Source organism: Aulonocara stuartgranti (genome assembly GCF_965226115.1).
Source record: "Aulonocara stuartgranti genome assembly, chromosome: 23".
NCBI classification, from domain to species: domain Eukaryota; kingdom Metazoa; phylum Chordata; class Actinopteri; order Cichliformes; family Cichlidae; genus Aulonocara; species Aulonocara stuartgranti.
The window spans coordinates 51693525-51762305 of record NC_138958.1 but is presented as its reverse complement, the minus strand read 5'-3'; the positions used below and the strand labels follow the sequence as shown (position 1 = coordinate 51762305).

The window sequence follows — 68781 nt, the reverse complement described above, 5'->3', positions numbered from 1 at the left end:
CTCTCCATATCTGATCTCAAGCTGGTATCTTTTGATGTCAATTTAATATTATCTAAGTCAAATTATTTTCCCTCTGTTTCATATCACAACATAACTCGGGCGTCAGAGGGAGTGCTCGCCCAGGGCGCCAAACAGGCTAGGACCGCCACTGCTTGGAACACCTTTGCACAAAGACTAGTCTGAGGATGTGTCACTAACAGATGTGACAGTATAAGGATGCTCTCTCTGCAGCCAAATCTGAATATTATGCTGTTCTAATCAGGTCTGGTGAAGGAAAGGGTCAGACCCATCGGTCTACTTTAAACTGCATTCTTCAGTCACTTGACAGTTTTCCACCCCGGCTTCACTGGACTGGGCAGTGTAATATTTGTATGACCTTTTTTAATAGTAAGATCAGTAATATCTACTAACAGCTGGCTCTGGCACCTGCAGCGCTGTGCTCTGAAGCCCATTTCATTTCAGTAGTTGGGACAGTTACAAAGCTTTCTTCTTCATGAATAAGCAATACATGTTTGTTTTAATTTATTAAACATAATACAACACAAACTATTGTAGAGGATACAAAGTCAGAAAGATAGAAGGACCCTGTGTATCTAGTGGACTTAGAGCGAACACACAAATGACGTGTAGGCAGGGTGCAGCCTACAAGTTCCTTTGCTCTGCGGTCAGTGCAGCACATGCACCGTCCTTTGTGAAAAGGCCTTTAGGTCCCCTTCTATTTATTATTTATCTTTTACCCTTTGATGACATATTTAGGAAATTTGGCATATATTATCACTCTTATGCTAGTAATACCCAGCTCTGTCTGTCCACTAAGCCTAATTAGGCTCTCCCACCACCTTCTCTCACTTACTGCCTACGTGAGATTAAATCATGGTTGTCTGCTAAACTTCTTAAATTAATAAACACGGACAAAACAGAGGTTCTTCTGGTAGAAACTAAAATCGTTTTAGACAAAAGTGAAAGATTCTCGCTGTGCACTGACAATTTTCAAACGTCTTCCTTCCAGGTTAATAATTTAGGTGTTGTTTTTTAAGCTCCTTAAATTTTGGAGCACATCAATATTATTACTGTCTGCACATTTCCACTTACGTAATAGTTGGCTGTGCCCGTCCCTTACAGCTAACAGTACTGCTCTTCTTGTACATGCTCTGGTTATAACCCGTGTTTATTACTGTCATTCTATCCCCTCTGTCTTTGTATGCAGATTTCTTCACAGACTTGGTCTAAAATGCAGTCGCTTGTGTCATTAACAGAAACCCTTCTAGTACTCCTGTCCTTCAACAGCCTCACTGGCTTCCTTTAAAACATCGCATTCATTTTAAAATTCTGCTTCTTACTTTCAAGCCTCTTCATAATCTCGCACCTCCATGGCTCTGTTTTTTTGCACAGTGTCACTTCTGCCCATACTTTCCCTATCTTTAAAGCCGTTCTTAAAACACATCTTTCCTGTTTGATTTTAGTTTATGATGTTAATTCTATGGCGTCTTGCCACTGTTATTTTATCTATGCTATGATTTTTGTTTATTTGCTTGTAAGGTGTCCCTGAGTTTCTTGAAAGGTGATTATGAATGAAATGTTGTGTCTACATGGGAAACTCTTCACTATCATTCGCCTGCACTCAAAAACCAAGGTCAGGGCGGTCCTCATCCACGAATTGCTGTTGCAAACTGCACAGCACTGATGTCACACAGAGAAGCTGGTTTCCAGCAGGGACATGCGAATTATACTTCTGCCAGGCACGTTGGAGGCATTAGAGCTCCAAACCCACCCACTTCCTCATGCCAGAGGAGACGAGGCTCCGCGAGTAAAATTAAGACTGTGTTCACTGTTCCTGAGTTGGCTGGTAATAAGACTGTGTTTTCTGTTCCGATGTTAAAGACATGAAGACAGTAGTCTCTGCTTGTAAGCTCTCTGTGAGCTGGCTAAGAGACTTTAAGTGTTTCTGAGACGGCTGATCAGGTTACGTTTTGTGTTGCTGGCCGGTATTATAATAAAGAAATGAACTGTGTGTCTGGTTCGCTGAACTTAAAGACTGTTTTTGAAGGCTTAGACACCTCAGTGTGAGTCTAGTCGACATGCTTGTGAACAATGTATGTTACCAAAATGTTCTTGTGTATGAAAGACTCTTAGGTTTGAGGATAAGCCTTCTTTGTCACCAGTTTGTTACGCTCATTCTCAACCATCTCCTTGTGAGCCATTGCTGACCTGATACCTTTTAACGGACTCAAATTTTGCTCACTGTGAGCCAAAGCCAGCTTATTCAGACATTTCATGCATCCAAACCTGTTGCTCCATGCACTGCTTGTGGTCATTCTCTCTGTGTGCAGGCCTTGGCAATAAGTGTTTGTGTCCCAGCCTGCACCTTAAAAACTGATTATGCTACAGGACCAAAACGTCCCAGCTTACTGTGTCTATATGCCTATAATGGCACTATTTATGCACCACAGCCTGCACTCCCAACAACTATTGCTCTTGAGCCCCTTTTCAGTGATTTGCATCCTGAGGACTGTTTTGCTCCACAGCCTGTGACTTCAAAGACTGTTGCCAGTGTCCACCCCTGAGCCTATTACTCAACCTGTTCCAGTTCCCCAGGACAGACTGGCTAGGGCCCAGCTAGTCCCCTGTCTCTATTCCCAGGGAAGGTTGGGTCCAGCTTTTCCCAGCAACCATTTCAGTTCCTGGAGTAAGGTTGGTTAGGGCCCATCTGGTCCCTGTTCCAGTTCTCAGAGCAGCTAGGTCTCCGCCGCTCAGCTGCACCTGTTCCTATTCCCAGGGAGAGAGTGGCCAGTCTTCCTTATCAGCCTCAGCTATCAGTGGATGCAGCTAAGTGCCCTGCGCATCCCCAGTCGCAGCACCCAAAGCAGATTGAGCACCCTGTGTCTGGTCCTGTTCCATCCCAGCTAGAGGTCTTCATTTAGTTCTAAGAATCCTCCTGGGTCCAGTCCTTCCTTGCTTCACACAGCGTACATGACAGTTTGGCCCAGGATCTCTGCCCTAGACAACGTACCTCACCTACCTAACTCTGGCGATTCTCTGTAACCATCATGCCAAGACTGAACAAACCCGTGTAGAGCAAGAGCTAGCTGACTTAAGACACCAAGCGGGAACAAGGCTATGGCATACATGGACAAGGGAGAGAATAGGGGACTGCTAGAATGCTGCTACACATGTAGCCTCAGTTAAAGGGGTTACATGAAGAGGATGTGGGAACTATGGGTTCTTTGACACCCAACTTCTACAATAACATCAATACAACTAGTAACTCATTGTTAAACATCCAGCACCCTGAGACTGTAGGCTAAGCTGAAGAACGGGGCACATGGACTAGGCCGTGTAAGAACCACTATAAAGGTCGAGACAACAAAGATCCATGAGTTCATCGGAAGATGGCCACAACCACTAATGCGCTTAGTGAATACCTCAGGCGGAAGACACCAGAAAAAAGAATAGGAGCAAAAGGAGGCATTATGGAAGGACAGGCCCCCATATTCAATGTACCACCAGCAGGGAGAAGAAGTGGCTGAATAAAGCTGAACTAAATAACAGCACAGAGGCACTAATCATGGCAGCACAGGAAGAAGCTCTGAGCACAAGATCCATAGAGGCTGGGGTCTATCACACCAGGCAAGACCCCAGGTGCAGTAAAGATGCCCCTGAGACCCTCCGCTATTGATTTGAGACCCCTGGCAGAGTATTTTAAATCTGTTGTTACAAACCTGGGTTTTAAGATGGACAGTGATTTTAAATTAGAAAGTCAAATTAGGGGTACTGTCAAGTCCAGTTTTTATCATCTAAGGCGCTTGGCAAAGATAAGACCTATTTTATCCAGGCCGCATATTGAAACGGTAATCCATGCTTTTATTTCATGTCGTGTAGATTACTGTAATGCACTATATTGTGGAGTTAGTCAGCATCTTCTCTCTCGTCTGCAGCTGGTCCAAAATTCTGCTGCACGACTTTTAACCAGAACTCGTAAAAGAGAGCACATAACTCCCGTCCTGGCTTCACTCCATTGGCTGCCTGTATATCTTAGAGTTCATTTTAAAATTCTCATGTTTGTGTTTAAATGGTCTTGCCCCAACTTACCTCTCTGAGCTTCTGCATCCTTACTCACCCCCCAGGTCTCTCAGGTCAGCTGACAAGCTGCTCCTGGAGGTACCCAGGTCCAAGAGGAAGCTCAGAGGGGACAGGGCCTTCTCTATTGTTGCTCCTAATCTGTGGAACAATCTTTCCCAGCACATTAGAGAGGCCCCTCACTGTCCACTTTTAAAACACGTCTTAAAACCCATTTTTACTCTTTGGCTTATGACACAGTCTGACCCTGATTTTATTGTTTTAAATGTGTTTTTATATATATATATATTTTACCTCTCTTATATTATTATTACTATTTTTCTCATTTTTTTAACATGCTCAATGTATCATGTTTGGCATGTCAAGTGTACAGCACTTTGTGCTCAGCTGGTGGCTGATCTGAAAGCGCTATATAAATAAATTGCTTGCTTGCTGAGACAATCCAGCACATAACAGCAGGGTGCAAGATGCCAGCATAACCAAGTGGCCGGCATAGTGTACAGGAACATCTGTGCTGAGTACAGCCTAAAGGTGCGGAGGTTAAAATGGGATATGCCCCCCATGGTGGTTAAAAAAGACCAAGTTAAGATCTTGTGGGACTTCCAGACAAACTCGCAATGGCTAACAAACCGAACAATGCTTGTTGGTTGGCAAACAGTGGAAGAAGGCCTTAGTGATAGATCTAGCTATACCAAGTTAGAACAACATCAGGAAGAAGAGAAGCTGGAGAAAACAGCCACCACCACTCATTCATGTAAGTATCTAATCAGACAGTCAAATGGTAACAACTTACACATGATAAAGATGACGTGATGAAGCAGTGACTTTGAATGTGACAAGCTGTTGGTGTAAGACAGGCTGGCCTCAGAAAATCTGAAACTGCTGATCTACAGGGACACACAGACATCCTCAGGGTTTACAAAGATGGTAAACAAAAGAGAAAATAGGCCGTGAGCGTCGGTTCTGATGAAAATGCATTCTTGATGCTGGATTTAGAGAAGACTGAGTTTGAGCTGATAGGAAGGCAACAGAATCAACCACTCATTACAACCAAGGCATGCAAAGAGAGTATCTATGGATAAACAACACATTGAACCTTGAGGCAGATACACTGCAGCAGCAGAAGACCAAGCTGGGTGCCACTCCTGAAAATCCCTGGATGGTCTAGTGATGAGTCTGGACTCAAGGGTGATGGTGTAATGCTGTGGGAGGATACTTTCTTTCTTTGAATGCATTAGTCCTAATTAAGCGCCGCTCAAATTACAGTGTCTGTCTCTGCACGTGTACACTGCTCTACAGTTTTTACTGAGGAAATTAGGATTCATATACTTTACAGGTGTTTTTGGATGTAATGCTACAAGAAAAAGTGGAACGAAATGATGCTTCTTGAATTCACTGAATACAGCAGTAAGATGAACTGTGTGCTTGTGTGTGTTTGATACAACAAGCTTACATAAGGAATTCTACTCAACCTCATCTCTGACTTGCACAAAAACACACTGCATGTGTCATTATGAGTTGAAGTGGAGCAATTTTGGCTCAGCCATTATCTGCTTACACAACCCACTACAGTGAGGAGAGTCTTGATGTGTGCTTGTGTGTGCGAGCACTAGCTGGTTTTTGTAGTGTACAAGGACAATGTCCACCACACGTTTTATATTACGAGGACTGGGCCGGTGCCCTCATAACCCACCTCCACGATTTCTCCAGATGTCATCATGGCTCAAAATAACTCAGCTTTTGTTTCAGGAATCTGAAATCTGTGTATTTAAACAGTGCCCCTTTGGTGGGCGTGTATTGGTTTGTAGCTCTTAGTTGGCAGCCTCATCAAGTAACCTCTTCTTTGATCCTCAAGCCCTATGTTGACTGCTTCACTCTAGCCCAGCCAGCTGCTGAGCTATTCAGATGGCATTCATGACTGCTCTTTGTTGTTAAGGTAACATTCTGTGATAGAGCTGAGTAATGAATAGCATCCCTCTCGGGACACAGCCCAGGGTGCAGTTATTAAATATTCTGTGGTTACAGAGAGAAACAGCACAGCCTCTGGCCATTTTCCTGTGTCCATGAAGGCGAAAATAGAAGAGGAACTATGTGCTACATGAAAATAAGGTGTTTCCTGCATGGGAAAAACAGTGTTGAGCATTCGAGAGCTGTGCCACTGCAGATATTACCAGGAAATACAGAAGAAGCCTTACATAAACATGCCTTTGGGACTGTGCAATTAGGGAAGAAGGGAGACCTACCGTGTGCTATTTCAGTAGTACACACAGACTGCATGTTAGTACTTGTGATTTAGTTGTGTGAGAGACGATGTGAAGCACTACTCTCGGTCATATCAAAACCCTGTGACTGCTGGCTTGTTGACTTCTTGTCTGCTAGAGGTCTGTGCTGCCACTGCTGTCCCTGGGATGTGAAATTCTGCCTATTTGTGCATGTTGCCCATTTTCTCACGAGCACATTGTCTAACACAGGCCTATGTCACAAGCACTGACATGCATTATTTCAAACTGGATAAATCTAGCTAGTTACAATGTTACTGTAACCTTTCCTGAGCCTGCTACCCCAGACCTCTGAGGTCATCAAGGGTAACCAGCAAAAATATACATTTCTAATTGGACTGGCATCTAAAATAGCAGTCTCTAAGCAGTTTTATATATAACAGCCCCAACATTAATGCATTGGTTTCACAAGAAATGCTAATATAGATTAACATAGACCTGCATTACAATTCAAAGGTTTGGACACAACTTCTCACTTAAGTTTTACTTTATTTTCATTTTCATTGTAGATTCTCACTGAAGGCATCAAAACTATGAATGAACACATATGGAATTCTGTAGTAAAGAAACATGTGGGGAAAAACTCAAAATATGTTTTATATTTTATATTTAGATCCTTCAAAATAGCCACCCTTTGCTTTGGTTACTGCTTTGCACACTCTTGGCTCCCTCGATGAACTTCATGAGGTTGTCACCTGAAATTATTTTCCAACAGTCGTGAAGGAGTTCCCAGAGATGTTGGCCCTTTGCCCTCACTCTACGGCCACGGCATGCTGTGGCAGGATGCTGTGGTAGCCATGCTGGTTCAGTTTGCCTTCAGTTTTGAATAAATCCCCAACAGTGTCAGCAGCTCCTGCACTGGGGAACACATTGACTGAGAAACTGTCATTTCTCTTTAATTAGCTGATTGGTTCTTGGTATAATATGAATTCAAATAGCTATCAAATAATGCTTTCGGCTGTGCACCAACTTGACTTCTGCACAACACAACTGATGGTCCCAACTCCATGAAGAAGGCAAGAAATTCCACAAATGAACCGTGACAGGCTCACCTGTGAAGTGAAATGTATGGTTTTCGGGGTTTTTAACGTGAACTCTGTCTTTTCCCGTGTTGTAGCTGTGCATCTTATTTTGAAAGAAATATTTACGCGTTACCATAGCGACCAGAGAGCATTATGGGGCAGAGAGGAGGATGTTACTCTCTGTCGTTGGTGCATTTCAGGAGGACGCTGCTAACAACGTTGCACAATTACACAGTGAATTTGTGTTTATTATTATATTTACAAAATACCAGTTTCTGTCTCGGCCGTATGGTTTTATTTTGCTGTATTTATCTGCGACAGCTTAAAGGCCGCTCCGTTAAACTGGTCCGGAGGCTGCGGAGCGCTGCACTAAATGTTACTAAATTATATTATAAAGTCCCACATTTCACCTCAAACTAATTCTTTATACAGAAACAGCATTCATATTTAAAGCTTTAAATCACCATTTATCCTCATGATACTGATTTAATTTGTTCAAATACTGACTTAGTTTGGTGAGCAGTGTGTATTTTACAGTGATGTCCTCAGGCTAAAATATCAGCATAATCTGTCTCCATTTAGGTCTATTTTTAGGAGGTATAATACCATGTTTATGCCTCAGCAATACCATTACACAAAGCTCTGATTAAAAAGTGTGTGGAGCACCAGTTTAGGTCCAGGTGTGACTCTGAGCAGAGGTCTCCCCCTCCCCTTTCTCCCTGCTTTCTTGAGTCACTAAAACTATTTAACAAAGGTGACAAAAATCTCCCCCAAATCAAAGCATCTTCTGCCATTTATAGTCCACAGTTTAATATGAACGATCAAACGGTTCTTTGCCTGACTGCATGTAATGTGTTGACATTTAGACAATATGTTGGTGTTCATGTTCACGGCAATTTAGCAGGATAAGTTACACTAAGCATCAGGTCGAGACTCCAGAACAACGCCACCCTCATTAAAAATGTTGGTCTGAAGTCAAAAGTGCTAAAGAGTGCTGGTATAGGACTCTGAACAAAGAAAGACAATGCAGTCCGTCTACTAAATAACATAAATATAATCTTTATTTCTGTATACATATGTTTAGAAGGCCAGAATAAAAGTTTAACAGCCTTGTATGAGAAACACTTTTGTTTAAATTTAGGTCATCAATGTAACACAAAGACTAACATTAGCTGTCATTCACAGATACAACTTTTCACTAACAGTCCAGTTTGCTTCTGCTTTTGTGTGACTATGAGAAATGTCCTGCAGACTGTCGGCTGTGTGTTAGACGTAAGTGTTGATCAGCTAATAGAATATAGGGCTAAACTGCTACTAAACTATACATTTGTCATACATATGTACACACACGCATGCACACATCGTCCACTTTTACTATGATCACTTTTTACCACTCCTACCCCTACAAAAACAAACAAGGTGATCATTCAAGTACCTTTAGAAAAGGTGTGATGTCTTATAGGCATAACACTGGTCACGATCAGCACTCTGAACCTGCTTTCATTGTTCTCATGTTATGTGCCAAAGGTGGTAGTTCTTGAAATATAAATGAGCCTCCAGAGTGGAAACACTGGTTAATCACTGGGACTGAAACAAACAAAAAAACAACATTGGTGACAAACTAAAACTATCTAAACCACTCATGGAAGACCTCGTAGCAGTGCTGTGGTAGCTGTCGTTACTTCACAACAGTTGGTTCCCCTTTTTGTGTGGCATTTTCTTCAGGTGTTCTCTAACAGTACAAAGACACCTGAGTCTGTTTTCAGGTACCCTGTGTGATTGGTGTACCTGTGCCTGTTACCCAATGGGTGGGAGGACAGGGCCACATGACCCTGGTTGATTAAGCAATTAAGGAGCCAGGTAGACACTGTGACACTGGGAAAGTAGATGGACCATGGCACAAACCACAGGACCAGCTTCAGAGCTCTGGGCTTTCCTACTGTGACAAATCAAAATGTTTGCCTTGAACAGGGTCCATATTACATTTGTAATGTGTGCATGACTATGTAGAGAAAAGCGGGCCTGTAGAAGCAGCAGTGAAGACAGGGCCAGTGTAGAGTCCTGGTCCATCCACAGGAACCTTTGGATAGAAGAAAATAAAAAATTAATGCAACCTTGCATTTTTATTATTGATTATGCCACCAGGATTTAAAAAGCAATAAAAGCTATTTAAATTCTATGTGTAGTACAACTTTCAGAATGCCTTAATTACATTACAAAAACATTTACGTTAGTCTTCAAAATAAAAGGAATTTGATCATTTTAGTCTATTTTCCTACTGTATCCTATAACGTCTTTAGATTGTTGATTCTGTGCCAAAGGTTTTGGCTCCTTTAACCTCTTAAGCCCCGAGCCTGACTGATCTCCTGCCTTTTGCCCCCGTATCAGGGGGCGTTGGGGCTTAAGAGGTTAAGGACGCAAACAGAAGTGATTACGTTCACGGTTCATACTATCCATCTGTATATGTTTAAATAAAATCTTTTTGATGTGTTTTCTTTGTTGATTTAAGCACATAAAGACATTCAGAAGAAGTGCCCTTCAACTGCACACTATCACTGCTCTGTGAGGCTGAACCTGCACGGTGACATAAAGGTTCTCGATCATTTCAGGGTCACAGCACACAGACTTATGACTAACTACATAAATAAATGCTACATTTATTTATGTAGTTAGTCACAACTACATAAGCAATAGATTCTTTGAATTGTGTCAAAACTTGTTGAGTTATTACAGCAGCCAGTGTAGACTGAAGGCTCTCGCTGAGCAATCAGTTACAGCGGATCCACTCTTTTCTTTGTAGTTACACACTTGCAGGGTGACTTATATTAAAAGTGACGTGACTGTCAGAGCTGTGGGTTACCTCTCCCAGAGCTTGCAGGGCAACTGTGGCTGCCATGGCCTTGGCGTGCTTCTTATTGGGACTGGCTGTCTGGGGTTGGTAGTCCACACCATTCACTGTGACCTGGAGATAACACAACACATAACTCTGTTCACTAACAACATCCAACAAACACAGGTCCAGATTAACAAAATCCACTTTCTGGGATCGTAAACAACACGTGAATCTGATGCATTTATTAAAACACATTTTTAGCAGTTTTTTAAAAGGTTTTTAATTACATGCACTCTCAAGGATTTAGCATGAGGGACAATAACACGAGCTAGGAAGTACACCTGTGTGGTGCTCAATCATCTTTGATCAAATAGATTGAAATAAAAAAGTATCACATATACAAAAACATGTGTTTAAGAGTTGGCAATAGGGTCACAAATGAAGTTAAATAAGGCCAAAATGCATACGAGAGGAATAAAGAGCTGGCTGTATATAACAGAATCAGGTGCTTCCCTTTGTGACATACATTTCTTGGTACATCTTTACAGTCACATTGTACCACTACAGTAACATCTTTGAAACTGACACCACACCACAACAACTGGGAAGCAGCAGAGACTCCAAACTCCCCCTGAGATGCTGGATATTACGAACACAGATCACTATTTATAATTTTCATTTTCTCAGATGCACCTGTAAGTTACCCAAAAGTAATGAGATTACTGTTACTTTCCCATAAGCACGCTGCGTTACTGCGTTACTAAACCGTGGTTTGTTTGTGAGAGCGTCTCATGACAACGACGTACGAGCGTGCGACGCCCGTGGCAGCAACAGACGTGTGCAGATCAACAATGGATAAAATAGTGCAGAGAGAGTACATGCAGCGTTCAACGCTTGGAAGTAATCACATTATTTGAGTTTGATTCTGTAAAAATCCACTGTTCACTCTGCGTGGGAAGAAAACTTTCTACAGCGAAAAATGAAACTTCAAATGTGAGCGAGCGGCGAGCGGCGAGCATGCTGCCACGGGAACGCGACGCTCACAGAGAAACCCCTGAATGCGTAAATGAGTAAACAGTAAACTAATGGGATTACTTTCTTGGAGAAGTAATCAGTAATTAGTAAGTAATTACTATTTTCAAGGCCAACACTGTTGGTCATATAAGGTGATTTACCCACCACCAGCAGTAATGTGATTACTATCGTCAGATGATTTTTGTTGCCTCTCGATTATAAAGCCCTGCAGAGCAGGAAGCTCCAGCTGCACAGAGTGACTGTGTGGGGTTTAATGACGTAGTGGAGAAGGTGCAGATTGTCGCCAGCTTCACGCAGAATGAAAATGACCCACCTTGAAAAGAAAATTCTTGCGGTGGTCAGGACCACTGTGATGGACCATAACAAAGTCTGGCTGCATTATCTTTCTCTTGTTACACAACTCAATGAGAGCAGACACCGGGTGCTTCCCTGCACACAGATAAAAGGACATCGTTAGATTTGGACAGCGCTCAGAGGAAGAGATGTTCTACAGAAGCATTGATATTTATGATGAATATTTTTTGTCCTTGTTTATGTTTGACATGCAGCTCAGACCCTTGCAGGAGCTTTTGCGGTTTACTGCAGATTTAGAAGTTACTATTCCTGAAAAAAGATCGACTGCAAAAACAGTTCAGAGAATTCTGTTTATTGTTTATGTGAGATCGCCATCTTGTGGAAAATATCAGTACTGCGGCTTGTTTGTTCTTGTTTTTGCACATTTTATAAGTATGTTGCACATAATCACGTATATCTGCACCTTTGTTCTGATTCACATCACTTTGCTGAGGATAAATTACACACACTGTTCTGATGCTACCGATACTTTGATCCTGTGGATGAAGGCTGAGAGCCAGACTTACAATGCAAACTGCACGTTGGAAATGAAAAGTTACTTCCTGGATTTACCAAAGACGTGCAGCAGCATGTTTGTAATTGACAGGCATGGTTGTTTATTGTTTATGTATTTGTTGGAATTTTCCTTTTAGAGGTGAATGCCTAAACATGTAAGTGCTGCTGCGTTTATGGACTTAACAGTAACTTCTTTAACATGCAAATTGGTTCGTTTCTGGACACAAATACTGTTTTATCTTCTTCTGTCAATCCTAAATGTCAGCTGATACACACGGATTTCAGATTTGGTGGAGTAATATATTCATTCTGTCAGATTTCTCCAGCTATCACCCCCTCACAGATGACACTCACGCAGCAGAAACCTCTAACAGCAGGGTCTGATTCTCTGCCTCTCACTGGTCCTAAGCACCATCGTTATCATAAAGAAATGCATGTAGAACAAGTTTACTCTGTATTTGCTCCTGTGGGTCTGATTGGGTTTTTTTGATGAGCTGCAAGACTACAGGTCAACAGTATCACCATCTTTAAGGAAACAAATTCAGGTGTATTTTACCCATTAGGTCCTTGGTTACTACCAGTCCACCAGTTTGCTTCTGTAGTTTCTCTCCTTCAGCAACTAGACCTAAAACATTAAAGTCAACATCAATAATGTGGTATTATTTATAATATCACCCATACACTTCCCTAAAGAGTGAAATGTGAGAATCGTACTATAAACTAATATTTGTGGCCAAATAACAGTAAATCCATGCAATATGACACCATATAGATCCCACTGCCTTCACTATCACCATCTTGCAAAGCTTGTGTGAGCATCTATTGTCGAGACTCAGCAGCAAAAAGTGCATCACTTGGTTTCTCGTACCTTTGCGGTCAACCTTAAAGTCAATAACGATGGGTTCCACGGTACCCTCGCGGTTCCTTCCGAGCCCTTCGCCTGTCTTCCACCCCATCTTTCTCATCAGGAACTCCCCGACACCCCCTGACACTGGAGCTGCCCTGAGAAACTGGTCCTAGTCAGAACACAAACAACACAGTAAAAAGTCAGAAGGGAGAAAAGAAAGAAAACAACATCTACACGAGCGCAGGGATGGACAGGATGTGTTATCACATTTTCATCGCAAACATTTTCTTCTCATGCTCCTTGTCACAGTCGCAATTGTGTGGTGTCTCTTTAAGACAGCCTAAGGTGATGTTTTGTGATGTCACAAGTATGCGCTGCTGCCCATGCTGCACATGAACGCTGACTGAGATGAACCTCGTATCTTTACCTCCCTAACTCAAAGCAACGTTACGGGTTGTGTGAACACTGCTCGCTTCATATATGATGAGACAGCAGCCGTTCAACCGGGCCGTGTAAGGTTGATGAAGAGTGTGTTTATTAACGGACGAGCACTGTGGAATTCCCAGTGTGGTCGTGAGTTTGTGACCGTCCTGCCGAGTGTTTCTGCCGCCTCCTCTCAACCACTGAATACAACCCACGTTGCAGCATGCAGTGAAGTACACGCAGGTTAAATGTAGGTAACACTTAACTCGAACTGAACGTGAACCAGCGATCGATTAGAGCAGGCAGATACGTCTTCTTCATGTTTATGCTTTGAGAACATGCGATTCGATAAGACTCCAAAGGTTTTGATCACGACAGCAGTGATGAGTGCGGCTGCTGTCTTAAAAACACACTGTTTGTATTCCAGCTGTGTCAGACAGGAAGAAGAGGCTGCACAATAACTTACACACTTCTTTGCTGCTGTTGTTGAGAAAAAAAGGGTTGAATCTTGCATCACTTTCTATTTGCACTCAAGCTTTTGGATGTATATTACAGTACGCATGTGATGACACGGCTGCACTACTGCACGTCTTTTCTTTTATATTCTCTAGAAGAGTTATAACCTGCTTTCTAACAGCCTCAGATGTGAGGCTCAGTGTGAAAATACTGAGTATAGTATACTAGACGTGGTGCAGAGCTTCACTAGGAGATGACTACCAGGGGGTTAAAACTAAATCAAGCTTGATTTTTGCGTTGAATGCTGTGTACATTACCTTCTTCAGCCATGCTTGTGGTCCACTGGTCGAGAGCTCCTCAGAGCTGAGGACCTGGGCTCCAGTTGAACCAGTGAAAAGACCAGGAACCGTGTTGGATTGGGCCCAAGCATCTACCTATTGAAAAAGGACACTTCTATAAAATAAGAGCGTTTAAGCATGTCTGTATTTGTCTGACACAACTGTCAGTATTCCGAGATTAGCTATCCCCATTCTCTGGGCTTCACGTTTGCTACCATGGGTGGGAATGCAGATTTGATTTGGCAGGTTTTCTGACAGATCCACAGGCCTCTGGCTGCTCTTTTTGATTTTATAGAAGAAACACTGTCACATAAATCATTAAGACTAATTTCATTCACGAAGCGTCTGCAAAACATCTGCTTCCAAACAGATCAACTGCAGCTGCTGCAGTCAGTATCAAAGTGGCAGCTCCACCTCACACTCATGACAGCCGCACAGATATTTATGAGGCTCAGTCACCACTTAATCAAAGCCTAATGTTTTCCCAAGTTTACGCTTTTGTGAAATTGTATAATACGCATAAAATACTATAACACTCAGAATTAGCTGTGAACTCACCAGCTACAACATTATACAAGTATTAATATGTGAGTAACGTCTCAGCAGTGGTACACCAGGGACAGATCACCTACTACTAGTGTGTGAATGTGTGTGTGACTGAATGTAGTGTAACGCACTTTGGGGTCCTTATGCACTGAGTAAAGCGCTGTGCAAATACAGGCCATTTACCATTTTTACCATCTACTAATCAGAAGGCTGGTGGTTCGACCCCCATCTGCTCCGGTCTGCATGTCATCCTTGGGCGACATACTGACGCCAAGTTGCTCGAATGTGTGTGACTGTTGGGTAGAAAGCACTTAGAGCGCATGGAACAAAGTGCTTGTGCAAATGTGTTTGAATGGGTGAAGGAGGCAAGTTGTGTAAGCAGCAAAGCACTCTATAAGAACCATTTACACTGAACAGGAAATGCTTTTGTATCTTTTGTCCATTTTCCTGTTTTACAAAATGCTGACCTGACAAAATGAGAAAAGCCATGTTTTGTTTTTATTGAAAAAAGATGATATTAGGAGCTGAAACCCAGAACAACATATACATGCTGCACCTAAAACTGAGGCTGCCAGAGTGGTGATACAGTGTGATTATGCTGCTATTATAGCATCTTGCTAATAATATAAAGTTTTTATGGTGAGCACGTTAGCTGCTTTAAACGTTTATTCTTTTGAGACTTATTACCTGCTCTTGTGCTCGGGTGAGCATGCGGATGGCACTGATGTCATAGGGGTTCTCAGCCAATCGCCTCTGAGCTTTGATTCGTTCAGTTACAGCCTGGGTGATGTCTACTTGCTGGAGAGACAGAAAAACAGAGAGAGTCAGACACAGGTTTGAGGGTTAAGAAGGAGAGAAGACCCAAACTAGAGTTGTTTTAAACTCTTACAGTCTGAATAAGTCCGTGATACAAAAATATCTTAAACCATTCAATTGTTTTGCAGCTAGTTTATCCGTTTACCTGTAATTTGGAGAAAAAAGCAAACTGAACAAAGAAAACGGAGCTTCCTCCAAAACCCTAAATACAAGCATACTGGGTTCATTGGTAACTCTTAACTGGTCAAAGGTTTGGCAGCTGTGTGGCTGAGACTTTGTGTTAGCCCACTGCTGGCTGGTTCACACTCCAGGGCCCCACTTATCTAGAAATCTCTGCTCACCTGTTTGTTCATAAACACTTCACTTTACTGATGATTACCTCGTTAAAGACTAAAGCGTTGGGAAGTGTTTTCAAGAAACTGTTTAAATTCCATTTTCTCATTTTATATGTCAATAACAACATTACAAATTCAGCCACTTTATGTGCAGAATTGTGGTTTCCAAATCAATCCATGCCTGCCACCAAATCTAGTGCTTATAAATCAGAAGGTGTGGAAACACAGCAGTTCAACAATTCAGAGAAGATAAAATCTCGAACCACATAAAAAAATTGCACCCTATGTTTCAATTACATACTTCATTTAACTTTTGTAAAGCATTTAAACAATGTTTCCCACAGACAGGCAGTGTAAAAATAAGAGCTCTCCCACACAGCAAGACAAAATATCCCCAGAGATCCTTCCAGGAAAATTCATGTCAGCTCTGCCTTCACCACACAAAATCTGTTTCAACGCCGATATTGTCAAAGTTGAACATTAATTAGCATCTCATTAAGCCGCATTTTAAAAACAGCGACCTTTCCAGTCCAATAAAAGTAATGTCTCTGTGCCTTCCCTCAGAGCACGTCTTTGGTGGGACGGGAGTAATCTTGTCCCATCACTGTAGACAAACACTGTCAAATCACGGTCCAGGCAAATGGCAACAACATACTGTTTGGATCGTTTTGCATTTTATGTTAAACGAAACCTTCTTTGGGGAAACACATGAGGAAGGACGCATGAAGGAAAATGCAACAAAGAACAGAAGCAAACTGAGGGTTTAAATATGGGAAGAGTGAAGAAAGACAGAAACAAACAGCGAGAAAGACACCAGAAGGCACAGGGAATAAAGGGAAGGCATAGTAGGAACAACAAGAGAATATAAACAAACTAGATAATTCAACTAAGGAGAACTAAGAATACAAACACTCCAAAAAACTCAGCCTAAGAATTTTATCTCCAACTTCCTTTCAGATAAGTGGTAAATCCACCTCTTGGAAGAAGAGACCTGGTTGAGCTTGCTAGCATTAGTACAGGATATCCAGTGGATTTTGTCCAACTAAACACTGTAATGCCTGGCATAGTGGAATCACACAATCACATTTACTCCATGCACTGTTCACCAGCATCGCCCAAATCATCTTTAAAAAGGTGAGAGGTGTTCACTTCTGTTGTATCTCATTTCTCACCTGCAGTTGTGGGTCAGGAAAAACTTTGTCACTGTTTGTCACAAACGCTGGCTGTTCAATAACTTCCTGCAAAACCGCTGCCGTTTCCCCTGATGATGAGGAGGAGGAGGAGGGTGCTGCTGACAGAACATTTGTTTGGGCCTTTGTTGTAACAGCAGCCTTCTCGGTTGTTTTGTCAACTGGCACCCATTCTCCATAAGCACCCAGTCCCTCTCCTTCCTGTAACACATTACATTAGATAAGTAACTATGGGTTTATATTAAAAGACATTTTCTTTGATAATTACCTGCAATTAATCCGTTTAAAGGGAGACATTTATTCTGTGGAATACAAAGTGCAGCTCAAAGAATAAACTGAAGCTAGAATTGTTTCAATGCTTACTGTTCATATAGATCAGATTCAGATCATTTTATTGATTCTGACAATTCATTTGCAGCTTAGCCACAACCTGCTCATGCAATCACAGGCAAAAATGTGTCCACCAACGATCATACAAAGAAGTCAATCTAAGTGTGTCAGAGTTAAGTGATCTAATAGCCAAGGGAATAAAAGATTTGAAGTATCTGTTTGTGTTTCACTGGGAACGAGGTAATGGTGACCTGAGAGGAACTTCCTGAACTCAAATGACGAACATGGTCAGGACAGCTGATTCTTTGGGGGGTATTGAGAGGTGCCCTGCTCCTGTGGATCAATCAGGATGCAAACAGACATATCTAATGCACCACCAGCTACAGGCTGAGACGTCTGCCACCGTGCACCTTTCTTCTCATACAGCATTACCCCATTTTTCTTTTTGTGGTTTTTAAATTTGTAAATGTCTGCATGTGATCGTCCCGAGATGAAGAAACAAACAGAATATTGTTGAGATATTGATGGTGTGAAAAGTGCCTCGACCATGGCCCCAGAAAAAATATTAAATATCCATTAAACTCGAAAGCCCAAAAAGTCTCCTGAGATGGAAACCAATTCCTAATAAGACAAATGGCACAAAAATGTAGGAAATGTAAAAGTTAAATGTTCTCTCGACATCCTGCAAAGTTCCCACCACAACCACAAAGTAAGATCCACAAAGATGTTCATTCATTCAACAACAAAAAGAACAAAATGAAGGAAGAACACCGTCGTAGTCATGGTTACTGCTCCCACAAACTATCCTGCAACACAATTCTTGGGACAGATAAAAATTTGTATTCTTAACTTTTCAACAAAAATGCACAACACATGTTTGGGAGAAAAAAAGATTTTGCACACCAACAACAAAACCTCATATTTACCATAAAGCATGTTGGGGGGGTTCGTGCTTTTATCTCAGCCCCTCAAACCCTTGAAAACTTTGTAAAGAAATCATAAATAAATAAAATTTAAGAAGAAAATTCAAGGCTAGAGTCCGTTACTATGTTGTTTATGCAACAAGACGATGACTTGAAAGCAGCAAAATGGCAGCAAAATCTAAATATTATGGTTTTGAAATGGCCACGCCCCCTGCTGACCTAAAGAAAGGAAGATGCTAACTCAGACATCCCGGTTAAGTGGAACAGAAACGTAGCACTGAGATGCACACTGGAAGTGATTCTATTCAGTCTAATAAAAACGAGTTTCATACCTTCTTACGATGCTGTGTTCCTGAAGACACTGGAAACTCCTTGGCCATGCCTGCATCACTACGGACTGCTGGACGAACTGTTGAGTTCTGATTGGACAAAAATTGGAAATGGTTACTTCTTTTTTCGAAAAAGTTACTTATTACACAACTGCGACTATATCCACCAGAAAAACCCTATGAAGGACCAGGTGACCCCATCATTACATGCCTCTCTGCAGCTTCTCTCCTCCTGTCCCTGCCCACAGAGAATGTGCCAGGCCATCAAAAATAAACCCAAAATGAGCCAAGCAAAAGTCAAACATAAAGACTCACAAAGCTATGACTTTTCAGCTGGTGGAATACATTTGAGGTACTGCTACCTTTTGCAGCAATAGTTTTGCTGCATGTTTTGCAAATTACCGGATGTTTGACATCCTCTTTGTGAAATCCAAACGGCAGCGAGTCTCATTCCCTCGCTCTTCTGAAACTCCCACTTTCACCATATTATTCCCTATCTGGGAATTTGAACTGAGTTATATAATTGACATCAGCTCAAGAACAGAAAAACCACTCAAAACATCTGCCCAGTTTTGGGATAGCATTCTTCAGAAAGTTGAAACTAAGATAATCAGTTCACAGTTCACACCAGAACCACAGGAAGAAAACAGTGTGACAAAGAAACCTGCATGTGATGACAGGGTCATGTGTATAGGGACATACTGTCAGCTCAGATTCAGTTAAATGAATCGTACAGACAGATGATAACCTTCAGCATACTCCGCAATGAGCCAATCATGCGAACTTGGCCTGATGAGAAAATGGATTTTAATGCCTGTAAAGAATTCCTAAAATATCCAAGATAAATAAACCTCTGAAATGAAAGGATTGTGTAACAAAATGATTGTAAATCCTAAAAGTTTCACGTAACATTTCAGCTGTATCACTTATATTTAAGTTAAGTCTGCATCTAATTGGTATTTCAGCTCCTGCATTTCAGATGTGTTGTGTTGTGGGTGTACAAAGACTAAGCTATGAAAACTGCGTCCAAATATTTCTGGGTCTAACTGCATTTAAGACAGACACGATGCAGCGCACGTGTGCATATTACATTAACACTGAAGGTGATTGCTTTTGGTTCTCGTAGAGCTGCTCCTCCAAAAGGTTTCTCATCATCCTCTTCATCTGAAACATGAGGCACTGCCACTGGCAGCTCTTCTGTACTGTCTGCAATCATCTTGCATTTCTGCAAACACACACACACATATAAAGAGTAAGCTATGTAACTACGACGCATCGCTCTTGTTTTTCCACATTGCAGGCTGCAGATCTCCATGGCTGTTACAGAACACTGCAGAACTGTACTTTAGAACTGCTATGATCTGAGTAGGATCCTGTATGTAAGCAGACAGAGACCTTTCCACCTATAAAGGTAGAGCGGCAGAGCTTTAACAAAACGTAATGCACTTGTCCTTTAATGTAAGGCTCACTCTATGACATTAACCAAATCTGGAAAAGAAAATCCCACCTGACCCTCTTTGAATCAGCTCATATTTTATACAACAACTGTTGGATGTATGTAAATCCATGCTCTAAATCCAAAATCATTTTTAAGTATCAGGCTCATCGTTGCTATGTGAGCATGCACAAGGGCCTGGATCACAGAGGATCATGGAGTGCTTCAGTGTTTTAACTCATTGCCTGTTCAGCTTGTGACCGTTTTCTTTTGGCATACGATGGCCTGTCCTTTGCACTAACTTTAGTTGTTTTGATACATAGAAAACATGAAACTTACGTCAGTAAATTCTTTAATGCTAATGCTGTTCGCTTGCTTTGCTACTTTCCTTTTCACCTCCTCCAAATTAGCGATGTTGGGTTGGGCAGGGGCAACGGGTGGCTTCTGCATAATGGAAGGCAGTGGAACCAGTGACGACAAAGTGCCAATGTTAGTCAAGGCTGCTGTCACAGTGGCTACAAGTGAGAGGAGACACGGCAAAACACACAAATCGGTGAATAAGAAGCACAACAGCTGACTCAAATAATATTCGAACATTTCAGCTTCAGTCGTGTAATTCTGCTTATAGTACTTATTTTATTGACTCAACACACTCGACACTTCACTTGACCTTCATGGTTATTTTGCTCCAGAAAACTTACTCATCAGCAGTAGAACTACTCACACACAAGAAAAGACATCAGGGATTAAGGTTAGGTGATATTTGAAAAGTTTCCAACCGACAATCGTCAGTCCAATAAATGACAACAGGTGATATATTCACGCAGGTGACTTTTCGATGGGCGGAGCAACGTAATCATGCACGTTTAGAATTTATAAGATTTGTTTGAATATTTTACCTTCTTTTCTTGTTTCAGTATTAATACTGCTACTTTTTGGATTATTCATTCATTTATTTATTTATCTGAGATGAGCCAAAGCACACAAAAAACTCAACATTATATCAGATTTTTTTTTAATGTTCGCAGGAAGAGACATTTGGATTTTTAACTTACTTATTGTTTAATTTTGTATTTGTTGTTTGGTCGAGTGCGTGATAAGATAAACACAGTTATAGTGCTAAAAACAGCGCTATTATGTTTTCCGTTGACTGCTTCTCTTAGTTTCAACCAACATTATTAGCAAACCAACTCATGGGCAAATAAATAAATAAATCGCTCTTGTAAAAAACGACTGGTGAAAGGCTCAGCCTATAGTCAATATATCCGTCCAATTGCCCAACTTTATTAGAGATGCAGTTTACTGTTGAAGAAAGAAGTCAACTGGATGTCTGTATTTGTACATTTTGATAAATTACAACTTCATTCCAAACAGACAGATTCAAACTAAGTTAAACAGTCCCCTCAAGGAAATGACCAAATCTGTATCGATGGAGCAGCGGTAACTAGGGATGGGTAACGGTATCCAGTGTTCTGACATAAACGGTAGTAACCAGACCGAAAAGCAGCGCACATTTCGGTGCTTTTTTTCTGTGCTTTTTTTTTCTTGACATGTCACACACTTTGGATTTTAGCCAATCATTTTACCTTTCCAAGGATAGTAGGCGGGCCCAGGTACGTACGTTCTTTTAGAGCAGATGGATGATGATGCAGCAGCAGCCGTTCTTCTCTGCGTGAGTAGCTTCATGTTGTTCGTGTGTAATTTACGCTGAGTAGGCTAACCACGTTATTACATTAATGCATGTAAGGTGAACTAGCAAACACCGTCGTAGTTACATGTCTACCTGTCTTCTTGTTTGATAGAGAGATAGCATATATGTCCTATAGCTGCAGAAAAGGCTAACATTGTTATCTTTTTACAAAAAAACAGCTAAACATGAGAGGTTTTAGGACAAAGTTTGTGTTCTCCATTCTCTAAGCACCGGTTCGAGCACCGTTTAAGCACCGGCACCGTTTCAAAAGTACCGGTTTGGCACCGGTATAGGATAAAACCTAAACGATACCCATCCCTAGTGATAACAGGAGGAAAAAATCATGCAGGAAAGAGGAAAGTCAAATTCCTACCAGCAGTCATACTGGCCATTGCAGCATTCATAGCCATTGTTGGCAGAGCCAGGGGAAGCACTGAGGATCTCAGGCTAGCAGGGATAGGCATACCAGCTTTGGCACACATGGCAGCAGCATTGGCCTTAGCAATTTCCAACAACTGCTCCTTATCTGAGAAACAAAAAAATAAATCTTACATTTTTTAGACATAATACATAATATGAAGTTTCTAACAGCTATATACAGTTTTATTTTCCTTTTTTTAAAATAGAAATCTGAGCATATGATTTTAGCGGTAAAGAAGATAAGAAAATTGTAATCTCAAGTAAATCATCACAACAAAATGAATTAATGGGAATTAGTGTGATGATCACATAGTCAGAAGCAACATATAACCATCATCTTTCAGAGGTAATGGACTCAGACTCAAAGTGCTTTATACTACTTGCCTAATTCATCATTCAGACAAGCACTTTTTCTATTCACACTAACTTGGAGTTCACAGCCACCCCATAACATACAGGATCCCACATATATTTACTGGTACTGACTCATGATAGAGTACAACATTGAATCCCCTGTTGTTCTCACAGTATTTAAACTTGAGCTTTATCATGGGGGGGGGAAGCATCAAGTTGACAAGGAAAGGTGAGCAACTAAAAAATGAAGTAAACAAGAGGTTTACTTCATTTTTTAGAGGTTTTTTCTAGTAAAAACTGGCACCTAGTAAAAATCAGGCGCTAACTTATTTACAGTTACTTTATGACAGCAGCCTCCTCTTTGTTATATACAATAGCACCAAAATACAAGTAACAAAAAGGAAAAATGGCACGTATTACATTCACACGAGTGACTTCATAATATCTGACCCAGTTCACTGATACGGTGAGGGCTGTTGCTCAAGCTGCCGTGTTTCCGTGAGGGCGACCTGTTTTTGCGTAGGATTAGCACAGGGGAATGGCTCGGCTCACGCTTCCAACGGTCTCTCTGGCTGTATGCAACCCTCCGCCGACTTTGTGACACTGACCGCGAGCGTGACCGCCGTGGCCTGCGGCCCCTTGACCTACAAAGCAACATGCAGTCTCATTTATCTTTCAAAAAACCAACTGCTAAACAACATCTGTATACAAATATTCATAGGTGAAACTTTACAATGTAATAAAAGCACTCACAAACTTTCAAGAACCACTGTGTACAGCTACAACTGTGATAAATATTTTGGGCACCCTCCTCTATGATTCTGTTCCATGGACTGAAAAACTAGATGTGATGAAGACAATGTGGTGATTGCAAAATGGCCAGGAAGCACTAGTTTCATCAGAACACTCTTGCCAACACATAATCAGGCAAACTGCATTTGCAACTGTGGGGAAGCAAGTTGCCACCTCTAAATGAGGCCGTGGTCCTGTGGAACAGGATGACTTTGACGCCATCGTGCACGCACGGGCGTCTGCTTTGCATGCACTGCTACAGTTTCAGGGTCCTGCAGGTACCTCCCTGCACTCAGAGAGAAATCCTGCTCACGTGAATAAACTTACTTTTGACTGTCGGGAGGTAGAGCCCAAAGGAGGATGGGCTCCTGATGTGATTGGCCACTTTGATGGACACTTCAGATTACTGTGTTAAACTGAGTTACACTGTGCCAGCGACAAATGCTGTTCTAAAGCGCATTTGTTTACAATTTGAAAGATAAAGTTTAGTGAATTAAGTATCAACAGCTATTGTTTACTGAGTGGAAATACACACAAGTGTCACTGGATTACTTTAAAGCTGAAGAAATATTTGAAACCATTAATCTGTGGTACAGAATAACACAGCTTCTATGATTTAGAAAGAAATCATCATAATGAGGACGCATCATTCCTCAAGTCAACTGAGTAAACTTAATTTTATAAAATGTGAACCAGTATAACATGTTTTATGTTTTTGCCAGTGGGTGGCTTCACTCAGTGAAACAGCTTTACACATCTGGCTCAGGCTCCACTCACTGTGGGCTCAGAGCTCCACTCACTGTGGGCTCAGGCTCCACTCACTGTGGGCTCAGAGCTCCACTCACTGTGGGCTCAGGCTCTACTCACTGTGGGCTCAGAGCTCCACTCACTGTGGGCTCAGAGCTCCACTCACTGTGGGCTCAGGCTCCACTCACTGTGGGCTCAGGCTCTACTCACTGTGGGCTCAGAGCTCCACTCACTGTGGGCTCAGGCTCCACTCACTGTGGGCTCAGAGCTCCACTCACTGTGGGCTCAGAGCTCCACTCACTGTGGGCTCAGGCTCCACTCACTGTGGGCTCAGAGCTCCACTCACTGTGGGCTCAGGCTCCACTCACTGTGGGCTCAGAGCTCCACTCACTGTGGGCTCAGGCTCCACTCACTGTGGGCTCAGAGCTCCACTCACTGTGGGCTCAGGCTCCACTCACTGTGGGCTCAGGCTCTACTCACTGTGGGCTCAGAGCTCCACTCACTGTGGGCTCAGAGCTCCACTCACTGTGGGCTCAGGCTCCACTCACTGTGGGCTCAGAGCTCCACTCACTGTGGGCTCAGAGCTCCACTCACTGTGGGCTCAGGCTCCACTCACTGTGGGCTCAGAGCTCCACTCACTGTGGGCTCAGGCTCCACTCACTGTGGGCTCAGGCTCCACTGTAACAGGTTCTCTGAAAAGACAGTCTGTGGGCTGGACAGGAGAGCAGGACGTGACGAGTTGTCCAAGGTAAGCAGCTAATTTGTCTGACAAGCAGTTCAGGTTGTTCCCAAAAGTTGATTCTGTTGATCTGGATGTTTTGAGTGGGAGAAACGTTTCGTCACTCATTCAAGTGACTTCTTCAGTCTCAGCTGACTGCAGGTTTCCCAGCCTTAAGATACACGTACTGTTTATGTACGACTGAAACTAGCACCAATGGTGAGCAGTGGGATATGGGGTCAGTTCTTGAACTCAAACTCGTGCACTCAATGCTAGTTTTTTAAACGTGTTAAAGATGCCTGGAAAAGGAAGAGTCCAAAGAAACGATTAAAAGCCTAAAATTACTATGACAGTCATTTCTACTGTGATGGGTCTGTATAAACTTTATATAGGGCTTTTTTGTTCACTCAAACCACCACACACACATTCATGCAGCACTATTTTATGCCTTATCTACACACAAATGCACACACTCAATTTCACAAATGTATTTTTGTGTCTATTTTAGCACTAAAAGCTTTGTCCTCTTTCACTGAGTGAAATTAATGCTTTACTTTACCAAACAACAGGATTTTTTCAATGTTTAAATTCTTTGTGCAAGAGCAGTGATAAATTATAAGCAATGGATGAATACTACTGCTAACAATTAAACACAATCTAGCAGTATGCAGACTGGAGGCAGACTCCCGTGTACTAATGAGAGGTGAATGAATAAAGGGAGGGAGGGTCCATGGGGCTATTTGGTGTATGGATGTCATGTATAGAACAGAACCATAAGGCGTGTGTGAGGTGTGATCATGCTTCTCAAATGCAGATAAATTATCTCCAGGTAAGTAAGCCAGCGCAAACACACTCCACCCCCTGACCTACCTTGAGCGTGATCTCTTCCTAAGTGAAGGGCTCGTGGATCTAGATTCTCTCTTGTAGCCTCTACGTGGTGACTTGGATTTTTTCTGCTTCTTTGATGACTTCTCCTCTTTTTTCTTCTGTGGTGACTTTTTTCTTTTCTTTCCAGCAGATTTCACATTTGCAGGAAAGGACGTTTCTGATGCCTTGCACTGAAGCAAGCCAGGCTCAGTGCTCAGGTGATGTTTAGCAGATATGGACTGGCTTGGCACGGACGTGGATGCACTAGAAGCTGAAGTTTTTAGAAAATCACATGACAAAGACCACAGCTTGAAAAAACCTAAATACATCTAAATTAAAAGCCACACCTATTAATAACACAAAGCACTGATTGGACATTACAAAGTATTTATTTTAGTTTTATTCTAGTATTTTAGAATAAAACTGTGTATGTGTCTGTAAGACTAGAGAGGAAATGACATTTTTCAAGTTATCTCTATTATCACCAGATTTATAGTGTGTATGTGTGGCAAGTTGAGGCTGATGGCTCAGCTGCAGGGGAGGAGTGAAGCAGCAGGTTCAAGGTGTGGTATCAGGGGAGGCTGGTCTTCGCAGTTGGCGAGCATCATCTAATCATGCCTTCCCTATTTCAGTAGCGCCTGGGGCGAGAGAGGGGGGATATCTGATCAGATCTGCTGGAGGTGGAGGAGCTGGCAGCGGAAATCGCAGAGAAAAGAGAGCAGAGCACTGTAAAGTGCAAAACATAAAATAATAGTTTGCACAAGAATCTGGGTGGAGCCGAAACCCAGGACACCAGCATGTCATAGCCCCAACCCCCGCAGCCGGTGGAGGCACTGGCGAAGATTGGGTCTGAGCTGGTGGCAATACACCGGGAGTAGGTGGCGGTAGGGCTGGGCCATGTCAAACCGTTCACAGTAACACCGGTAAAATGTTGGGCAACGATAAGAAAATGAAATATCGCGATAGAATTTGGGTAAAACGCGCATGCGCAGTGCCTTTGTTTTCATACGCACATGACCGATAAAGCATGGCGGTGACGCAGAACGAGAAGAGCGAAAGCGGATCGTTGAATGAAACGATGACCCAGAACTGGTTTGTAAAAATGCTGCAGCTTCACTGGTGTGGAACTGGTTTAGCTTTCGTGCGTCAGATACACAACAAAGCACTATTTTTGGTAGCGCATGCTAGCGGGCCGTCGTTATTACCGAACCGATTTCATGTGCACGGCGCTCAAAAATCTGTTAACAATGTTTCAGTACGACTTTGCTAAGCTACGAACCTGCACCGCTTGATGGATTGTTGGAGCATTACGGCTATCGTAGGCGGAGCCTGGCGGAGTGATACGTACTGTGCTTCAACATAATATTACCATATTGTGTGTGTTTAACCTCTTTTTAAGTTTTGTGGATATTATACATGGTTATGCTGAGGATGTGTCGGCCAGTTTCCACTGGAAATGCCTTTTGGTTAAACTGTCAGCAACGAATTTGCACTGTTACATGTTTATATAACTTTAATGCAGATAAAAAACAGCTGCTTGTTTAAGTGAAAATACATTGATGGGGTTTTTGCACTAATAAAGTTGTGGAGTTGTAAAGTGTTTTGTCTGGTGTCAATTATATTGTCAGTTATATCGATATTGCAAATTTTCAAATATATATCGTGATAAATAGTTTTGGCCATATTGCCCTGCTCTAAGTGGCAGTGCATCAGAAGCAGAAGCATTGTGTGGACCTCCAAGCTTTCTTGGAGGTGTTCCAGGCGATGGCCGGCAGAGGAGTCGGCTCCCCGGCTGCTCCCGTTGCTCTTAGGGGAAGCCCAAGTGGTAGCGCTGAGTCTTCCCACAAGGCATCCTGGACCAGCTAGGGCTCTCCTCCGAGGACCATCTGCACCACTTTCCAGGAGGGTCGGATAAGGCCGGAGGTCCACGTATGTCAGCCGGCTGCAAGACACCGGGATGGCGAAGTGGGTCTGTTGCCACCAGCCGCCGAGCCTTGAGGCTGCGGTGAGGCTGACTTAGGACCAACTGGCAGCGTGGCAGGAAGGTCCGCAGGAGCAGCTGTGTGCAGCAGTGGCTAACTGACTGTTCCCAGCCGTGCGAACAAGGGTCCAGGTACTGTTTTATACAACACTATTTCCCACACAAATGTGATCAGAGCTAGTTCTTACATTTTCTACTCAAGTCCTTAAAGCCCTTTATACAACATGCCTCATTCAGCCATTCGCACGAGCACTAAGTGCCTTCTATTACACACACTCCAATGAACTCATCAGAGAAAATGTTGGGTTCAGCGTCTTGGCCAAAGATATTTAAGAGTGAAGACGAGAGACTCGAGCACCGACCTTTCAATTAAGTGGAAACTGGCCGACATATCCTGAACATAACCATGTATCATATCCACAAAACTTAAAAAGAGGTTAAACACACACAATATGGTAATATTATGTTGAAGCACAGTACGTATCACTCCGCGAGGCTCCGCCTACGACAGCCGTAATGCTCCAACAATCCATCAAGCGGTGCGGCTTCGTAGCTTAGCAAAGTCGTACTGAAACATTTGACAGATTTTTGAGCGCCGTGCACATAAAATCGTTTCGGTAATAACGACGGCCCGCTAGCATGCTCTACCAAATAATGTGCTTTGTTGTGTATCTGACGCACGAAAGCCAAGCCAGTTCCACACCACTGAAGCTGCAGCATTTTTACAAACCAGTTCTGGGTCATCGTTTCATTCAACGATCCGCTTTCGCTCTTCTACTAAACGACCCTGCTGTTACAGCCACCCCAAATTTGTGTTAATAGCTTTTGAGTAAGATTTACAGTATTATTCCTGGATACATGGTGTTTATACTGTTTGAACAGTGATTTCCTCAAACTTGAAATTTAAGATTTTAATATTCTGAGATCCTGGATATCTGATTCCCATGAACTATGAGCCACAATCATCACAACACACTCAGGACCTGCTCAGTCATGGAAACCAACGTCCATTTCATACAGGTCTTACCTAGTTTTTCTGTTTCCTCTCCTTCACTGTGGTTAGAGGTCTGCCGTTTTATTACTCTTGATTCAGTCAACTCTTCTGCTTGTAAATTACTTTCAGTGTTGCTGAGGTTGCCCTGAGGTGGCTTGGGCCAGTTTGGAGGCCATTGGTGGGAATGAAAGGATTCATCTTCTACATCTTTCTTCTCTGACGAGCTACAAGTAAAAATAGAAATCACATAATTGCAGGATGAAGTAATATCACAGTGAAACATATTTATCAACAGTGCTGTCATCAAGCACAGAGTGTTTCATACAGTTAGTTGCAAAATCTTCCTCCATTTTTTTCACTTCAAGTGGGGCAAAAAAGTATTTGGTCAGCCACCGATTGTGCAAGTTCCCCCACTTAAAATGATGACAGAGGTCAGTAATTTGCACCAGAGGTACACTTCAACTGTGAGAGACAGAATGTGAAAAAAAAATCCATGAATCCACATGGTAGGATTTGTAAAGAATTTATTCGTAAATCAGGGTGGAAAATAAGTATTTGGTCACCTCAAACAAGGAAAATCTCTGGCTCTCACAGACCTGTAACGTCTTCTGTAAGAAGCTTTTCTGTCCCCCACTCGTTACCTGTATGAATGGCACCTGTTTGAACTCATCATCTGTATAAAAGACACCTGTCCACAGCCTCAAACAGTCAGACTCCAAACTCCGCCATGGCCAAGACCAAAGAGCTTTCGAAGGACACCAGGAAAAGTATTGTAGACCTGCACCAGACTGGGAAGAGTGAATCTACAATAGGCAAGCAGCTTGGTGTGAAAAAATCAACTGTGGGAGCAATCATCAGAAAATGGAAGACATACAAGACCACTGATAATCTCCCTGGATCTGGGGCTCCACGCAAGATCTCATCCCGTGGGGTCAAAATGATCATGAGAACGGTGAGCAAAGATCCCAGAACCACACGGGGGGACCTGGTGAATGACCTGCAGAGAGCTGGGACCAAAGTAACAAAGGTCACCATCAGTAACACACTACAACGGCAGGGAATCAAATCCCGCAGTGCCAGACGTGTTCCGCTGCTGAAGCCAGTGCATGTCCAGGCCCGTCTGAAGTTTGCCAGAGAGCACATGGATGATACAGCAGAGGATTGGGAGAATGTCATGTGGTCAGATGAAACCAAAGTAGAACTTTTTGGTATAAACTCAACTCGTCGTGTTTGGAGGAAGAAGAATACTGAGTTGCATCCCAAGAACACCATACCTACTGTGAAGCATGGGGGTGGAAACATCATGCTATGGGGCTGTTTTTCTGCCAAGGGGACAGGACGACTGATCCGTGTTAAGGACAGAATGAATGGGGCCATGTATCGTGAGATTTTGAGCCAAAACCTCCTTCCATCAGTGAGAACTTTGAAGATGAAGCGAGGCTGGGTCTTCCAACATGACAATGATCCAAAACACACCGCCCGGGCAACAAAGGAGTGGCTCCGTAAGAAGCATTTGAAAGTCCTGGAGTGGCCTAGCCAGTCTCCAGACCTCAACCCCATAGAAAATCTGTGGCGGGAGTTGAAAGTCCGTGTTGCTCGGCGACAGCCCCAAAACATCACTGCTCTCGAGAAGATCTGCATGGAGGAATGGGCCAAAATACCAGCTACTGTGTGTGCAAACCTGGTAAAGACCTATAGTAAACGTTTGACCTCTGTTATTGCCAACAAAGGTTATGTTACAAAGTATTGAGTTGTATTTTTGTTATTGACCAAATACTTATTTTCCACCCTGATTTACCAATAAATTCTTTACAAATCCTACCATGTGGATTCATGGATTTTTTTTCACATTCTGTCTCTCACAGTTGAAGTGTACCTCTGGTGCAAATTACTGACCTCTGTCATCATTTTAGGTGGGGGAACTTGCACAATCGGTGGCTGACTAAATACTTTTTTGCCCCACTGTACATTTGCAGCCTGTTGTTCCCCCATCCCATTTTTTTAGACATGTTGCTGCCACCAAAGTCAAAATGAGCCAAATAAAAACGGAACTGCTCTCTCTGCTCTCTTCGCTTCCGCTTATCCTTTTCAGGGTCGCGGGGGGCGCTGGAGCCTATCCCAGCTGTCATAGGGCGAGAGGCGGGGTACACCCTGGACAGGTCGCCAGTCTGTCGCAGGGCCAACACACAGGGACAGACGACCATTCACACTCACATTCACTCGCACATTCACACCTAGTGACAATTTGGATTATCCAATTAACCTATCCCCACAAGCTGCATGTCTTTGGACGGTGGGAGGAAGCCGGAGTACCCGGAGAGAACCCACGCAAACACGGGGAGAACATGCAAACTCCACACAGAAAGACCCCGGCCTGATGGTGGAATTGAACTCAGGACCTTCTTGCTGTGTGGCAACAGTGCTAACCACCGTGCCACCGTGACTAAAAACGGAACTGTCTTAGTTTAAACATTCAATGTGTTTTCTGTTTTCAAGTGTGAATAAAATGTGTTTATGGGAGTTGCAAATCACCACATTCTGTTTGTGTCTATATTTTACACAGCAGCTTAACTTTTAAATTTAATCTAAAAGCCACAACATGACCTGATTAAAAGCCTAGTAATTTTACTAAGGACTCAATATTTATTATGGAAAAATAAATATTGCCATTATTTTGCAAACATTTATTTTACATTAACTGGGAGATATTGTGTCTGTCTCTTTAACCTTTAAACAGGCAGGTGGAGTCGGTCAACCATTCATCGGAGGACAGCTGAACATAAGAAAGTTGGTAGTAGTTCCTAGATCTTCCAGTTAGCATGTCAAAGTATTGTTGGTTAAGTTCATAAATCCAAATCATGAATGTGGAATGTCAGGTAAAGTCTACAGAGTGGTAGAATAAATACTAAATAAATGCGGTACATTTACTGTTGGCAGCCGTCTTGGCAAATTAGGATCATCAGCCCACAGATTTGAAGGGAAAACAGTTTGTATAACAAAATAAACAGAGGAGGAGCCATCAACATTTCGTTCAAAGTTTGCTTCCCACCTGGAGCGAGTCCTAGACCTCTGACCGTAGTGTCGAGTCCGAGAGTCAGAGTTCTTCACTGGGCAGGAATGTGACTGGGAGTAGGAATGTGAAGGTGAATGGCATCCCTGCCTGTCACGTCTTTCCTCATCTTCTATTCCTTTATTTGAGTTTTCCTGTCAGAGAGCAATAAAAAAGAAACCTTATTTTCATTATTCTTTCGTGAGTGTAGCATGGACTGGTAATGATATAGCACTTTCAACTAACAACTATTTGACCACACAAAGTGCTTTCTTATAACCAGCTTCATTAAACCCCCACACACACTTTCACACCATCACACGGGGCAACTCAGGTTTCACTGTGATGTGCTTATCCTGGCTTTTCCGCCTGAGCCAAAGCTGCCCCAGTTACATCAATATGTAATTTATTTGACCCATCTCCCCTCCGAAGTTATTTTCCCATGCACTCTCAGAACGTCTTCAGTGTGACTGTTACACACTTCCACCCTCAGAGTTGCAGTCTCAGTCCATTCACTTGTGCATTTGCAGAGGAAGCTGGATGTGTATAAAATGGAGAGTCTTCAACTTGATTTTGTGGAAGTGGGCGAAGTTGAAGGAAGGAAAATCTGACAAAAAGGGCGGCTTTTAAGCAACAATTGTGTTTTTATAAGCGAAACCCTTTTGACCTCATCGAGAGGTAGAGGCCGTTCTTCCACAGATGCCTCGAGACAGCACACCAGAACCCTGCAGCCACAGTCTCACTCTGGAGGACAAATTCATGGTTGTGCTTCTCATCTCTCCCCATTAGCAGAAATATTCTTAATTATCTCACAATCAAACAGTTGGTTCAAAGTCAGTGGCTGAATCGACCAAATGGCCCAAACTTGAATTTGAAAATTGAAGAATTTTTCATTAAGCCTTATGTATTGGATCTAATGGTAACAGGCAGAAATATATTACTGTATTATTACTATTACCAAGCACAAAAATATCATCACACAGACTTATAATCAACACACTTAAGATTTACAATGAAAAAGATAAAAGCTCGCATGCAGGGGCTAAATCGGGCCCAATGTCCCGCCTCAGACGCTGGCCCAACAAATGCAGGACACTCGCTCCTCCTAAGATAATTAGTCCAACTAAACAGTCCGACGGTGACGACTTTGCAAGAACAGACTAACAAGCTACAGTCGCAGTCAGAAGGACAGCAGTACATAAATTTAACGTGTATTCTACTTGACATAGTTACTTGTGAACACTACAGACAAATCAAACATGAGAAAGGAATTCTCTCCTACTCTTAGTAAAAGCAAAGGGATAAATCTGTATTAGAAACTAAAGCTGATTTATGTATTGGGACCACAATGAAAGTACTTTGTTTTCACCTGTTTTGGGATTATATCAGGCAGCTCCTCCTGTCGTTTTAGTTTAGTATGCTTTAACACAAAAGCAGAGTCAGTATCTGATGAATTCTCATCGTCTTTCCTCCTTTTCTTCTTCTTCCTCTTTCCAATTAAGTGCTTCTTGCGGCATCTGGACTTACTCTCACGATCCCCACCTGGAAAACAGTTTACCAGCTCTGCATATTTTTGCAGCAAAAAATATTGTATGTGACATATACAGGACAACATATGGCAACGTAGACAGAATTTACAAGGAAATGGGAAAGGAGAACCGCGGAGCTCACAGAGTCTGACTGCACTTGGATGATGTGACAGCAGATGCTGTTTATGTGGGTCTGCTGTGGTGAAACGACAACATGCCGAAGATGGACAACAAAGCACGCGTCTTAGATTATAGCCACTTACCAGCAATATTCGTTGTTAGTTTTTATAAATGATCTACCAGTACGTTGATATAAACTATGGATATAAACTTTAATGAAGGATGGCCCCCTGTGGACTCGGCTAAAAGACATATGTCTACATCATTAAAGCAGTATTGAAGAAGTTTTTAGAGAATTCCACACTGATAATTGTCACATTACTCAAATAGAAACTACTAATACACTATTGAACCTGGCCCTTGTTTTGCTCTTCAACTTCTCTGAGTTTGGTTATGCAGCATGTCTGTAGGTTCTCAGTCATTCCAGACATCGTAATCTAAGGAGCTTGGAATGAGAAGCAACTGGACTTCTTTCAGTTTCTTGAAAACGTGTGTAGACCTCAGACCTCTGCATTGGAGAAACCAAACAGCCACTCCATAAGCGCACGGCACAACATAGAAGAGCCACCTGGACAGGACAAGACTCAGCTGTACGTCTGCATCTAAAGGTCAAAGGTCGCTCTTTCGAGGACACCAGAGAAGACCGATGGTTTAAAAGAGAGTTGACAGAAGCCATCTATGTCCACTGTGAACGACCATCCTTGAACAGAGCGGATGGCTTACTACACCAACCATCTGCCACCTACAATCCAGTTTTGAAATCCCTTCCCTGGCGTCTTAATTAGGGGTGGGTATCGTTTAGGCTTTATCTGTGCCAAATCTGTACTTTTGAAACGGTGCCGGTGCTTAAAGAATGGAGAACACAAACCTCTCATGTTTTTATTTTTAGCAGTCTCTTTTTTTCTGCAAAATGATAACCACCGTCTAGCCCCACGCACGGGGCGATCCGCGCTAACTCACTAATGGAAATTTACCACACCCGCAGTAGATGTGCTCGGTGTGAGGTCTCGCAGCAAGCTATCAAATACGGCGCATTTCTCGGCTTTTAAAACAACGCTATGCGTCGCCAGGTGTTTCGTCAGATTCGAGGTGTTGCCTCCTTTGACAGTATCACAGTATCAGCTTAAAGCACTTGTTGCTGCTGAGTTTGCATCTTTTGCTGTGAAGTACAGCCAGACTTTGACCGCTTCGCCTTGGGCGTTTTTAATCTGTAGCTCTGCTCTAACAGAACGTACGTACCTGGGCCCGCCTACTATCCTTGGAAAGGTAAAATGATTGGCTGGAATCCAGAGTGTATGACAGCTCAGAAAAAAAATGGCACCGGATATCGGTACCCATCCCTAGTCCTAATGCCCACTCACATTTTGCGTCAGTTCATCTACACAGACACATGATAGGGTGAGTCAACTGGCCCACACACTTTTAAACAGCTTGGCTCATGTGATGAGGCACATGATCAATAATAGGTTGAGGAGACTTTTCCTCACCCTATCATGTGACCTATCAGGTCACCTGACGCAAAATGCGAGTGCGTGTTGAGGTACCTGGGAAGGGATATCAAGACTGCTTTGTAGGTGGGTGTCTTAAGCCACCCCCTCTGCTCAATGATGGTCATTCACAGTGGACATACATGGTCTCTGAGAACCTACACAGACATGCTGCCTTCCAGAGCAGACAAAACCTTGAAAAGGGTGCAGTTAGAATACAGTACAAAGGACCAGAGTCTTCATGTAGCTAAAGAAGGACATCAAAGACGGGGACAATGTCAAACCAATCAGCTTCTGGGAACATGAGACTGAAAAGGGCCTGGGCCAGCTGGTCAGCAGTGACTTAACTTTTAAATACGAACAAGGGGATTGTCTACTGAAAATATTTTTTAAAAACATATATAAAGATTAGCCACAGAATAGGGCAGCTGTGAATATACCAAGTCTATCTGCGGTAAACACTCGATGCTCAAAAAGTTGACAATATAATAAAGAGCCGTACCTTGCTCTGTTTTTCTTTCCGTTGGTGTTCCTCTTCTATGAAGCAAAGATAAAGCCTGAATTAGGCACATTTAAACAGTCATAATTAACAGTAAAACGGCAGGAAGCTATTGGCTGTTTTTGTACAGTAGTGTTGCCCCCCTGAACGATCTAGGTTGCGGGCTACACGTTATCCCACCGTGTATGTAGTAAACCTTTTTACTCCCTTCATTCACTGACTTTTGAAACTGGACATAATGCACAGGTAAAGTTACAGGTTCCTTTGTGAGCCCAGCCCCTTCCTCTCAGACTATCACATGCTTTCTTTGGAGTTATATTTACTGGCTGAGCACGTGAGCACACAGGTTTTCTGACTGTGGATGTTGCAGCATGTGCTTTCAGGATCACCTTGACTTGTGTTTATTTTTTCGCTTCAGGTCTGCCCCAGACTCTGAACTACTCTCCTTCTCTCGGTTCCTCTTCTTCCTCTTGCTTTTGTGTTTTTTGTGCTTCTTGTGCGAACTGCTGCTTCTCACGTCTTTGTGTCTCTTTGTAGAGGCATTTTCTGCTCCATCCATGTTACTGCAGTCACCCACTCTTTTAGCATCACTGATGGACAGAGGCAGAGAAAATACGTGTTACTGTTTGACCAGAAAGAGTCAGCCAACGTTTATTAAATGTCTAATATTCTGAAGCCTCTCCCTGCACCGCTTATTGGATAGTAAGATCCAGATGAGGTGTTTAACAGTCATGCCTGTTGAAGATTTAAGAGGTTTCAGGTTTCTTCTATCATTGCTTCGAATTCTTTTCATAGTCTTATCATTAAAACCGGCAGTGACTTAAATAGAAAAATGTCCGCTTCAAACCTAATGAACTGTTTTTAAACTTTACGGACTCTCTCGGCTTTCTTTTCGACCTCCCGCGTCCACGAATGGCCTCGCTCCTAGCGGTACAGTTTAACTGAAAACAAACCTAAGCAACGTTAGCTTTCATCTTTTATTTGGCAACTGGTGCAGCAACCGGTAGCTGCAGCAGCGACTAACATGTCTGTTCAGTGAAATTTCAAATAACGTCTCAATAGAAGAATACAAACAAACAACATACGCTTTGTCCTCATTCTGGTCTTCAATTTCTCTGATTTTATTTAATATGAAATCTTGAAAAATTTGCTCTATGTTGGCCGCCATGTTTTAATGTGCATCGCTTTGCCGTTCCGGGTGGAAAGTGAATATCTGTGGCAATGTTCCGGATGAAAATCTGTTCCTCCTCAGCAGACTACACGCAATCCTATACAGTTCCTCTGTATAGGGTATTGTTTTTTTCAATAATCATTGTCATAATGATGATGATTATTATTATTAATTACTATTGTCTCTGCTCAGTTTATTATTATTATTATTATTATTAGTATTATTATCATCATCATCATTATTATTAGGGCCCGAGCACTGAGGCCCTACTGTATCTTTCATCTTCTTCTTCTTCAGGCGAAACAAGTGCCTTTTTGAGGGCTTTAACATGCTCAAAAACTCATGAAATGTTGCACACGTGTCAGGTCTGGTGACAAATTTCGTATTTTAATGGTTTTACATATGAGCATTGGAAAATGGCTCTGGAGCGCCACCTATGTGTTGTTAAATGCAGTCCTACGAACACATCGTTTGAGCTACATGAATGAAATTTGACCCACATGTGTATCATGCTGACATGAACAAAAAAGTCAGTGGGACCATTGACACAAACCCAACAGGAAGTCCATCATTTTGGACTGAATGTGACATTTTGGCTCAGTTTTTGCTATTTCCAGGCCTTGTACTTTTGCAAACTCCTCATCGGGATTTGATCTTATCAGCTTCATATTTGGTCAGTGCCAGCTGCACACCTGGGCCATGTTAAATTGTGGAGCTGTTGAGTTTTTGGGATAGGGTGTGGCCGTGGCGCCACAACCGATCCAAAATATCAATTACCAGTCTTATGTTGTTAGTTATGTGTCTGCCATTCATAAAACCAGACTGTGTTTCATCAATGATATCATTAAGTGCACATTTTAATTTTTTAGCCAAACACATAGCAATTATTTTATATTCATTATTCAGTAGTGAAATATGTCCAATTTTCTATCAAAAGGGCATCTTTTTGAGGGTTAGGAATCCAAGTAATTAGTCCCTGAGTCAAGGAAGGAGGGAGCTTTTCATTATCAATGCTTTCAATATATACTTTATGTAAAAAGCGTGATAAGTTCTTTGAAAATAATTTGTAAAATTCAGAAGTCAACCCGTCACTCCCTGGACTCTTATTAGGTTTAATTTTATTAATAGCACCTTCAATATCTAGTGTTGTGATGGGGGCATCACACACAGTTTTATTATTGTCACTAATTGTTTTAATATTACCTAAGAAATTATAGAATTTTTCCATGGCTTCTGTAGAAAAATTAGATTTATAAAAAGTTTTATAAAAAAGTTCACAAGTCTTGGAAATCACTTGAGGTCGTGTGTGATGACCCCACCTGAACAAAGTTTAGTCATGCTGCCAAGTGTATTGTCATGCTTTTCTAATTTTAAAAAATAGCTCGAGTTTTGTTCTCCCTCTTCAAGCCATTTATTTCTTGACCGCACAAAGGTGCCTTTGCCTTGTAAATATATATATTATCTCATTTTAATTGTAAAATTTGAAGTCTGTTCCGGTTATCTTCAGATAAATGATCAGGTGATCTAGACAAAGCGATAATTTCAGAAATTATTTCAGACTCTTCTTTTTTTCTATTTTTAACTATTTCAGCTCCTCTTTTCATTAAAAGGGACCTCAATTTAAATTTCATGAACTCCCAATTTTTACAAAAAACTTTTTCAAAACATGCCTTATTCCAATACTCATCTATTTTTGTTTTAATTTCCTTTACCAAAGAATCATTCAGTAGAAGACAATTATTTAATTTCCAATATGAATTCTACGGTGGCCCTGAGAGGCCAAACAGACTGCAACTTCAGAAAACACCAGCAATAAGAAAAATGCTGCAAAAGCACACAAAACACAACGGAAATAGGAAAAAACACAATGGAAGTGTTTCTGGGGAGACAATAACCTGACGGACCAGTTGCAGGAAGCAAAATAAACTCTGGACCCCACGTGACTACCAGTTGTCAGGTGACTAGTGATGGTAAATTCAATTCTTTTTACTAAATCGAGTTTGAATGAGTCACTCGCCAAAGTGAATCGGATTTTTTGAGTAATTTAAGTCAGTTGACCAGAGAGTGCAAAAAATTTACATTTTTCACTCAAACTTAATTTTATTTCTCTTTTCATGTAAATTCTGCTAAGATGAGTGATTGGAAAAGAAAAAACAATTATTTTTATAGAGCAAAAAAGAGCAAAAAAAATTTCTAAAGGGAACATTTATTTTTATTTTTATTTTATTAATATTTTCCTCAAATGTGTCAAATATATATTTTCTCATCTAAATGTCCTCTGAGCTGTGAGCCAGGGGGCGGTAATGCTCCTTAACATTGGTTGCCAACCAAGCTGTGAGCCAGGAGGGAGGGGGTGAGTACTCAAATGTGCTGTTAGCATGTTAGCAGAGTGATGCTACTGTGAACTGAGGAGTTATTGTCTTGATGTGAGCTTCTACTCAGGGTTTTTTCCTCCAGTGCAGAGCAGAAATGTTTTTGTTAACAAACTGACTGTTGCTTCCCCCCCCCACAATTTTAATTATAAGTTAGATATATTTCTACTAATGAGATTAGTTTGCTGTTCTGTTTGGCTCTCAGCGAAGGCGGCCGCACTTTTCTCCTCCTTCCCCTTATCTTCCCTGCTTAGCCTCTTGTGTCCTTGTCTTGTCTCGTGTGTAGTTCACTTCCCTGGAACACTCTCTCACAATCTGTGTCTAAAAACCTAAAGAGAATTATGGATTTGATCAACTGGTCTCTGAATGCTTTTGACACCCTTTTCTCAACGAGAAGTCTGGGCTCGGGAGAGCCCGAGTGCCCTGGAGGGACTTTCCCTGCCGGATACACGATGGACGGGTGGCAGACCTGGAGGGTCGTGTGCTTGCGGTCTGTCGATCGAGAACACTGAAGATATCGACCTATTCGGAACCATGATAACAGGGTTCTTGCTGATCGGAGCTGGCTTGGCCCTGGCTTATCGGAGAATTAAGAAAGCGGAACCGGCTGTTCAAACCCCCACAAGGCTGCCCGCTGGGATTGGAACGATGGGACGAGGTGCGGCTTCTCAGAAAGGGCTCACTGAATGCAGCAGGTTAAGAGCTTGGAGGCGCTAACGGCTGCAGTGAAGGCTCAGAATAACACCTCTGAGCGTATATTGGATTACATCAGGGAAGAGTCCACTCGGAACAACACCTCTGGGCGGAAGCTGGATTACATCGCGGATCAGTTGGCTGCGGTCGTGAGGTCTCAGAATCTGCTCTGTGAGCAAAAGTGTGAAAAGACCACGGAATTGAAGGTAAATAACATCATGGAGAAACTCGCAGCTATCCAACGGGAGATTGAGAGACCAGTGTCGGAGTGTTAAAAACAGCTTGAAATTCTCATGAGTTGTTTGTAAAAGAAAAACCACCATCATAATGCGGCTACCCCTTCGGTGCCAGCTGTGGGCTCAAGCTGAACAAAAACTCCCTGATAACGACTGTGTTGAGTCTGTTCCTTCCCATTCCATGCAAGGCCACCTGGGTTGGCTGGTAAACTGTTTACTTAGCCTGGCAGGGCGAAGGACACTGTCTCAGCTGAACTATGGACACGCACACACATATACACTTACACTGATGAGCACACACTCATCCCCCTCCCTTTCCAAACGCCTTCGATGCTTGTTTCCTGCGGGGGAACATGGCGGGTCTGTGCGCCGCGCTGGAATGGTAGCGCTGTGCAGGGCGGCTGCTGTGTTCGCTTCGGATTACTCCTCACCCCCCACCCGACCCTGTGGCTTGTCATGTCTTTCACAATGTTGTGCTGTGGACATTTATGCGCTTTTTGTGCAGGGGAGTTTTTTTTGTTTCCTGTACTCATGCTGTCCCACCATGGAAGCACAGCATGAGTAGAGGTCTCTTTTTTCCTCTTGTACTTTCCCCATTGTAGTGTACATTTCAGTGTTTTTCTGTAACGCTACCGATCTCCGACTTGTATCCCCATGTAATGTCTGTGTTGTGTGTGTAAGGTCGGGGGGGTCCCATTTCACTGCAGGGCAACCTGCATGTGGCGAATAAAGCTTTGATTGATTGATTGATTGATTGATTGATTGAGTAATAGCAACAGGGATGAGTCAGTGAGTCAGTTGGGTGTCAGTAAAGTGATTCTGGAGTATTGAACGATTCGTTCATTATTCGCACATCACTAAACCGAGCAGATATTTGAAGTTTACACACCCACATTCACAGGCACTGAAAAAATGTTAAAAGTTTCTTTTGTGACCCAGAAAGATTAATAAGAGTTGTTGTGATATTTTGATACCATGGTAGCATTTACAGGATATTGTTTTATAGTGATATTATACAGGAAAACTGTTACTCAATAAGGCCCATTTACTAGTTGTTTTTCTCTTTCTCTGTGACCCAAGAATTAATGTGTAAGAATCACAGGCTGGTACCTCAAGGTCGAAAACACCACAGAGATCACTTCCTTACTCCCATCCTCCCTTCCTTATCCTTTAGAAAAGAGCTTGTTAAAGGCCAGGTGGTTCGTTTCAGAATTCACTAATGAAAGAACTCTGTATTCTACAGTGGGGCAAAAAAGTATTTAGTCAGCCATCGATTGTGCAAGTTCCCCCACCTAAAATGATGACAGAGGTCAGTAATTTGCACCAGAGGTACACTTCAACTGTGAGAGACAGAATGTGAAAAAAAAATCCATGAATCCACATGGTAGGATTTGTAAAGAATTTATTCGTAAATCAGGGTGGAAAATAAGTATTTGGTCACCTCAAACAAGGAAAATCTCTGGCTCTCACAGACCTGTAACGTCTTCTGTAAGAAGCTTTTCTGTCCCCCACTCGTTACCTGTATGAATGGCACCTGTTTGAACTCATCATCTGTATAAAAGACACCTGTCCACAGCCTCAAACAGTCAGACTCCAAACTCCGCCATGGCCAAGACCAAAGAGCTTTGGAAGGACACCAGGAAAAGTATTGTAGACCTGCACCAGACTGGGAAGAGTGAATCTACAATAGGCAAGCAGCTTGGTGTGAAAAAATCAACTGTGGGAGCAATCATCAGAAAATGGAAGACACACAAGACCACTGATAATCTCCCTCGATCTGGGGCTCCATGCAAGATCTCATCCCGTGGGGTCAAAATGATCATGAGAACGGTGAGCAAAGATCCCAGAACCACACGGGGGGACCTGGTGAATGACCTGCAGAGAGCTGGGACCAAAGTAACAAAGGTCACCATCAGTAACACACTACAACGGCAGGGAATCAAATCCCGCAGTGCCAGACGTGTTCCGCTGCTGAAGCCAGTGCATGTCCAGGCCCGTCTGAAGTTTGCCAGAGAGCACATGGATGATACAGCAGAGGATTGGGAGAATGTCATGTGGTCAGATGAAACCAAAGTAGAACTTTTTGGTATAAACTCAACTCGTCGTGTTTGGAGGAAGAAGAATACTGAGTTGCATCCCAAGAACACCATACCTACTGTGAAGCATGGGGGTGGAAACATCATGCTATGGGGCTGTTTTTCTGCCAAGGGGACAGGACGACTGATCCGTGTTAAGGACAGAATGAATGGGGCCATGTATCGTGAGATTTTGAGCCAAAACCTCCTTCCATCAGTGAGAACTTTGAAGATGAAACGAGGCTGGGTCTTCCAACATGACAATGATCCAAAACACACCGCCCGGGCAACAAAGGAGTGGCTCCGTAAGAAGCATTTGAAAGTCCTGGAGTGGCCTAGCCAGTCTCCAGACCTCAACCCCATAGAAAATCTGTGGCGGGAGTTGAAAGTCCGTGTTGCTCGGCGACAGCCCCAAAACATCACTGCTCTCGAGAAGATCTGCATGGAGGAATGGGCCAAAATACCAGCTACTGTGTGTGCAAACCTGGTAAAGACCTATAGTAAACGTTTGACCTCTGTTATTGCCAACAAAGGTTATGTTACAAAGTATTGAGTTGTATTTTTGTTATTGACCAAATACTTATTTTCCACCCTGATTTACGAATAAATTCTTTACAAATCCTACCATGTGGATTCATGGATTTTTTTTTTCACATTCTGTCTCTCACAGTTGAAGTGTACCTCTGGTGCAAATTACTGACCTCTGTCATCATTTTAGGTGGGGGAACTTGCACAATCGGTGGCTGACTAAATACTTTTTTGCCCCACTGTATGTCTAGGAGTGTATTTTGCTGGAATGATCATAAATTGTAGCTGAACTGATAAACTACACAAAGGATACTTCTTTGCTCAGAAGGCAGGAAGACGTTTCCTTATTTGGTCTGTACCGGTTTTAACTGAGAACCTGCTGACTAGGGGTGGGTTTTTATAATTGATTCATCGATTAAAATCGATTCTGGCTTGGATAACGTAAAATCGATTCATTAAAATCCTGAATCGATTTTTTAATATAAATTTATTTTGTCCGAAATGCCAGAATCTCTGGTGACATCTCACAAAATTTCAACAACCACCAAACAGTAAATGAGAGCAGGTACAGGGATTCTGCACATAGACTTAAACACACAGCGCGACCCGCGGATCAGAATCAGTTAGATGTCGCCTTTCTCACAGTCGGGGCTGAAAGCCGACAGCTCGCTGATCCGGGTCCGCGCTTTGTGTTCACGCCCTTTATGCGCTGATTCTAAAGCTGTTAGTTTGATCTCTCTCCAAACAATATTGACCGAACCAGCAGCTAAAGAAGATCCAAACGCTTCACATAAACATCGTCATGAATTCACTCTTTTACTGTTTTGCTTCCACCGCGATGCACAGCTCTCTCTCTCTCCCTCCCCCCCCCCCACCCTCTCTCTCTCTCGAACAGTTTCGCTTTCTTCATTATTCGCTTGCTTGTTACGCACAAGTCTACCGCTGTTTACAGGCTGTCAGCCGCTGTTTTTTTCCCTTTTACATTCTTCCGAAAAGAAAACCTCATTTCTGCTGTTCAATACTGAACAAATTTAAACTTTTTAATATTATTCAAAATGCAAAATGCTTAGCCGTGTGTCTAATAAAACCGCTGTAACGTCAGAGGTAATGTTCATTAATTAATGGTTTTCTTTCGTTTTTGATGTACTGCAGAATATTTTTATAAAATCCCAGGCCAGGAAAATCACCTTCATGTTTTTCTGTGTTTTATCTTCAGCTACTTTGACACAAAGGCCTCTGCTGTGATGCTCACACCTTGGATAAAGTCTTGCGAGTGTCAGCTTCCTTTTTATAGATACAAAAATATGTAAATGTCCTGATCTGAATTATACTTCTGACTGTCAAAATTTCCCAGATTTAAATCGAATCGAATTAAATCGAATCGTGGATCGAATCGATTTGGGACCTTGTGAATCGGAATTGAATCGATTCTAGAAATCAGTGACGATACCCAGCCCTACTGCTGACACACGAACCTTTTTTTTTCCTCTATATAAACTGTTGTATACTGAATAAACCTTTGAGTTGATTTTGGAAGAGCAACCTGAAGCAGTTTCTGTGTCATTTTGTTCTCCCAAGCTACTCCCGGCGCTGTAACTAACCTGCTGAACGGCATACCTGAGCTTACTTTGAATAATTAATTTTATACAGAACTCTGCTTATCGGTGCTCACGCCTTGGAGGAAACCCGATCCATGGAGAAACCCGGGACGGAGATTTCTTTCAAGAGTAATTTTAAAACTTAGTAGCAGCCGCCATTGCTGGAAACTGGAGTTTGGCTGGGCCGCGCTATGAATTCTGGGATATGGTGGGCCACGAAAGGACACACCCGACCCATCCTTCAAATTCAGGGAAAAGGAGGATGCATTTGTCGGCTGCATTCGGAGGAGTCTATGAATTTGGACAGCCTTCGGCACGTCACTGTGACGTAATTGGTCTACGAATGCGCCCTCAGCAGTGTTGCCAACTCCTCAGTAAGGAAAATCGCTATTGGTTGTCCTAAAAGTCGCTAGAAGTCGCTAAATGACGTCATCGCCTAATTTGCATAATTGATCATGCTAATCTAATTGTAACCTACGTTGTTGGAGAGAGAAATAACATCGTGGAAGAGACATAAAGTGAGTAAAAAACGTCCTAAATGCATTTAGAATTTATTTAGAACTACAAATTAAATTTCTTTTAGCAATTATTGGGATTTTTTAATGTCACAATTCCAACCCTGCTGCTTTACCCGGGCTTGGACCGGCAAAAGTGACCCGAAATAGGCACTCTGGTGGAGTTACTTTGTGTGTGGGTTCCAAGGCACTTGTAGCTATTCTGGTGGTACAATTTCTTCAGTTCTGACTACTTCTCTCTCTCTCGCGCTCTCTGATACCATCTGAGTATGTCCCCCCCAGTCCAAATGACATTCCAATGTTGTTGATGGGCCCTTCCTGTTCGAGCATTACTGTACACCAGTATACAAAGCAAGGTCCATGGATGAGTGGGTTTGGTGTAGAAGAACTTGATGGTCCTGCACAGAGAGCACAAATGCTGCTGGCAGTCCTTATGTCCAAATATATCCCCTCACTTTCCTCTCTTCTCTTTCTCACACCTTTCTCTATCTCTGATTTAAGTTATCTCTTACTCTTTTCTCTCCTTGGGAAATACAGCAGGTGTACCTTTAGCTAGCACAGTGTGACAATGTGTCTTTGGTGATTTTTGTTCCTGCCATCTGAAGGTACTTATGGATATCTGGACCAAAAAGTCTGTTCCAGATGGTTCTGGCCTACTTTAAAGATATTTGTATTAAAATGTAAAAAAGTAAAAGGTTGACTGAAGTCGTCTCAGTAAATAGTATTCTAAAACTAGAAAACAACAAATCCTCAAAGTTAATGATGTGTAGCACAGATCAACTATTAGTGAGTTTCAATTTATTCAAGATTTATTCAAGATTTATTCAAGCCAAAGGCAAAGATTTATATATTTGTCTTGTACTTAAAAAAAATAATACAGTTTCACTACCACTCAGAGAATGACTGGGAAGTGTTAGCAGAATATCCAAATATCCTCATTTCAGTCTTCATCTCACTTTTGCCATCATTCAGCTAGTTACATATAAGATAAGATTAGGTCCCAGGTGTACATTAAAACAGCAATAATCTGCCTATGGATGATTCATAATTAACACATTCACATTTGAAATGTAGAAAATATTAAGGATTATATAATCTATTTTATAATAATAACACAATTATATTATTATATAAAATACTTTTATCATTGTGCATCTTGATGTTTGGTTTAATCTGGTATTATTATGAAATTTAAGCCCCGATTCATCGTCATTAGACACAGAGTCTGTCATTAAAAACCAAACAAAAACTTCAATAGAGATGAAACTTTATTTTAGAAGAGAAGTGCTTACAAATATTCATATATTAAAGTACGGTGGACTGGACAGACTGATTGGCTGTCAGATGTGTGGCTGCCACGTAAGGCTCAAAACTTTGGTACATTCTAGCCAGACAGACAAGTGAGAGAACTGACAGAACTGTTTTCAGTACGAGAAGTATTTGAAGTGAATTTGTACATGAAATTTTACTCAGCTTCCTGCCAAAATGTATCTTTAGTCTCTAAAAATATAAAGAAGGAGAATATGTCTGTGAAGGTTCTCAGTCATCCAGGTCATCGTAGTCAAAGGAGCTTGCAAAGAAAAGCGTCTGGACTGGACACATCCTGGGCCATCTGACCTCAGGAATTCGCATGATAAGGTGGGGCCAGGTTTCACAATGAACACACCTGAAACTCTGGCTGATTGGGACCCACACCCAGTTTCACGCCTTGGCTCAGGCGATTAGAGGATCATCAGGGGGTCCTTTTGTCCCTCTGTGGGGGGAAACTCCCACTGGGTTTATATCTGGGACTCTCCACCATTTGACCTTAGAACTGAAGAAACTTCTCGGATGAGAGGTGAAACGTCTTCAAGCAACTTAAAGAAGTCCAGACGCTTTTCTTTGCAAGCTCCTTTGAATAAAGAAGGAGAACAGTAGGTCCAAGACAAAATCAATTTCAAATATTTAAAGCAGCAGGAGTGGTTCCAATGTTCTAAATAAATAACTGTGCACTAAATAATTTACACTGTTGAATGCCATCTAACACACATAAACCTCTCTGCACAGTAGCAGTCTGTATGTTGTTACTTCAGGCACACATCCAGTGGTGTAAACCCAGTGGGACACTCATTTCAGCAAGAAAAGAAAGTAGATGAAGAATTAAGCATGTTTACACAACACTCATATTACAAGAAAATAAGTCAGAACTAAAGGGACAGTGAAAAGTGATGAGAATATAGACATATTCAAAGTAAGTAAGTAATTGAGAACTTGTGTCAGCATTAATGATAGTGCATCAGAATTACTCAGAAATAATTAGTTTCATTAAGGGCAACTTTTTCATGCACTGCTTTTAGGTTCCTTTTTAGTCTTTAATATTCTGTGCATGAAATAATAATATAAACCAAAGTCCAGGACTAAAGATTTGACTTGTTTTTCTGTGGTAGTGCAGTGCATGCTTAAATTTATACTGCATCCTAAGTGAAGATCTGAATATACAAAAGAGAATAAACTAACTGCAAAGTCCTTCGAACTGGATTTTATGGGTAATGTTCATGCTTCTACCATTACAGAGTTTTTACTGCTGAATGACTGAAGAAGGTCCAGGTGCTTAATTGGCTGACATCTAAGTCTTTCATCAGTGAAAAACATTTGATACATGAGGAAGTGAAAAACACAATAAAGAAGACTTAAGTAACTAGAATCCTATATCAGACAAGGAGATAACATTCCTTTTCCAAAGACTCACTCAATAGTGATAAACATGACACGATCCCGTCTTAATTTTTATGAGATGTGTTTCTGCCATTAAATTCAAATTGACTTTTTTTTTCCTCAAACTCCTCAAATTTTCTGTCTTAATTTATATTTTACATAGCATCCTAATGTTTTGAAGACTGGGGTTGTAAAAGTAAAATGATAAATTGATGATCATATATTGGTTGTCAATATAGTAACTCAGGTAAGTGGTGACCAAATATGTTTTTGCCAACAGATCCAGATCTGGTAGAGATATCACAATCTACACTGTAAAGCTAGCTAGTTAGTTCAGATCACACATGTCACTCCTGCATCATTAGAAAACGAGTTAAACAACAGGGTAGCTGCAATACCAAAAATGTCTGACTACACTCCAGAATTAGCTGAGGACAAAGTCCACTGAAAAACAAAAAAAATTACCTTAGGTCTACCTCAGCTTTTTAATAAATAAATGCACAACCTACACATAGTGAAGTTACTACATCACAATAACATGCTGTATTACAAGTGCATTGTAGAGACACATAGTCTTGGATGGTCCTTATAGTCCTCCAAGATCCATCCAAACTCAGTTAAAGAAGTAGAATCAGGTCAATATTCGCAGGGAAGGCAGTGGCTGCAGGTTCTTTAATTGGTCTAACCATTTTAACCTCCTTGATTCCCCCCCCCCCCCCCCAAAAAAAATAAAAAAAAACTCAGGCGCCCTTGACCTCTGATTGGTCAGATCTTGGCAGTTCCAGTCAGAGTCCTAAAGCGAGCGCAGGTCTTCATTTGTCATGTCACATAGGTGAAAGCAAGTTATTAAGTAGGTGTGAAGTACATGCAGGTGCAACAAAAAAAGTTTACCTTTGTACACAAAACATTTCAAAGGGTCAGATCCTGTAACAAAACATCCTGTTATAAATTTAAATCAGGAGTTGGACTTCAAAATCTGACTTTTAAACGTCACTATCAGCAGCAGTCTTCCAGGGGCAGACGCAGGGTAAACTGGGATATGGGGGAGACGAGAATCTCATTCCAGTCCAAAGGTGCTGGTCTCTTCCACAGCAGTCAGCAGCTTCTCATACAGCACTGAGAAAGATGGGTACGGTGGTAGGTCCAGCCGGTTGAAGCAGGTGTGAGCTCTGGAGAACAGAGCAGAGACAGTGTTGTTCATCAGCAAATGCTTGAACAGAAGCCACAGTGTGTATTCTGGATGTATTAAAGCACAGGCCACTGACAGGATACATAGAGAAGCTCAAATCTAAGAAAAATCAGGTTTTATTATCATAATTACTACAGTGCATGACCGAAATAAGTGCCTGGAAATGCAGAGAACTTTAATATTTAATATCATAGACACAGAAATAACAAAGTTTGACTGTGTGAGAATATTACCATTTCTTCTTTTTGCATTAACATTTACAGACGTGACAGACAGACAAAAAACATGTCAACGTTAAGAAACTCAACTGAAAAGAGAGAAAAATAAACAAATTAAAAAACATATTGTTGCACCTGTATGTGTAATCATAGCATGTTTCTGTGAAGACTAAGTATCTTTTCTAGTATAGCACATATATACATAATAATACATTTTTGATTAGAACCAGAAATCCTATCACTATTGTATCATATCAAAATTACCCCTACATGGAGAAAGAAGGAGAGCACCTCTGATTAAAAAAATATTACATTTTGACCACTAATTATCATTTTTATCAGTTAAATGTTTAAAGGAAAATTTCATTCTTTCCATTGCATGTATATGTTATACAGTCTCTATCCTATCTATCCTAACAATCTTCAATAGTCGGACATGTGATATGAAAAATCTTAAAATGCTCTTCCCAATTACTCCTTTGCATGTTTCTGAATTTGAGGTGTAGCAGCATTTCTTATACATATTAAGCCAGTCATTTTTATTTATTTTATATTTGCATCTTTCTCCCTAAATGTACGAGGTAGATAAAAGTAGATCGACGTTTTTTCCTTCTTGCAGAGACTCGAAATAAGTTTCCCCTTTGTGTTGCCTTCATATGAGTTCACAAAAATAGTGATCAGGCCAGATTCTTTACCTTGTGTAATTGTGTCTTTTTTGAAGATGTCTAAAAAACATCCTCTTTTTCTAAATTACATTTATTAGAATGTTTTTGGAAGGAATCCAGGCCTTCTTCAGATGATACATAATGCCATATGAAGTGATTCCATTCTCTACCCATTTTTTTAATCTGCCATCTAATTCTGCTGGAAGCAATTCTGACAATAGTGAAGTCAGGCTGCCTTGTAATAATTTTCTAGGCAATGCAGAGCTATCCCTCTCTCCTCTTTGGTTAACTGCAGAGGTAGGAAGTAATGAAGTACAAATCTTAAGTAGAATTTTCAGATATTTGTACTTTACTTGAGTAGTTTTGTTTTTGCCTACACTGCATGCCAATTGGCTAGAATGTAGGTTTAATTTGCATGTAGGCAATCCTTGATTATTGTCCTTTTGTAAAAAAAATAAAAAAATAAATAAAAAAAAATACAAAAAATACAAAAATGTGTTTCTGGAAAATTGCCCAATACTTAAAATTACTTGATGTAATTATATCATTGTTTCCTGCAAAAACCTGACTTGTTACCAGTACGTATACACCTTTCTGGATTGAATTGTCATTATTATAATTATTTTTTGCACATATTTTGACCAGCTAATAGTCAATTTCAGGCTTTTATCTTTAATAGTTTTGAGATATTTATATGCAAACAATTGTTTTCAAAGTGCAAACAAAAAGAACAAAACCATAACATTTTTACGCAAATCTGAGATGGTTGGTATTTACTAGAGATGGCACGATACCACTTTTTTATGTCCGATACCGATATTATAAATTTGGATATCTGCCGATACCGATATGAATCCAATATAGTGTTTTTTAATCAACAAAACTGTTTTTTAAATATCTTGCTGCATTTTGTATAAGTTCATACTCAAGTTTAAAACAACAACTACACTAAAGCTATTCTGTTATACCTGTATACAAAAAAAATATTTCATAGTTCAGCAATACTGATCAATCTAATAAACTTAAACCTACACCTTCCTCCCTATTCTGGTATTTTAAAGAGTACTTAGCGTAGATATTAAGCAACCTAACTAATAGGGTTCCAACTCCCAGCAACAACAAAAATAAATAAATAAAAAATAGGGAACCACCCCTCACGCTCCACCTCATGATGCTTAATCGACGTAACCAACCTTAATTTGATGCAGTGTGAAAAAAATGCACAGAAATCAATTATTTTTCAAGAAATATTAAATAGATTCAACATCTTTCTTCAACAAAATTGCAGACTGCACAGATGGTACCTTCCCAAAGGAAAAAGTACTATAGCTTACTAGGGTATATATATTAGACTTAATAGTTACTATATACAGTAATTGACTTCTATTCATTTTACATCAAATTAAAACTTTGGGTGTCAGATAATTATTTATTAAAAGCTCGACATTTTAAATGAGAATAAGAAAGAAAAGTATGTCTTTGTGCCCCCTTTTCCCTGTTCATGCCCTATCGGCCCCCCTGGCTAAACTTTGCTAGATGCGCCCCTGCACAGTTACCAGCCGTCAGCTGTAGAAAAAGATCCTGGTGTAGAAAGTAATATTAAATAAATTCTAACAACAGCTGATCAAGCTTAAACGTGCTGCTGTTGTTCAGCCGCTGGTTTCCTCTTTCTGGTGCAAAGTGGGCCAAAAACAAACCAGAGAGACGGACTCGTGACAGAAAAGCCGATCAGCTGATCATTAAGCAGTTTCATGATTGAAGTAGCAGCCGGAGAGCGAGAGGCAGTCGCTCATTAAGCTTAACGTGGGAATGCTTTACAAACATTCAGAGATGGACTTACACACTTGCTTTACTTCTCTCGGGGATAACTTTGTCGGAGATGAAATGCCGGGTTGCTAGCAAAGCTCCACATGCTATCCAGACCACCGACAGGTCCCGCATGCCACAGCTGCTCTATCACGTGATGCATACTGCTCCGACGTGCTAACGTTCTGAGGTGAGTTACGGTGTGTTGCAAGTTTTGTGAGGTGCTTTCGTGATATTTAATGGATCGGATTACATTTTTTATTTTTCTCCGATATCCGATCCAGTAATTTAGGTCAGTATCGGACCGATACCGATACGTAATATCGGATCGGTCCATCTCTAGTATTTACCTGGGTAGGGAGGTGACTTTACCCCACTTCTCCACACAGAACCTACGGGGTCCATTGCTGCCTCGCAGAGAAGCAAAACCCTCATATGGAATGCTGGATGTCCCAGTCACAAACTGAGGATATAAGGTGAGAGACAACAAGTAGAAAAAAGACATGCGGATAAGAACACCAAGAAAGAACTGCAGTGTTACATGTTTGTTTGTTGTTATTGTTGTTTTTAATAAAAAGCCTCTTTAACTAAAACAAAAAAGCCTACCTGTAGGAGCCGCAATCTCTGCTCATTATTGAATCTCTCCACCGCTGCCCAGAACCACCGGATCACAATGTGGTTATCATGGTAACCTAAACACAACATTTCATGTTTTGTCAAAATGTCATGGTAATAGGACTATAATGAAAGCCAAAAAACCAAAGCTCAAGTCTGAGTGAATCAAGGGATGAGCTTTTTGAAACCTTATTCTTAGTAAAAGTCGCCGAAGTTGTTAAAGTTTTTTTAAATCCTTTTTTAAGTGATGTATTTATTTTTTCATTTTAAACCACAATGACAAAAAAATCAAAATCAGAAAACCACCACGAAAACAAAACACAGCAAAACAACAAATGTCTTGATGCATGCTGAAGTTGATCCAGTTCATCTGGACGTTTTGACGTTTTTAGTGGGAGAAAAGTTTCATCACTCATCCAAGTGACTTCTTCATTCTCAGCTGAAGGCAGCAGTTGTTGTTGAGATGCAGTTGTTGTCTCTGTGGCTTTCAAATCCCAAAAACTGGTCCACCTGAACGATCCGGTCCCATGGCACAAATAGAGTAATATAGTGTACACTGTTCAGTCAAATGATTTATAAATCAGGGAAACCAAACAACCTCTCGACAGCCCAGGACTCTGCAGTCTACAGGCCAGTGGCCACTCTGTTAATGATGAGGATGTAACATCCTGGACAGGGAGAAACGCAGTTTGAGTGGGGAGTCAAGGAGGCCATTTAGATGAAAAAGGAAAGACCATCTCTGAATCGATGAGGGGGCCTAAGGGTACATCTGTCACCATCTTACAAGGCTGTGATTGCAGCCATTCCCCAACTCTCTGTGAATAGTTCTCATGGCGATTGATCAGTGGTCTTTGATCATCAATGGTCATTACAATTTGCAGTCTTTTGAATATGTGGCTTTACAGCTGAAGGCCTCATCCAGAGTTGTGTTTCTTAATGTTTAAACGCCTCCCAAATACTGCGCAGACTCTTTTAATGATCTCAGTGAACTGCTGTCTGTGATCTGTGTTGATTTTGACTGTGTAATTATTGTTGGGGATTTTAACATCCATGTGGACAACCCTCAGGACAAAGGGACTAAAGACCCTGAAAGTAAAATTTCAGCGCACACAAATACATCAACAGCAGTGATCACAAAACGGTGTATAACTGAAGACAGTAGTCAGATCTTTAACCAGGTCTTCCCATTAACACCTGACCTGTCCAGAGGGTCAGTCAATGAGCTCGTCAATAGCTTCAATGCTAACATGTTAAATGTAATGGACACTATTGCTCCCATTAAGGTGAAGGTTATCTCTGGAAGGAAAAAGTCTCCATGGAGAAACTCCACACTGGTGAAAAATGAAAAAAGAGAGTGTAGGAAAGCTGAGCGCAGATGGAGAAAAACAAACCTCCAGGTTCATTATGACATCTATAAAGAGAAACTTCACAATTATAATTTACAACTGAGGAGTGCAAGGAGGTCCTACTTCTCTGACATCATCACTAAAAACAGCCATAATGCTCGGGTCTTATTTTCTACAGTTGACAGGCTAACAAACCCTCCTGTGTCAGTGGCAGCTGAACTTCATTCGACCATGGCCTGCAATGACTTTGCCAAATTCTTCACAGACAAAATCCAAAAGATTAGACAAGCAATTGGTACATCAACAGCAGATCCAGGATATGTACTGTGTCCACCAAAAAACTGTTTAAACACCATGAAACAGTTTCAACCTATTAACAGCAAAGACCTGGAGGACATCTTAGGTCAACTGAACTCCTCCTCCTGCTGTTTAGATGTCCTGCCAACAAGTTTTTTCAAAAAGGTCTCAAAGACTTTAGAGTCAGACCTGTTACAGATCGTCAACTTTTCTTTATTATCAGGTGTGTTTCCAGAATCACTAAAAACTGCTGTAATCAAACCTATACTGAAAAAGGACAATCTTGACAAGACACAAATGAACAACTACAGGCCGATCTCAAATCTCCCGTTTTTAAGTAAGATCATTGAAAAAGCAGTTTCTCAACAGCTCAGTTACTTCTTAAAACAGAATAACTGCTACGATGCCTTCCAGTCAGGTTTTAGACAGAACCACAGCACTGAAACCGCTCTGACCAAAGTGTTTAATGACATATGTCTGAATACAGACAGTGGAAAAATGTCAGTCCTAGTTTTACTGGATCTCAGTGCAGCATTTGATACAGTTGACCACAACATATTACTCAAACGACTGGAGAACTGGACAGGTCTTTCAGGAACTGTACTAAACTGGTTCAAAACATACGTAGAAAACAGGAAATACTTTGTATCAATAGGTAACTTCACATCTGAGCAGACAAGTATCACATGTGGAGTTCCCCAAGGTTCCATCTTGGGACCCCTTCTGTTTAACATTTACATGCTCCCACTGGCACAGATAATAAAGAACAACAAAATAAACTACCACAGCTATGCAGATGACACACAAATATATATCACAATGTCACCAGGAGACCGAGGCCCTGTACAGGGTCTTGGTAAATGCATTGAGGAAATTAATGACTGGTTGTGCCACAATTTTCTCCAGCTAAACAAAAACAAACTGAGGTAATAGTCTTTGGCGCAAAAGAAAAACGATTACAGGTCACCAGAGAACTTCAATCTATACGTCTAAAAACCACAAACCAGGCGAGAAATTTGGGTGTAGTGATGGATGCAGACCTAAACTTAGAAAAACACATTAAGACAATAACAAAGTCAGCTTACTATCACCTCAAGAATATTTCAAGGATAAAAGATCTGATGTCTCAACAGGACCTGGAAAAACTGACCCAATTTGTCTCAGGGTCACTTTTCTGTTTACACGCAGACAGGCGCTCGTGTGTGTGTGTGTGTGTGTGTGTGTGTGTGGTGCCACTGGCTGGAGTCGCTATAGCAACCAGGCTCACACCTGCCTGCTTAATGAGCTCTGTCTCTGTGAGCTCATTGTGAAACCTGGCCCCGCCCTATCATGTGATGTCCTGAGGTCAGATGGCCCAGGATGTGAGTGGGCGTTAAGGCGTCTGGGAAGGATCTCAAAACTGGATTATAGATGGCAGACAGTTGGTGTGTTAAGCCCCGCCCTCTGTTCAAAGATGGTCGCTCACAGTGGACATAGATGGCTTCTTTCACTCCTCTTTCAATGAGCTCACCCGAAACCCTGGCTGATTGGGACCCACACCCGCTTTCACACCTTGGCTCAGGCGATTAGAGGATCATCAGGGGGTCCTTTTGTCCCTCTGTGGGGGGAAACTCCCACGGGGTTTAAATGTGGGACTCTCCACCATTTGACCTTAGAACTGAAGAAGCTTCTCGGATGAGAGGTGAAACGTCTTCAAGCAACTCAAAGAAGTCCAGACGCTTTTCTCTCCAAGCTCCTTAGACTAGACCTGGATGACTGAGAACCTTCACAGACACAGTATGTCTGTAGTTAGTGCAGGCCATCTGATCAGAGCATTCTGCTTGGCCCGTTAAATTCAAGCTTATTGTTCATCGGTGGATTTGTCTTCTGCACACAGGTGGTTCAGATCTGGGCAGTTGGAGTCAGATGATGACTTTTAGAATCATCTTTTCTGACTGAATGACTAGAACTTGCAGCATTTACCTGTCTGTAGTGAATCCTCCCACATTTCAGTCATTCAGTGATTAAAAGAATATGAACTTTTAATATTCATTCAGATGTTTTCTGACTCTAAATTTCTTTTGTCATTACTCAGCTTTTTCTAATATAAATTTTAAACATGTTCAGCTACTTTTCAACTTCTTCTGTGTGAACGTCAGCTTTCAACAGTTCTGCACTTTAGTTTTCAGGTGAAGAATTCAGAACAACATTCAGCAACATTCATTTCAGCTCAAAACATTCAGCTATCAGCATTCACGCTGCAGTGTCTTTAGAAAATGCATTTTTCTAGTTACCTTTTGTTTCCAGCTTCTTATTGGTTGTTACATGAATTTAATGCTAGTATTTCTCAAACATAAAACTGCGACTGTAATAAATAACTAATAGCAGGTAATAGATTCTCTTTCCCCTGGGTCACAGGTTGGCAGTTTGCATAACTCTATTAACACACATGCTATATGTATTCATTTATCCTCCCCCAGTTAGATCTGTGATCCACCTGTCTGTCCCCAGCTGATCCTTTTCTCCTGTTCTTTTGATGTTGAAGTTTGCTGACACCTGCCTTAGTTAATTGTAAGGACAACACTTTATCTTAAACTTTATCTAAAGGTTTAAACAAATCTATCCTGAAAAACAAACATTCATTCTTAGCTTCCTCCACACCTCCTCTGTACTCAGTGTTGTTCCTCCAGTCTGTTAAGTCAATTTCCGCAGTGCCTGCAATTACCAGCTCCAGTTCCCTAGCATCAAACACAGACACCAACCTGGCATCCACCACCTGCAAAAACATTCAAAATGTAAAACAGTGAGATCTTTTTTACACTGTACATTTAGGGGCACTAGAGATAAACTGGGTGATGCATAACATGTGAAATATATATAAAACTCTGTCACACTAAGCCATACCTCATAGAAGCCTCTGACCAAGCTTTCAGTCTGGTGCACCACTCCTCTCTCTATCCTCCACTTTACCATGCGCTCAATGTATTCCTTCTTGTTCTTCTCTGAGACAGGAATGTTGGCTCCACCGGGCTTCAGCTCCCTTTCTGTTATCTATGGCAAAACACAATTATTTGGTGGATATCAGGGATTGTTTCCTTTCTAAATCATGAACGGTTAACGAGATTCAAGCTAGAGTGTCTTTCCTCCTCCTCTGCACCACTGTTCAAACTGCAGGAGAATCACTTTTCGTTCTCAAATCCAATTTCGAGATTTTCTACCCTGTTATTTGCAACAGCGTATATTGGCAGTACATTCTGTATCTTCACATATATCCAACAACATTTTTCTAAGTGTTTCGATGATGAAAGTAAATCTAGTATCTTTATTTTTCAATTATCTTACATTGGCTCTTTCTTACTTGGCTCTCGGTGAAGGCGGTCGCACTTTTCTCCTCTCCTCCTTCCCCTTATCTTCCCTGCTTAGCCTCTTGTGTCCTGTCTTGTCTCGCGTGCACTACTTTTCCCTTGAACAGTCTCTCACTGTCGTTCTCTAAAACCTAACAGAGAATTATGGATTTGATCAACTGGTCTCTGAATGCTATTGACACCCTCTTCTCAACGAGAAGTCTGGGCTCGGGAGAGCCCGAGTGCCCTGGAGGGACTTTCCCTGCCGGATACACGATGGATGGGTGGCAAACCTGGAGGATCTTGTGCCTGGCGGGACTGTCTATCGAGGACGCTGAGGATATTTACCTATTCGGAACCATGATAACAGGGTTCTTGCTGATCGGAGCTGGCTTGGCCCTGACTTATCGGAGAAATAAGAGAGCGGAACCAGCTGTTCAAACCCCCCCTAAGCTGACCGCTGGAATTGAAGCGATGGGACGAGGCGCGGCCTCCCACACCGAACGCAGCATGGTTAACACCTTGGAGACGCTTACAGCTGCCGTGAAGACTCAGACTAACACCATTGAGCGTATGATGGGATACATCAGAGAGGGGCCTGCTCACAATAACACCCTTGAGCGAAAGTTGGATAACATCGCAGAACGGCTCACTGCAGCTGTGGGGTCTCAGAACCAAAAGAATGACAACACCACGGAACAGAAGCTTGATACCATCATGGGGAGGCTCGCAGCGCTCCAACGGGAAATCGAGGCCCCAGTGTCAGAGTGCTAAATTCACTGCTCGCATAAAGGAGAAATCAACAATATTCTACATTTGGACACCACGGCGCCAGCTGCTAGGCCCAAGGCTGGAGCCCACCAAAACAACTCCCTGATAACGACTGTGTGATGACTATTCTTCCCATCCCATGAAGGACACCTGGATCGGCTGGAGGACTGTTTACTTAGCCTGATACAGCGAAGGACACTGTCTCAGCTGAACTATGGACACGCACACACATACACTTACACTGATAAGCACGCACTCATCCCCCTCCCTTCCAAACGCCTTCGATGCTTGTTCCTGCGGGGGAAGGCAGCGGGTCTGCGTGCCGCGCTGAAATGGTAGCATGGTGCAGGACGACTGCTGTGTTCCTTCGGATTACCCCCCATCCCCCTATCCATCCCCTGTGGCTTGTCATGTGCTCTGATGTTGTGATGTGGACATTAATGTGCTCTCTGTGCAGAGGAGGTTTTTTTTGTTTCCTGTTCTCATGCTGTCCTCCCATAGGTTGCCCAGCGTGTGAAGAGGTCTCTTTTTTTTCCTCTTGTACTTTTCCCAATGTTGTGTAATTTTTTCAGTGTTATTCTCCCAACGCTGCCGATCTCCGACTGTATTCCCTTGTGTTGTCTTGTTGTTGTGTGTGTAAGTCGGGGGGGGTCCTATTCCTCTGTGGGGCAACCTGCATATGGCCAATAAAGCATTCATTCATTCATTCATTCATTATATTCACTTACAGACGTGAACAGCATGCTACCTGACTGGACAGTGCTGTGCAACACCCACATTACCAAACTTGGTGTTGGTGACAGCATGTGATGTTGTCTGGTGTTGCAGATTGCCCACCCTTGGTTGGTCAAGTTTGTTTATTTGTTGGTCAGAATTGTTTAGGCCCCATGAAGACCTCTAGTGAATAAAGTTAACAAAAACTCAAAGTAAATGAAACGACTGTAAAATAATGAAAAAGGATTGATAAAACTGGCAAATCACTCGGTAACCTTCATCCACTGGAGAGACGGGTGAGACTCCTTACACTGCCAAGGCATCTGGGATGTTGGCTTGGTGTGAGGCCAGGATTGTACCCAAGTTGTGTATTTTAATTTGGTAATTGGACTGGTGCTTTTCTACTCTACCTGAGCACTCAAAGCCCTCAATACAATTTGCCTCAGTCACCAACTCACACAAGCACTCTGCTTTCTCTAAGTCACGTTGAACTATCTAACATTCACACATAAGTATCGTATTTGGCATGTCGACCGAAGCAGCCAGGGAACCACCAACCATCCGATTAATAGATGGCCTGCTCTACGTCCTTTGTTGAAAGCATAGTTGGTGTACACACACACACAAGCACGCACACACCTACATACACTGACCTGTCCAAAAACTTCTTCATTGACAGTGAAGGAGAGGTCCAGCATATCGTCTATGTCGTTGTCCTTCATCCACTGAAGAGACTGGTGAAACTCTTCATCCAAATACTCCAGATCACTCAGGTCACAGGGACTACAAGTTGGGAAAGGCAGATAATGTGTGTCTGCTGTCTTAGACCCACATACAGATTAACTTATCCTCACACTGGCTCTTGTTCACAGTTAAAATCTGTTTAAAAATGTACATATATATATTTCAGCAAACTGTGTATACATTAGTCACTTTGTTAAGTACGTATTTCTAGTACTGAGGTGGACCCCTGTTGCATTCAGAACTGCCATAATTCTTGATGCCAGACATTCAACAAGATGCTAGAAACATTCCTCACAGATTTTGACAGGAGTGGCACCTGGTGTAGTGCATCTGCACCAAGCTCCTCTGCCTGCTTTGGTTGGTTGGTTATTTTCACATTACTATCAGCTTGAAGTGCTCTGGCCATTGTCCTTTGACCTCTGGCATCAACACATGTTCAGAGAACAGCCACTCACAGGATATTCTATATTTGTCATACTATTCTCTGTAAATCCTAGATTCCCAGCTTTTGAAATAGCAGACCAGCCGGTGTGACACTAAAAACAATGACACTTCAAAGTAACTTAATCACCTCTCTTGTCCATTCTGATGGTTGTTGCGACCATGTCTACAAGCATTAAGTTGCTGTCATATTATTGGCTCAATAGGTGCGCTGGACAGCTGTCAGAAGACTGCTGTGGCTGGTGTGGTTTGGGGTTCAGCTGCAGGGGAAGGGGACAGCGTCAGGGCAGAAACAGCTGATTCTGATTGGACTGATTGTTTTTTCCTCTCCTTATTTTAGTATCTGCTGGGGCCTGGAGAGTAGGGATCGGCCCAAGGCTGAAGAAATGCCAAGAGGGCTGGAGATGGGCTGGGTTGGCGTGTGCTGTAAACACACACTGACCCAGAACACACTTCTATAGCAGCTATAGTTATAGCTGCAGTATGTTGGCCCACAAAATATTAAACCCTGGATTAAGAATGTGATATCACTCAAGACGAGCGAAAACATAGAATATATGTGTTAACGAGCAGCTGCTCAGGCGTACCTAACAAAATGGCAGGTGGGCGTATACATACAGACATTTCATGTGCATTTGAGTATTGTGTGTCAACATACATCCGAAGTAGGCCTTTATAAAAGGGTCTGGTGAAGAAGGCATCCAGCAGGTACTGATGGATCAGAGCCATTCCCAAAATGCGACCACTGAATCGGAACCTGAGGCACACACAAACACAAAAGTTAAATACTGTGTGTGTGTGTGTGTGTGTGTGTGTGTGTGTGTGTGTGTGTGTGTGTGTGTGTGTGTGTGTTTGGGCGGGGTTTCAAATTGACTTTTACCACTCATGGTGATTGTCAACGAAGGCAGACATGGGACTGATCTGAACGGTGTAGGTGTCATTGGCAGAGTACTCAAACAGACCATAATAAGGGTTAAACAGTTCTCTGGAAACCAAGAAGAAAAATTCTCTCGAGGGCCCGCTGTAGTCCAACCTGAAACACACACATTTAGACTTTAGATTTCCTTTCTTTCTTTTCTTCCCTTCCTTGCCCCTCCCAGACACTCACCCCTCCTCCCCGACAAAGCTAACATAGAGCTTGCTCCGCTGTAGGTCTTTCCGGGAGTAACACATGATTTGGTTGAAGGCATCTTCCAGGAGTTGGTCGCGACGGATGATCAGTCTAAGACAGACAGACAAGAGTGAAGACAGACAACTCCCAGCAGACAAAGAGTGCTGTATTTATCGGAACATAAGGCGCATTAAGCGAAACAAAACAGGCAGATAAGTCAAACTTTACTCAGTTCATTTTTTTTGCTTGCTTCATTTTCGTACCATTGACTCATTAATGTCATATTCTCTCCAGCTGCTCTATTCCCCTGTTGTTGCAGTATATTAATGACTAACCTCGTATTGTGGATGGATTATCTCAGTTGTTCTCCTGACTGAAGTTTGGTCCGTTTACAGCATCCTGCCATGTGATTACATTTGTCCCTAACCATCAGGAACCCTCACGTTAACTTTCATCGAGTGGAAAAAGGTTAGTGTTCTTCCTCTAACTTCACTGTGTTTATGTTATAATAATGATAATAATAATGATACATTTTATTTGAGGGCGCCTTTCTAAAACCCAAGGTCACCTTACAAGAGAAAAAGACATCAAATAAAATAGTAGATTAAAATAGATTCTAATAAATTAAAATACAGAAAACCACAAACAACAAATTAAAAACAAACAAACAAACAAAAAACAAAAAAACATGATTTGACAGCAAGTAAAATCTGTATTAAAGCGAGTAAGCCAGTTCAAACAAGTAGGTTTTGAGTTGTGATTTAAATAAGGGAAGGGGATCCATATTTCTTAAGGCTGAAGGAAGTGAGTTCCAGAGCCGAGGAGCAGGGCGACTGAAAGCTCTGAGCCCCACAGTGGTGAGGCGAGCAGAAGGAACAACAAGATGAGTGGCAGATGAAGATCTGAGAGAGCGGGAAACTGTGGTGATATGAAGCAGATCACAGAGATGACGAGGGGCAAGGTTATGAATACACTTAAACGTGAGAGCTAAGATTTTTATCCTGGCTTCTATGGGCAACCAGTGAAGCTGTTGAAGAATTGGGGTCATCTGGTCTCTTAAGGGAGTGCGAGTTATGACCCAGGCAGCAGAATTCTGAAGAAGTTGAAGTTTATGGAGGGACTTATTGGGGAGACCAAATAGGAGGGAGTTGCAATAATCGATCCGGGAAGTAATAAGACTGTGGACGAGGACGGCAGCAGCATGGAGAGTAAGGAAGGGACGGAGTCGGCTAATGTTACGTAAGTGGAAGTAAGCAGACCGGGTTATGTAATTCATGTGAGACTGGAATGAGAGAGTATTATCAAGTATGACACCCAAACTCTTAACCTGAGGGGAGGGGAGGGTGGGAGAACTTTCAATGTTAATGGAACAACTGTGGTTAAGGTAGAGGCCGTGCCAACAAGTAAAACTTCTGTTTTATTACTGTTAAGGTTGAGAAAATCGGAGGAGAACCAGGATCTAATCTCCATAAGACAGTTTGAGAGGGAGGTAGGTGGGAGGGATGAATTGGGTTTGGAGGAAATGTAGAGCTGGGTGTCATCAGAATAGCAATGAAAATTGGTATTATATTTTCAGAACATATGACCAAGAGGGAGCATGTAGATAATGAATAAAAGAGGCCCTAATACTGAACCCTGGGGCACACCAGCAGAAACAGGATAGAGACTTGAAGAATGGGATTTAACTCATTCACTGCCATTGACGTCTATAGCCGTCAATTGCAGTGAATGAGTCAATGGGTTTAACTCATTCACTGCCAATGGCTGGCAGTGAATGAGTTAAATTGGATAAACGGAGTGCGGTCTGAGAGATAGGAGGTGAACCAGGCAAGGGGGGTGTGACTAATGCCAGTGGATGCTAATCTGCTCAGGAGGATATTATGACAAATTGTGTCAAACGCTGCACTAAGATCCAGAAGGATGAGGATGGTAAAAGACCAGAATCAGCTGCCATCAGAAGGTCATTGGTAATCCTTAACAAGGCAGTTTCTGTACTATGATGGGGCGGAAACCAGATTGAAATTGTTCGTAGAGATTATGGTTATTGAGGTATGAGTGAAGCTGAGAGGCAACAACTTTCTCAAGGATCTTTGAAATAAAGGGGAGCTTGGATATAGGACGGAGGTTATCAAACCTATTGGGATCTGCACCAGGCTTTTTGAGAATTGGAGTGACAGAAGCAGTTTTCAGGGATGGAGGAATAACTCCAGTGTTAAGGGAGTTATGCTAACTTAGCGATCACATAGCACAGGGGTCGGCAAGCTGCAACTCCGGGGCCACATGCGGCTCTTTAGTCCTTATAGTGCGGCTCTGCGTGGTTTGGGAAAATAAATTAGAAGCTATTAGCTGAAGTGTATTTTATTTATATTCTTTTTTAACTTGTAGTTCTAAATTGGAAGATTATTGTGATATTGAAATATAAAAATGAAATTATATTATATTATTTTTTCATCGCTCAAAATAAGCGTCACACTCGTGGAAGCCGGTGTACCCGCCGAAATGCCGTGCATTTATCGAGACTTTCAGCCCCAGGTAGGTCAGTTATGGATCTTCAGATCCACATTATGTCAGCAGCTGTTCTCCACCGTGAACATGAGAGGTTTTTGGACCAATTGTGTGTTCTCCATTCTTTAAGCACCGTTTAAGCACCGGCACCGTTTCAAAAGTACCGGTTTGGTACTGGTATCGGATAAGACCTAAACGATACCCATCCCCAGGTAAAATACATATTTAGGCAGAATTTTGCAAATATCTATTTTTCGTTTTTTAGCAGCATAGAGCTTTTTTTCCAATTATTTTTTAAAAGTCAGGTCAAGGCTCCAAAAGCACAAAGGCGATATAAGGGTGGCTCACAGCAGTTTTTGTTTGCTGGATCATTTTAGTTCAGCTGGGTGTCTTTCCTTTGTTATATTTCTTTAAGAGTTCAAATGTGTTCATTACATAAATAAAATGTAATTTTCTCTGTAGCACTTCATGGATTTCATAAGCAACACACCTTAGTTGTTCACACAAAGCATAAAGGTAAAACAACAATACATACAGTGTTATCTTCATTTTAGATGTCAGAAAGTATTCGCGGCTCCCAGTGTTTTCTTTTGCGTGGAAACTGGGTCCAAATGGCTCTTTGGGTCTTAAAGGCTGCTGACCCCTGGGTTAGCACATCATTATATACCAGCTAGCCCAACTTCAGTAACCCTACAAATGTCACTGCTGTTTAGTTTTCTGTCTTCATTTATGTTTTAAGTGACAGCAGAGCTGTACGTTTGAATTTTTCAGAAATCTCTCAGTCAGAACATGCTCATGTTTAGGTGGAAGCTAGCGAGCTAACTTCCTGCTAACTTCTAACTCCGTTAATTGTAATAAATACTTGTAATTGTTACACCTGGTAAAGCAGCAACACTGATCATTTTATTAAAGATGAAAGAATTTAGACAGAATTTGGACCTGAAGCCGACGGTGTTTTGGACCCAGATTCCTCCGCGAGGCGCCTGACTACAGTAGCCATAATGCTCCAACAATCCATCCAGTGGTGCGGCTTTGTAGCTTTGCAAAGTCCTGCTAAAACATTTTCTAACAGATTTCTGAGCGCCGTGTACTGCAATAAATCGGTTTCGTTGTCAGTAAGCACAACCAGAATTCATACATAAGCGCACCCGATGTGTAAGTGTGCCTTACAGTGCTGAAAATACGGTAAATAAAAAATGATGAGAAAGGATGCCTTCTACAGTCAAAGCTGCTGACTTACTTTAGCTTCCCTGGTCCTTGTCCATAGCCCTTAGTTTCCAGTTTCCTGTAGAAGTTTCGCAGTTTTGCCTCAAAGTCTCTCTTGTAGGGTGCTGGTGCTCTGGCATTAGCTCTCTGAGTACCTACACACACACTTAAATGTTTACTTTGATGGGTTATGTCAACAAGCTGACAGATAAAGCAGAAATTTCATTTATATGTGCAGAATTCTACCAAGCAAGAATATGCCAATTAATTTCGTCACATGCACAACAACAGTGGTGCAGCTGTCATACAAGGGTGTTTATTTGTAACCTGGGTTGCAGGTTCAGCTTCTGCACTTTACAGACAATGAACTGATCAGTTAAATCTGTGATTAGTGAACAACCTGCTCTAACATGACTAGCTGTGTTCTGATTTTACCAATGGTTGTCAGAAACATTAAGTCTTTATTGTTGGTGTGAAAAGTCATTCATTTTAGCTCAGAGCTCAATTTCTTTCTGTTGAACTGGAGTTCTGAGTTCAGTTCAAGGTCAACATTTCCTAGTTGGCCAATCCAGATATTCTACATGAATCAGCTGTACAGCAATGTGAAGTGCACTTAACGAAAATATCAGCAAAGTACTCTGCAGGGCTCAAACACAGTAAAAGGTTCCATATGAATTTGTGAGAGAGGGTTTGTGGATAATATTTTTTGCATGTGTTGGGTTTTTTCACAATGACTTTTCTGTTGATCTTTTACCAGGTGAATTCTGTGGGGAAGAGACAGGTGACCCCCGAGGTGACTGGCAGTAGCTGGGGTGAAGTAAGGCATGAGGAGGCACATAGGACATCACTTCTTCTTCAAAGAGACTGCAGATGGAAGGTTGGAGAGGGGATGAAGGGACATAAAAAAGAAACCAATTCACTAAATGCAATTACTTCAGCAGAGCAGCGAGAAAATGAAAAAAAAAAAAGGTAATAATAAGAAGGGGATACACAACTAGTCCGATTAGAAAAAGGAAAGCCAAGAAAAAAAAGAATAAGACAGAGGAGGTAAAGCAGAAATATGTCACCTTAGCAACATGACAAGGTCGGCAGATCCCGACAGCCTGGCCAATCCTGACACTCCATCTGTGCGGATCAGCTGCACTTTCTCCCTGTTGTCACAGCAACATTACAATGGCAATGCTGTTCATTAATGTATCCTATGCATGTATTTCACTTTGACTTTGGCTACTTGAGGGACAACTGGAGCAGATCCCAGTCTGCTCCAGTCTCTGTACGAACCCCATGCTCTCCGATGCAACCACTGGAGTATGAATGTGTGCGTTAGACAGAAAGCACTCAGAAAATAGTCCTGCATGAGGCTGTGTAAAGCGCTTTGAGTGCTCAGAGAGAGTAGATTAAGCGCTATATAAGAATCAGTCCATATTATTTGTGTGTTGTGACTGCTTCTTGCAGACAAAAGCAGTTTCTGCTGGAAAGTCTTGGTTTGCAGTTGCAGTATGGTCTCCAGAAAATTGCAATTTTTATTTTTGTGTTCGCAACGACAGATTTATCATAGTCAGGACATTTTGCATTCATCTTTTCACATTTCCAGGCGTATTTGAAGGTTATGATCAGATTTTAGGGCTAGTGTTTTCAGCTTGTATCAATTTATAGTTTAAATATTCATTTAACAATAATCTTAATTAATTTCTAATATGTTTTTGTAAATGTTTCATCATTTTATTATTGATTTTTATTTCCATTTTCATTTTTTGGCACTTGCTGTTTGTGCATGTCTTTGATTATTATGTTGTAAAACTTCAAAAATTAATGGAAAAAAAATGTAGCAGTAGCACAATGAACTTTGCTTCCTGCTTTGATGATTTTCTCTTCTGACAATTAGGTTTTCTTGCAATACTTAAATGTTTCTAAATATGATACCAAGGCACAGCAATATTTTTCATCTTGTCTAAGGTCTCTAATGTATGAAGTTGATTCTTGTAGTTTGTTTCCTGCAAGCTGAATCGTGTTCCTCATCAAAGCTACTTAAAACACGTTTAAGTTCTAACTGGGTTTTTCCTAATGAGCCACATTCAACATGTCTTCATAAAGTTTAGCTCAAAAATAATATTTCAGTAAAAATCTGTCAAGATCACCACCGCTTTTAGGAAGTCAATCTCTATACCATGAAACAGAAAACAAATTATGCCCAATTGGACTGAAATATCTACCAACTTAGATTTTTCATTTTTATTCTTTTTGTCATTTGAGACCCGTGGAGCAATCATAAGGTCTATGTGGAGTTTTCTGAAAACTCTTGCACTTAAACTCGACTTAAACCGTGGGAACAGACGACAGGTCTGAGGGTTAAGGCGGTGGAGATGTGGATCAGAGGGATTGGATAGTGAAGATGATTTCAAATAATGTTTGTGTACCAGACATTTCATCTAGAAAAGCTGTTTTTCCTCCCATATTGGTGCGGCAGCAAAGCTCTGCATCAATGACACATAGTGGTGTTGTTTGTGGAGTTTGTGGAGTCCTGGCACGAGAAATGTCTTTTGAATATATTTTAAGCATGAAAAATAGCACTCTTAAACTTTTACAACCCGGGGTTCGTGCTTGAAAATGACATGCCCAAAATGAAGTGATTATTTCTCTGCTATTACAAACACTTGCAAGACTTAAGGGGCCATTATGTGTAAGTATCACAGCAGATGCCATTGCATCAAAGTAACTGAGAACAAAGAAAAAATCTAGTCACCAGATTAAGGAAAGCATTATATAAACGCCAAGCTGTGCATTTCTGTATGTGTGTACCTGAGTGCATGGTTCCGGTTAAAGTCAGGCTGCCTCTCCTGCAAAATCTCAAAGATGTTTGGTTGTCGTAGAAATGCCACAATCTTCTCATTGTAAGCTAGAAAAAAGTGAACAGAAATTTTTTGTCAAATGTATTCATCTCTTCCTCTCAGATTCTTGTGTGTGTGTGCACGTGTGTGCGTGTGTGTGTGTGTGTGTGTGTGTGTGCTTGTGCATGCACTAACCCACTGGTATTAAGTCTTGGCATGGCCCTCTGTTGGCAGATGTGAAGGTGCTGGAAGGTCGTGGAAGAACAGGTGGGCTAACATGACGAGGGTCCTCACCCAGCTATAAAAACAGGATGTCAATAAACATGCTGCCCAGGTTTAAATGATATGTAAGCGGAGGAAGAAAACATGTAACTGTTCCTGTTATGATTAGAGGACCAATTTAAGTAGCTGTACTTTCTGTTGTCCATGATCGTTACGTGTCCCTTACCAGTCGCCGAGTGGTCACCTCTCCAGCACTGTGGCTGCGCTGGCGAGTCAGGTGTTGGCGGTGAGCGAGGAGGCTCAGCGGCCGAGAGCTTTGGAGAGGCAGCCGGGGGTCAATGAACGTAGTGGCACGGCAGTTATGGTCTACAAAGAAAGGCTAGATGGGTGTGCACACAGATACACATACAAGCTGTCAAGTGTTAATCATTTTTAATTTGATTACAGTTTTTAAAAAGTAAGAAATACTTGACAGAATAAGTGTAGAACAGTTAGATACTATTGAGGATCTGAATACAGTTTAACTGTATTCAGACCCTCAAAAAGTCATGAAATGTAGACATTGGGGCACTGACTGATTACAGTGTCAGCCCTACCTTGCCGGTCTGGTCGTGCTTCATCTCCCAACCCCTGGGCAGCTCCAGCTGTTTGTTAGCAAACATGTTGAGGAAGGCCACCAGGTCCCTGTTGTGCTGGTAGCGCTCAAAGTGATGAGCATCCCGACGAACCTTACTGATCATATGCTTCAGACATGTGTTGGTGGTGAACATGTGGTAGGCACTCTAGAACCAGGAAATAGATTCCAGTAGACAGGAAGGAGATTCAGCACAGAGGAAACACATCAAGAAAAGAGTAAGTTTTAAGTGCCTTGTGCTACTATTACACTATGTAGTCACTATCGTATGCACACATTTCAGAGGGAAAGCAAAGGGCATGGCTGTTGTGCTTACTACTCACAACCACTACACAATATAGGTGCTGTTTTGTATGAGCTGAAGCTTTGAGTCTGGGATTTGAGTCTTTTGCATGTTACGAAAATACACTATGGAGCCTCTGCAGTTACTACAGTATGTGTGTGAGGCTTTTCTAATGCTGTTAATAACCTAGTAAACACCTTCAGTATGCACCATCAAGTATTTCAAAAGATTACAATTTGTTCTATCTATCGCATACATAGAACGTTAAATATTTTGTCCATTTTATTTGTATGGCAATGTCAGTCTGTCAGTAAGCCTCAAGTTTGGTCAAATTAAATATGAGAATTCTGCTGAATTCTACTTTTATGCCTCTTAAAGTTTTCAGTTGCAAAATTGTGATTTTTCACAAAATACATGCGTTGTTATGGTTGCTATGCACTTGGCTTCCAGTGTGCCACTGAAGGTTTTGCAGTCTTCTCTTCATTTCCGAAAAACTTCTTGCTACTTGCTCAATTTTCACTCAACTTCCACAAATTATACATCAAAACGTAGGTATTTTTGCTGGCTTTCCGAAAATGTCACTATCATTGTTATGGGATTTATAGAATTTTGGCAAATCTCCTCAGACCAACACAAAGTCGCAAAACTCTCCATAGAAAGTCAATGGAGAG

The 68781-nt window shown here is 41.8% G+C and overlaps 2 protein-coding genes across 3 annotated transcripts in view; both read right to left on the bottom strand.

Moving 5' to 3' along the window:
* Positions 1-8414: 8414 nt before the first annotated feature.
* On the bottom strand, positions 8415-36515 carry sonb (SON DNA and RNA binding protein b). Its single transcript, XM_082523866.1, has 20 exons — positions 36396-36515; positions 35700-35900; positions 35314-35348; positions 33045-33217; positions 31676-31830; positions 28660-28850; positions 25655-25922; positions 22978-23171; positions 22127-22279; positions 20403-20578; positions 19719-19853; positions 18632-18718; positions 17029-17247; positions 15393-15503; positions 14139-14255; positions 12964-13111; positions 12652-12720; positions 11560-11675; positions 10239-10340; positions 8415-9458 (listed from the first exon to the last, which is right to left on the bottom strand). Exons 1-20 carry the CDS (start codon positions 36476-36478, stop codon positions 9381-9383), a joined length of 2811 nt encoding a protein of 936 aa, XP_082379992.1. The 5' UTR covers positions 36479-36515; the 3' UTR covers positions 8415-9380.
* A 9233-nt stretch (positions 36516-45748) lies between these two features.
* hecw2b (HECT, C2 and WW domain containing E3 ubiquitin protein ligase 2b) overlaps positions 45749-68781 on the bottom strand; it is a 78623-nt gene continuing 55590 nt past the window's right edge. For both annotated transcript variants that reach the window (XM_082523858.1, XM_082523859.1), the window contains exons 15-30: positions 67790-67975; positions 67420-67572; positions 67167-67269; positions 66943-67039; positions 65211-65294; positions 64898-65007; positions 64178-64298; positions 60430-60543; positions 60202-60354; positions 59980-60078; positions 58790-58919; positions 56212-56358; positions 55969-56083; positions 51677-51762; positions 51421-51533; positions 45749-48361 (exon numbers count right to left, since the gene is read on the bottom strand). In XM_082523858.1, coding sequence (XP_082379984.1) covers positions 48250-48361; positions 51421-51533; positions 51677-51762; positions 55969-56083; positions 56212-56358; positions 58790-58919; positions 59980-60078; positions 60202-60354; positions 60430-60543; positions 64178-64298; positions 64898-65007; positions 65211-65294; positions 66943-67039; positions 67167-67269; positions 67420-67572; positions 67790-67975 — 1923 coding nt within the window. In that variant the 3' untranslated portion in view covers positions 45749-48249. The remainder of the gene's footprint in view (positions 48362-51420; positions 51534-51676; positions 51763-55968; positions 56084-56211; positions 56359-58789; positions 58920-59979; positions 60079-60201; positions 60355-60429; positions 60544-64177; positions 64299-64897; positions 65008-65210; positions 65295-66942; positions 67040-67166; positions 67270-67419; positions 67573-67789; positions 67976-68781) is intronic.

Bases quoted from the DNA above. Each gene is read 5' to 3' on its own strand.
- sonb (XM_082523866.1), bottom strand. From the start codon at position 36,478: ATGGCGGCCAACATAGAGCAAATTTTTCAAGATTTCATATTAAATAAA. The intron at 35,901-36,395 runs GTATGTTGTTTG...TCTGTCCATCAG, and splicing joins GACCAGAATGAGGACAAAGC to TGATGCTAAAAGAGTGGGTG. The intron at 28,851-31,675 runs GTGGGAAGCAAA...TTTTACTTGTAG, and splicing joins AGGTCTAGGACTCGCTCCAG to CTCGTCAGAGAAGAAAGATG.